Raw genomic sequence first — 70,793 nt, 5'->3', positions numbered from 1 at the left:
AAGTATTTTATATAAACTACATGCTATGTATGCATATTATATGAATACTTGTTGTCTATGTTGGATGAACATTTTTTTATACATGTTTTAAATGATTTGAACTGTATACATATTTTAAATATACAATTATGTTGGGTATGAGATGGGTAGATGACTGATAAGAGATAAAAGATGATGTGAGTAAACATTGACAGCTATAGACTTAGTGCCTAACAAATAACATCGGCAGCTATGGACTTAGTGCCTATTGGACAAACACTGGTAGCTATGGACTTAGTACCTATTAGGAATTGGTAGCTATGGACTTAGTACCTATTAGATAAACACTAGTAGCTATGGATTTAGTACCCAACAACTATGGAATTAGTGTTTTACGAATGAGCATTGGCAGCTATGGATTTAGTGCCAGTCCTATAACTCTGGAAGCAAAGGACTTCAGAATGAACGAATGGGGGATAGATGACTCTTAGGATAGATCCTTAAGAGTAAAGAAGATAACGGGGATGGGTAATTGGGTCGATTGTTTGATTGTTTAAACATAATAATTATATTATTGTGGGTTGAAAACCCTATGTACTCACCAGGTTTCCCAACCTGACCCACTCAGTTTATTTATATTATAGGTGTTGAGATGAAGTCACATTACACTGAGAGATTAAAGAGATTTAGATCACTAGTGTAAATAAAAGTAAGTTATGTTTATGCTTATGTTTCTGTATTGATGATGACATCCCAAATGTTTTAAAACGAATTAAAAATTATTTTCTTCGGAAATGCTTTGATAACGTATTTATCATGTTTTACTGGGAACAAATTCCGCAACATTTTTATTAAAAGAGGTACTCTGATTTTTATAAAGCATAAACAAAATCGGTCTTTTATGGCCGTGAAAATGAGGATGTCACAATATTCACTTTTATTCTATCTCATAGATATGATTTATTCTCTATGAAATACGTGTTATATATATATATATATATATGTGTGTGTGTGTGTGTGTGTTTCGTCTGTTGTTTGGAATATGTATTGAATGAGAATGCTACACAGGTTTTAAACTATGTATAAAAATATATATGTTTATCTACTAATATGTTAGGTAGAACATGGGTAGATAGTTGATGTGTGATAAACAAATGAGAGACCTCGATGTTGTTTTTGATTCAGTCATCTAGCGGAGTTTAGATGACGACCACAGACTTTTCTAGACAATCCTATGGAACGCTAGCAGGCTCGCCACCTGTAGGTGTTAACGAACTTGGGTGTTCATTCGCTGTACTCCATCCCCCTCATGGTTGCCTTATTTAACATATATTGCTGGGAAACCCCTGAATGCATGTGTTGTCGCTCCGATGAAATATTCTAAGACTAGGTCCCTTGTGTTAGTTGTTTTAGGGATGTAAAGTGAGAATAACGGGAATGGGTAATTGGGTTATTGTTGGTTGATGAAAATAAATTTAATTACTTATTGTGGGTTGCAAACCCTATATGCTTACCAGGCTCCCAAGCCCGATCTACTCAGTTTTCTTTGTATTACAGGTAGTGGCGCAAGAGCATAAGTTAGATGACTTGTCAAGTTATTTTTGGATTATGGACCTGTTGTTTTATATAACTGTTGTAAGGTCTGTAATGTAATGTTTATGTTTTTGGTCTGTTTATCGGGACATGACATCCCGAGTTTTGTTATACAATGAAAATACATTTCTTTAAGAAATGCTTTGGTAAATCTTATTTTATCATATTTTGTTTTGGGAACGAATTCTACAACTTTTTTAATCAAATGATTACTCTGAAATTATTTTAAAAGCATAAATTAAACCGGTCTTTTTTGTTTGTGATTTTGGGGATGTCACATCAGTTCTCTAGAAAATTAAAACCTTCCAAAGTGATGGCGAAACTGCATTTGTGAACCACAACGTACGCTCTTTATTTGAAGCTAATGGTACGTTTCATCGTCTTTCTTGTCCTTACACTCCGCAACAAAATGGTAGGGTGGAAAGAAAGTATCGTCATATTGTAGAAACTTGACTAGAAATGATTGTTAATAGTCATATTCCCAACGTTTATTGGGTTGACGCCTTTAGCTCGGCCGTCTACATCATAAATCGGCTACCTACTAAAGTTTTGGATGGAAAATCACCATTTTAGTTATTATTTTCTCAAGTATCACACTACTCTAATTTTCGTGCTTATGGTTGCCTTGTTTTCCTTCTTTATGTGACTATTCGGAAAACAAGTTTGCTCCGAGAAGCCTACCGTGTGTTTTCATTGGCTATAGCTTGCAATACAAAGGCTATCGATGTCTTGACCCCATCGGCAAACACATTTATGTTACAAGGAATGCCCGATTTGATGAAGCCTCATTTTCATTATCGGGAAATAAATCCACCTCCGACTTGTCAAATATTCAAATAACAAGTTTTTTGGATGATTCTTCTTCCCCATCAATTTCACCTGCAGCCACAATTACAACAAGTACTTTATCAGATACTTCCATTCCACTCGGATGCTGAAGTTGTTTGGATCCTCTCACTGGGTCTGCTCCAGCTACCTCCACTGGGCCTGTTTCCATTGAAGAATCTGTCTCATCGGTTCCACTCATCAACCAAGACCTACCGGCCTCTCATCCAACAACTGAGCCCACTATTGTTGATCCAGCACCCACTCCTGCTACTACTATTGAAAATACTCTACTGGTTCACTCGATGATCACCCGTGCTTGAGCGGGAATTTTTAAGCCGCATCATCAGGTTGATTTAGCCCATCTTGACGCTCACTGGCTTTATTCGACTCTTTTTGCATCTCATGATCCCAAAGGATTCAAGTCGGCATCCAAAAATCCAAAATGGATGTTAGCAATGCATGAAGAAATGGATGCTCTCCGATAAAATAAAACGTGGTCTCTTGTTCCTAGACCTCAATCGGGAAATGTGGTTGGATCAAAATGGGTGTTTCGCACTAAGTCTAATTCTGATGGCACCATTGAGCGGTATAAAGCTCACCTTGTGGCTCAAGGCTGTATACAGATTCCAGGTCTCAATTACTCTCATACTTTTAGCCCGATCGTCAAAGCATCAAACGTTCGAATTGTTCTTTCATTAGCGGTAATTCATCATTGGAAACTACATCAACTTGATGTAAAAAAATGCATTCTTGCACGACCATTTAAGTGATACTGTTTTTATGGAGCAACCACCCAAATTTGTTGACACTCGGTTTCCCGATCATGTTTGTCGCCTACATAAGGCTTTATATGGGCTTAAACAAGCTCCTCGAGCTTGGTTTCAACGAATAAGTGCCTTTTTACTACAAAATGGCTTCTCATGTAGTCGTGCTGACACCTCTTTATTCATCTTTAAGCGTGACTCTTGTATGATGTATCTTCTAGCTTATGTTGATGATTTGATTTTAACAGGTAATCAAGAGTCGATGATTACTTCTTTTATAGTTCGATTGAATAATGAGTTCGCCATAAAGGATCTTGGTGACTTGAATTATTTTCTGGGACTAGAGGTGGCCTACACCGATGATGGCCTATTTTTAAGTCAGTCTAAATATGCTCGTGATATCCTTGATCTTGCTGATCTTCTAGATGCCAAATCGATTCACACACCCTTGGCTCCTCATGAGTCATTCACTGCGCCCGGTGTTCCTTTCAAAGATAATACACTTTACCGGTCTCTTGTTGAGGCCCTTCAATACTTAACGATCATTAAACCAAACATCTCCTATGTCGTGAATCAGGTTAGTCAATTTTTACAAGCTCCAACGGTCTCTCACTTTCAAGGGGTCAAACGCATTCTCCGATATGTGAAGGGCTCTCTTTCATTTGGTCTTCACTTCACTAAACCAAAGACTTCCTCCATCGTTGGCTATTCGGATGTCGATTAAGCTCGATGTGTTGAGACTAGACGCTCTACGTATGGCTACTCAATAGGTGGAAATCTTGTCTCATAGAGTGCAAAGAAACAACTTACCGTTTCTCGTTCGAGTTGTGAATCAGAATTTAGAGATATGGCAAACACGACGGTCAGAATCGTTTGGATAACTCATCTACTTCGCGAGATCCATGCATTACCTCCAGATCGTCCAACTTTATTATGTGACAACAAAAGCGCTCTCTTTAGAAATCGTTTGGAGAACTCATCTCTAGTTTATGAATCATAACTCCTTTATGGATGTGTAAGCATTGACATCCTCTAGGAATTGATGATTTCTTCATTCTTAAGGCTAATCAACTTCTTGGGTTCAATTGCTTCAATTGGATCTTTAATTGTGATTAAGAAGGTATGTTGTGGGCTTCCCCAACCTCCATACTACCTATGAGAAATCTTGGCATATCATGCTTCATGATTGCTATAACCAATTTGGGATGAATGATAAGCTTTATGTTAAATCCTAATGATAAACACACAAATGTTCGTTGTGTTGAATTGCATTAGTTTACCAATTTTCTCCAATATTTGAGCATCATACTTTCTTGCTTAATTGCAAGTTTTTAGTTATTCAAGTCTTTCAGCATTATATTACGTTTTATTTGCAAACAAATGGTGTAATTTGTTTGGTGGACTTGACATCCCACCACATTCTTTTGTACCTATTTGAGTTACATCTTATGAGTTTAAAGTTGATATTTATCATGATCTGACTGAGGTTCCTAATGTTAGTATGAATTGAATGAAATATTTTTATAAGTATATTGTTATTTCAAACAACTTGTATAAGGGGTTTAACAATATCCTTGGAAAAAGGAAACTAGTTTGTGTCTAACCTTATTATATCTTCATATCTCATTTGGATGCCTTTTCCTCCTCACCCAATCAATCATGACTATTTACACGCCTATCTATGACAAAGGGATCAAATAGGGTACAATCATCTAAATATTAGGCTCCATATGACAAGTTATTTGTTAAATTCAAGGATGGAATATAGTTCTAATTTTGGATGTGATTCTGAAACATTCTTCATAGGTTCTATTTAGACATCATATAGGAGGTAGACATCATATGTAGGTACATTTAAATAGGCTACTTTAAAACTCTTTTCACTTTTTCCAAAATACACAATTTTTTATAAAAGTTTGCCATCATAAAAACATCCCCTTAGCTTCTAAACATACATTTAAATAAATGCATATCAACCATTTAAAGATGATAGTGTATATAAATGCAATGTATGACATGTTTTCAGTTTTTCCTAGATTCTCGATTTCCATTCCTTTTTTTCGAAGACTCTCGATTTATGAAGATATGTTTACATAATTTTCCTAACAATGAAGGATGTAGGTACTCAAGGGTTACACATTTAGCACCCAATCCACATGTTTACACGTCCACAAGGGCTACTCTTAGGTGTTGACTCCCTAATTCCAAGTGGTTTCGGGAAAGGGTACAAAACGCGCAAATTTCCTCCAAGAATACAACAATATAAGTATGGGGTTGGCTAAATAGACACCCCATTTTACCATTTAGACAACTCTAAATTAATTTTTGAAATATTTTTATTGGTTGAAATTTTATTGTTTTCCGAAAAAGCTGATTACAAATAGTTCATTATAGGTTGACTTTTTATACAAGTGATGATAGAGTGTTTAAGGGGTGTCTTATTAGCAGCACCCTATAAGTATACTTATACCAAAGTACTTCTGGATTTCCTTGTCCAACAATATCTTGAGTACTCAAGTATTCTCACGAATGCTTCCATATGAACACATATATTAAATAGTTTCCAAATGGTACTCAAAAGATCATTAAATGTTATACACAGTTTAAAGATGGAAATGCAATTAGCCAATGCATAATTTTCCAAAAGTACATATAGTACAAATTATTGTCTAGTTTTCATGTCATTTCAAATTATGGAGATAACGGTGGACCACACCTTCTTCAGTGAGTAAAGCCAAGCCTAAGGACAAGGTTAACCTAAAAAGACCAAGCCAAAGGCAAGCAAGGTTGAGGCTAAGCCCAAGGTATCCAAGGTCGAGTTGACCCCAATGTAGTTGAGGCCAAGCCCAAGGCATATGAAATGACCATTATCTGTCTTTTCCAAATTTCCTTATTCCAACGAGTCAATCTATATGTGATGAGACAAAAGGTATTCTTCTCTCATGGAATAATGACTTTACCATCATAGTGTATCCTTATTCTCCGAGATACAATTCACGGATTTGATTTCAAGAGATATGATGAACAAGATCAAAGCTATAGTAAAAAACCCATTCTTGGAATGATGCATGATCACTTTTTAACTTGAATAAATGTCTAATTTTGTATCAAATTACATATTTGGTTTTGCCCAATTGTATCCATGGAGTCTGTTGGTAATGTGCATCAGTAGAAGTTAAGCGAGTTAGAGCATGTAGATCGAAAGTCTTCTAAAATTACTATGAAGCCTTTAACATTTCTATAATATAAGCTAAAATATGATAAATAATGCTTGATTCCTGTCCTCTTGGTATGCCAGCTGCTAGTTTATTCAATCATTTGTTTGAACAAATTTGTTTTCACATAAAATTATATATGCACAATACACACACGTTGTATAATCTCTACCATCCCATTCTATTAGGTTATTTTGCTCACATGCCCGAAAGCTTTCTATCAGATGAATAAAGAATTTCACAAGCCATATACATACATACATACATATAATTCCCTCACTTCCTGCCTTTTGTGCATTACCTATGATCCCAACAACAAATAGTACACCACTGCAATGGGCAATGCCACAAGCAATCCAACGATTATCCTGTAATATATATATATATATCCAAATTAGTCGATTAATTTTCATGTTGTTACCTGAAGTCTACTTGTAGAAATAAGCAACAATCGTAATACCCAGTGCTCAATATATCCGGATGAACATTATACTCTTTGGCAAATACAAATGGGACAATTCCTTGCGGAAGTGCTGCCTGGACCAATATATATTGTTTATTAATTCATTTATACGTATCCTAAATTTGATGATATTATAAATATAATAACGAAAACAAAAACATGGTATAAACCTATAGCAATTACCTGTATAACTGCGATTTTAAATGGTACACCCTTTAATCCAATAGCAATGGAGGGTGCTGCCATTATTGCAGGCCCAACAATGAACTTCAAGAACATTGCTAATAAGGCCAATCGGGTACCACAAGCTACTATACTGGCCTGTGATGCCATGAATAGACCTGTGATCAAATAATACAAATTAGCAAAGTGTAATTAATTTCTTTTAATTCTATGTCTTGTAATTTCACAATGTTATATATATTACAACTAAAATTAATATATTATATATGTTGTTACCTAGGCTAAACATTGCCATTCCAAGTCCTCCATCAGACAATATAGTTATCGAATTTTCAACCACCTTTGGCAACTTCACATTGCACCTGAATTAAGTTCAACATGTTTATTGTTTCTTTAATAAATTTGACCTAATTAATTACTGTATTTGTAATCTAACAACTTTTTACAAACTAACCCAAAACTTATGCTTGCCCATGCAATGCCTGCTACAGTTGCATGAAAATTAGGATTCATTAGAAGCTTCTTCCCAACAGTTAATAAAATGATAATTAGTCTTCTTCTTTTTGGAGTTCTTGATTTTGTCCCCTCCCTTTCATCAATTTCTTGTGCTTCTTGCTCGACCTCTGGATCCCCTTGAGTCAATCAATAGACGATATGATGACATTAACAAAAAGTTTTAAAAAAAAAAAAAAGTAAACAACATTTTAACAGATAAATACATATGTACCTTGTGCTTCTATCATGTGAGCTTCACTTGCAGTTGAAAACTCAAAGAGAAACAACAAGAAGTTGTACCAAATTAGGCTTTGTAATGCAATTATCTGTGCAAGAAGCGCATGTGCTTCATCTCCATATATTGCCTTTAGTAATGGGATCCCTACGATCAAAGTATTGGGTAATGTTGACAAAGAAATACCTGTTATGATCCAGTTTAAGTGTCCATTGGATCTAACTTTGGTAATTATAGCAACCATAATCAAGGCAATGACTTTTTGAAGAACATCAGCACCAATTAGCTTGAGGTTCATCTTGAAAGGATCACTTTTGGAAATCACTTGAAAAGATAACAAAGGAATTGAAAATTTAGCAACAAATTTGTTTATACCCGAGCATTGGTCTCGGTTGAATAGCTTCAACCATTTTACAGAAACGTAAGCCAAGATCATGGCCACATATAATGGAATTATGGCTGCCACAATATGATAAACATCATTTAGGGAAATCATGATTGATGATTGGTGGGTTTATTGGATTTTTACTGTTGTTTATGATATATGTATATATATATAAGTATATAAGCATCCGTGAGGAGGATCTTTTTGCTTTCTTAGTTGCCTTGTTTAATCATCCATCAAGAAAAGGTAGTGTAAAATCTTCCAAGTGAAGCTTTCTTGTTTGTTCATTTAGCCCGTACCAAGAACAGGCTTCCTGAAAATAATGCAGATGTTTGTCTCTTTCTCTATGATATGGTCAAAAGAATTATATAAAGTTTTGTGTAATTTGCAATTTTGGTCCTCGGTTTAGATGGTTTTTTCGGTTTTGGACCGTACAAAAATGGGGTTGCAATTTTGGACATTATTTTGAAGTTTCCTAATGATTTTCGTCCCTACATCGATTATGTTAATAGCCCAATTGTTAAATTTTTTAAACCACCATTTTTTCCATGGACCACAACCGGAAAACACAACATACATACCATAATTAAGGATATATGGTGCAACCATGAGAAAAATATATGATTTACTTGTAGGTGTATTTTGTAAATATAACGTTTTTAACAAAATATATTAATATGCCGATAATTCAAAAGACAATGTGAACATATAAAAGTTATGTAAGTCTTTATAACAAAAAAAATTACAAATTTGATCCCTATTGTATGTTATATTTTTCAGTTTTTGTCCAAGGGAAAGATGAACACTGTAAAAAGTAAATAATAATAATAATAATAATAATAATAATAACTCCTAGGCTCTTTATATACATGACCCATGGCCAAAATGTAATGAAATACCGAAATAAAATAAGAACCAAAACTGCAACCCAATTACTTTAGGGACCAAAATCGACAAATCAGTTAAACTCAGGAAACAAAAATGTAATTTACTCTAAAGTTTACTGATTTTATAAATATATACATAAACTAAAGACTTGTATATTCAACTAAAGATGATAAAATCTAGTCAAGCAGTTAGTCAAAAGTTTGATACCATTTTTTGGTCGTGCTTGTTCCCATTAGTTTATAATTCTTTCGGCACAAATGTGGACCAATGAGTTTTATTTTAAAACCTAGTTCAGTAGGGTTGTCTTTATAGATTGGCCAATGGATTCATGTATTTTAGTAATAAAGAATTCTTTCATTGTGTGATTGTCATTTTGCTTTTATGATCTTTCTTTTTAGATGTGGTTCAGAAACATAACATGGAGAATAAAGATATGAATTGCAAATGAAGTAAGTCAAATAAACAGTAAGTAGATAAATGAACTCATGAAGGCAGAATTTTTGCTTGAAATGTCAAAAGTGTTGGAATAAGTGTTGTTGTGATTTTGCTTTTCATATGTGAAATTTTACCAGAAATGTCCCAACAAAATTACTCTTTCTTCACGTAGTTATATTAGTATAGTTCATAGAGATTTATGAATTACAAGAGTTTGCTCGGGTTGTGCCCGATGGGCCAGGTTTGACCCGCTTTTGATTTGGAAAATGGGTTGGGTCGGTTTTCTATTTGATTCATAAGATATAAACGTTGGATTGAAGCCTTCATAACAATGTATCAATTCTCAAGTTCAAGTGTACAACTACATGTCTATGTTTATTTCTAGTAGATTATTTATAGGCGAATCTAGAATAAAAATTGACGTGGTTTCTAAATTAAGTGAAGCCAATAAAAAAATCAACAACACTTTTGGGATCGGATTGGATCAGCTCATGTACTTTAAAAGAACTAAACCAGTTCAATCGGCTCATGTATCTTGTGCCACCGATTAAAAATTTTAAAAAAACCGATTGAAATATAACTTAAAAAGGCGTGCAGTTTAACGAAAAACTAGTTAATTATTAGTTCATTGATAAAACGTCGAACGGAGAGTGAAGGGTTGTTTGCTTTTTTTTGTGAAGACATGTGCAACCACTTTTATATGCGCCGCGCAAGCAACACGCAGACATATACCCTCACAAGTTGTTTGTTTTTTGGAAGTGCGCAGATCAAAAAACGACTGCATGAGGTCTTCCCAGTGCAGACATGAGACACTGTCTTCAAAGGTTTTCCGACCTCATTTTAACCTAAACAAACAAAAAAAAAATTGCCTACCATGCAGTTTTCTTTCTTTCTTTTTTTGCTGAAAATGCATTTTTAATGTTTATGGCATGAAATTAAGTTTGAAAAATCAATTTATTTCAAAAGTCGTAGACATTAAAAACAAATAGTCTTCTTATTGCAAACTGTAGACATTTGGTTCATCTCTTCTGCCGCAGAAGCTTGCAGATGTGGTCCGCAGACGGCAGACATTTTGGCTTCAAAAAAACAAACAGCACATGAGAGTCTTTGGCATGTGGGCTTTTATTTTATTAGAACAACTTATTTATTTATTAATATTTTAAGAGTGCCGATTAAGAATGATTAATTTTTTTTATCAATCTCATAATTTAAAATAATAAATTGCCCCTAATAACTTATATTTTTTCCTTTTTAAAATGGTTTTTTAAGATTTTTTTTCAAAAAACAAACTCAATGTAAGTACTCTATTTTTTCTAAGGTAGTTTCTAATTTTTCTACTATACATATAGTAAATGAAATTGAGAACTTAGGACCTACATAAGCACATGGTGGATACTTCACTGTTTATAGGGCTATAAATGGAATAAATAACGATATAGCATGCTAGCATCAAATTTTTATTTCTTTTTATTAAAATACTAGGTTTAAAACTCGTGGATACATTTACACTATAATAATTGAATTTAACTAATGTCGTCATAAAATGATAGAAATAATTTTAAAATTTAAAGCAAGTGTAAAAGCATTGACACTAAAATTAATTCCAAACTAAAAATTTACTCTTTAGCTTCTCTTATCTTTGTTTAAGACATAGAACCAAAATCAGAGTAGACACACAATTCATACCAGAAAGTCTTTTTGAGTTTTTGTAGTCATTGGCGTATAGGTTGACCCGCTTCTTCACACACTTACAAACCAAAAAACAAATTGTCACAACTAGCCTTTTTGGCTAGGAAATTCCGTCCTCAAGTAAGCAAGGACAATTGTAAGACTTGTGCTAACAAATCTAAGTGTAAAATATGAGTTCATAATGAGCCATGTAGTGTTAGAATACAAATCTCTCCAAGTATATGAAATCTCTCCCAAATCTCTCCAAGTATGTAAAATCTCTCCAAGTATATCGAATCTCTCCCAAATATCTCCAAGTATGTGAAATATCTCCCAAATCTCTCCAAGTATGTGAAATCTCTCCAAGTGTATCGAATCTCTCCCAAATCTCTCCAAGTATGTGAATCTCTCCATGTATCCCAAATCTCTCTCAAATCTCTTTAAGTACCTTCCTTAGTCGAAAACAACGCAAAACCGGAAGAGGAAACCCCTTGGTCCTGAACCCTCTTGGTCCTGAACCTCTCGTCTGGAACCCTCTTGGTCCTGAACCTCTCGTCCGGAATGCCTTCTTAGAAGCCAAGAGGAAGCACATTTTCGAAACTCCCCTCCTTGATTCAGATCTCACCTGCTCTGGAAGGGTGAAGCCTTGCTTCAGACCTCGCATATAGGAAGCATCCGGATCCGGACAATTTCGCATCTTGGAATGCCTTAATCCGGACAATCTCGCAGCTCCTGATGCTCCTTGTTTTGCCTCGCTTCGGAAACCCCTGGTCGGACCGGACTTCGCATCTGACTCCGAAACTGTAAGGAGAGCCTAGAAATTTGATTATTGACCCCGGAACCTTGAAAAGAGCCTCCGAAACTTCCCTCAGCCCTACGGACCTCGCCTTTTGACTTCGGATTTTTGCCATTTCCAGACCATTTCATCATTTTAAGGCATTTTGGCGTCGGAAATCGCACCAAACTCATTTTTTTCATATCTAGGACCCCTTAAACCCCTATTTTATGCCAAAATTAATTATTTTAAACATATTTATATGAAATAATACCCAAGGTTTTTATGAAGGGATTCTAAGAGGACAAGGCTTTGACTTGATGTTAATTATTCATTTCCCATGCAAATCCCAATAATCTATGCATTAACCCTTAGTGATAGACATTACCCACCAGTACTCCAAGCAAATATCAAATCACTCCTTATCTTCCCTTATTGAAAACGTGAAATACTCTCTCACTTCTCATATCCATATTCAGTAAACTCCTAAGAACACTCTCATTTTCTCTCAAATACTCCTCCCAAGAGCAAAGTTAACGACCTTGCTAGAAGCAAAATTCTCAAATCTTCCCTGGAGTTTTCTAAAGTAAGTTCTCCACTCATCTAGGATTTTATATAATCTTCAAGATGAATCCATATTATTTTACTCATAATAATATGTGATAGTCAACCTTAGGACGACATTCTTCCCAGAGGAGTTCCTCATCTCAGCCAAAAGTTTAAGCTTGAGATCTTCATTCCATAACTCCAAACAACTCATCAACCAACTCAAGGTGAGCTTCATACCCCACCTTTTTTTTAAGTTTTTACTATTTTTTGGGGAGAATGCAAGTCAAAGTATTGTGTAAATCATGATTTAATTGCTTATTGTGTATATATGCCATCTTACATGTGTCTAAGTATGAAAAGTCTTGTAAATAGTCCAAAAACTCGAGTTTTTGGTTAAGTCTCAAGAGTTTGGATTAAATCTCACAAATCAAGTTTGGAATCAAGAACAACCATAAGGATTTATTTTAATAATTACATAAGTTGTTGGGCAAAATACTCTAAAAATGACTAAAGTGTGGACATAATAATATGTTGGATCATTTTTGACCAAACATAAATACAAGGTTTATTTTGGAAAATTATGTCATACTCATAGTTTTTTTCCAGATTAACAAACTACTCGTGATTATTTATGAATATTTAATGTAAATATTTGTGGCAAGAAAATGTACGATTAGAGCCTTTATGACAGAAATATTTGTATGTCATAAACTACTGTCGTAAAAACCTTCAAGAACATAAGTAATGTTCTATATGTCATAAAACAGAAAATGCGTGTCATAACTAGGAGTTATAAATTTATACAATTATAACTTGACACTTTTTCCCTTAATTAAAATGACTTATTTTTTTCAATAAACGAAAAGGAACGACCACGAACACCCAGTTAACGAGCACAATCAACGTTATTTCTATTTAATAAGTACGAATTTCATTATTTTTCTAACAAATAATAGATCTCTAACGATTGCTCAAAAGATTGTTAATATTCTAGTCAGACAAATCTCAAAAGTACCTAAATATAAAAATATTAGTGTACGTCTAAAGTCCTATAAGGAGTTATAGCCAGAGTCTCCTGGAGGGAGAGCGGGAATTTGTGTATAGATCTATAGGAGGTTGACACCCCGAACCTTCTTTGTTCGCTATAGCTAGGCAGGCCAATCTCGGGTGACAAATATCTTTTCCAAACCGAGGGCGCCTGAGAAACGCTAAAACAGACACTCCGTCAAATTAGTATGGTTATAACGACTCACTAGAATATGTTATGACACCCAGAAATTTATGTAAGGAAAACCTCATAAATAAAGTTTGGCACGTTGTGTTGACTGTCCTACACATGATAAGTGATGGTTCGCATTTGTTGCGTCGACTGTCCTTCTTCATTGCGTAGAAAGTCCAAAATTGTCATGTTGATTCTTTCTTCTAACAAGTATAGAGTCGTAATACTGCTATTTTGCAAATTAAAAAGCGTAGGAATCTATGGAAAACTTTGTAAACGATTTTGAAAATGATAAATTAACCCACACATACACACAGTTGGAAATAGAACTTACGAATATTTTATAGCAGAAAAATATCGGATTTTCTTAAGAAAACGATTTTCTACGATTTCGATAACGATAAACTAGAACGCACATTCAATTTTACTCGATAAGAGGAACAAGATTTTCAACCATATTCTTTTTAAAAATAAGAGATTTTTCTGGAAACGGTTGACTATTACTATTCAAAAGAACTATTCTCGAACACAACTCGTTTCTACAACTTACACTAGTTTTCAAAATCACTCCTTATAATAATGAACAAAAGTAATGACATGCGCACATATATCCATGATTTTCAAGGCAAGACTTCAAACGATTTCATAGAAAATATCGGATTTTCTGAAAGTATAATGAGAACGATTCTAAACAAGTGTAAATGATTTTATACAAAAATGCTAATGAACTCACCAACTCTTTACTTGACGTTTTTCAAAACGACTTGTATTCTCAAGGAACTAGTAAGCAGGTAACAAGGGATGTGGATGTTGGACTATTTAGTTGTAGTTTGGAATTTTTCTGTTTATGTCTCTTTTGTGTAATTCGAAGAACAAATACAATATGTAAACAATGTAAGTTTGTTATCTCAATGTATGATGTTTGGATTGCTCTGTTTCATGTATATTCAGTTGTTATGATACTGCACAATTAGGTCATCCACCTCCTAGTCCGGGGGTGTGACACAAATTTTAATCAGATATAAAAAATTAAGCAAATATTAGGATGAATATGCTATAATTGAGTTAAATTTTCGAGGTAGAGTGCTATAATAAGGAGAAATAAAAATATAATGCTATAATACACAAATCAAAAGAAGTACGTTGCTATTTCTTGCATTTAACTCTAAAAACAAATTAGTAAACAAAGATAATTTAGAGAAGTACTTAAAAGTCGATACCTTTTGGAGTTTGCTATAGAAATACGTATTGAAAAAATGCAAATTTCCTTTTATGTTTTCTGATGATGTTATATGTTGAAGATATCTAGCCAAAAAAAATAAACAAGTCATGTAGACTATTGTTCCCATCATACTTATCACGTGATGAAATTAAGACTAACAACCCTAATCAGAAGAAACCACAGAGAAAATATAAGAATTACCTCTCTTTGTGGCAAATGAAAAAAAATCGCAAAATAAACTTCACTTACGGGAAGGAGAAAGTTGGGCACATCAGCTTCTGGAGAGAGTAATAGGAAGAGAAAAAAGTATTTTTATCGATGTAGAAAATAGTAGAAATATCAAGAACAAACAAAATCAGAACCAATAAAAAGTGAAATCTCACTACTGTCTCCTAAGTGAAAGATATTTTCGCAACTCTAGTTGTAACCTGCAATCCAAGTGGAAATTACCTAAGAATTAGTGCAAAGATGTATTTTTAACAAACTAAAATAGGAAAAAGTAATCCTATTTGAGTTAAAAATATGCATAAATAAGTTGTTCACCAACCTTTGCCTTTGCTCTAGTATATTCTCTAAAATAGTTTGACCGAGTTTTTGACCTTATCTTTGACCGAAAGCTCAACTAGGAAGAGGGATGAGGATAATATGTGGTCAATTGTGTATGCTCTATAAATGGAAAAATTCATAGTTGAAAATCGAAAATATTAAAAATACTTCAATTTCATCCAAAAAAAATAAAACCATAACATATCCAAAATCTTTGTTAAAAGAACTTTTAAAATTCTTCTAGGAATCCAATCATAGTCATGATTGACATTCAAACCAACAATTTTCTTCAAAACATCGTCGTAAACGATTTTATACAAAAATGCTAATCAACTCACCAACTCTTTAGTTGACGCTTTTCAAAACGACTTGTATTTTCAAGGAGCTAGTAAGCAAGTAACAAGGGTCGTGGATGTTTGACTATTTAGTTGTAGTTTGGAATTTTTCTGCTTATGTCTCTTTTGTGTAATTCGAAGAACAAATACAGTATGTAAAAAAAAAAAACAAAAAAAAAAATCATCGTCATTTCAAAACAGATTAAGAACTTTTGAATTCAAAAAATCAGGGATCGGATAAGGAAATAGGACAGAAAATGAGGACCGATTCAAATCTCTAATTTTTGGTTCTTAAATGTAGAATAAACAGGTGAAGATCACGTTCTTGATTTTGCTGAGGGCGATTAGAATTGACTAAATGGATAATTTCGAGAATTCACTTAGAAAATTGAACGGGAAAATCGATTTGGGGGAGTTGATTAATTGACACGTGACAAAAATTGTACTGCTTTATTAGAAGAGAGGAATATGTTTGAATTCTTTTTTTAATTAGTGGAATGTATTATGAAAAACAAAATTCGAATTATCTACATATTTTTCTTATTAAGACATCGAAAGATCTACATAACTACTCAGAAAATAATAATTGTTATCTCTTTGGATGGTATTGCTCTAAGTATACGTTTGCAAGGTACAATGCAAAAATAGGAAAAAAAAAAAAAAAAAAAATTAGAACAAAGTAATGAGTTCTCAAAGCTCGTGGTTTGGAAATAACATGTTTGTGGTTTGGGAAATAACATATAACTCGGGTTCGAATCTCAAGAATGACAGTGTTGAGTTTTAATTCCTTGATTGTAATTTCCCTCTAGTACCTAATTTACCTCTCATTCTCATATAATGAGTTTGAGGGAGATGAGTATCTGATTCATCCCTCATACAAGAGATACAGCTCAATTGGGGTTGCCACATTCAACCTTTTGGAATTTTGGATAAATTAAATTAAAAAATTCAATAAAAATACATTGTTATTTTTTGTATTTAAATATAGCAACAACAACGTCTTCATGGCCATTAATCTCTGTTTACCCGATATCCACAAAACGTATGGTGAACCCAAAACTACAAAACACAAACCAATGGCCCCCCTCATTTTTCTGAAAATAAGTTACAGGGTTCAATGGAGTATAAATTGCACACATTTCATCCAAGTTGGTTCATTTACTCGACCCACCGTCTTCAAAAATAACATAAACCGGAGTATGTTGGTTATGGTGGCTAGACTGGTTTAAAACGATCTGGTCTTAACATCAAAGCCGAGTTAAGATCAGATACATGCACACCAGACTAGCTACCCGACAATTAATTTCTTCCATTAACAGTCTTTGAGCCAAAATGGAAGGGACCCGATGTAATCCAGTTATTGTTCTATATTTCATACTTGCTGCAATTATCCCATCGTCGACGACGTCGATGTCTGAAATTGCCGCCGTTGACAGGAGGTTGGTCGATAAGAAAAAGACTGGCTGCGTAGCCTACAACGCTATCGACAAATGCTGGAGGTGCGATCCCAACTGGGCTAAGAACCGGAAACGCCTTGCTGATTGCGCCAAAGGGTTTGGCCATGGCACCTATGGCGGAAAATTGGGGAGAATTTATGTTGTCAGTGACTGCTCCGATAACGACATGGTTAATCCTAAGCCGGGAACCCTCCGCCACGCCGTCCTCCTGCCTGAACCACTCTGGATCATCTTCTCCGGTACTATGAATATCAAGCTCCGCCAGGAGCTTATTTTTACTTGTGATAAAACCATCGATGGCCGTGGTGTTGAAGTCCATATTTCCGGTGGAGCTGGGTTTATGCTTCAATTCGTTCGCAATATCATTATCCATGGCATCCACATGTACGATATTGTCGAGAAATCTGGTGGCATGATCAGATCGGAGCCAGACCACGTCGGTATCCGTGGAAAAAGCGACGGCGATGCGATTTCCATCTTCAAATCGTCACAGATCTGGGTCGATCACTGCTCCTTTGCAAACAGTTACGACGGGCTTATCGATATCGTTGCAGCTTCCACCAAAATCACCATCTCCAACTGCCATTTTGTCAAGCACGACAAGGTACGTGTACGGTATACCCACCACCCACAGCGGCCGACGGTACACTCCGATCAAACGATTGTAACTTTGATTGTATGTTGTACAGGCTTTGCTTTTTGGTGCAAGTGCTGAGATGCCGGAGGACAAGGTAATGAAGGTGACCCTTGCGTACAACCATTTCGGAAAAGGATTGACACAGAGGCTGCCGGCGGTGAGATTTGGGTTCGTTCATGTGGTCAACAACGACTACACACAATGGAAGTCTTACGCCATCGGAGGTGGCGACGGCGCCACCATCATCAGCCAGGGAAATCGGTTCATCGCCCCAGATGGTGCGTGTAAGGAGGTGACGAACAGGAGGCAGGTTCCAGAATCGGTATGGCGTAAGTGGACATGGAGAAGTGAAGGAGACTTGTTGCTGAACGGAGCATATTTCCGGGAGTCGGGAAACCCGCATTGGGCTAAAACCTACAAGGGTCCACCATTGATTCCGGCGCAACCGGCTGAGAGCGTGGCCAAACTCACCAAATCTGTGGGTGCAAACCTTGGTTGCAAGGTGGGAGTCTCCTGCTAAGCTTTTGTAGATAGCCATGATCACGTTAATTTGTAATTAAAGAGTAGGAAGGTTTAATTAAGAATGTATACAAGTCACAAGTGTAAAGTTTACATGTAAATTTGATTTTTGATCTTATATAATAGGAAAGCATTCTTCTTGTTGCCGTTACTGATTGATATTTGCTTTTTTTAATTTTTTAAATAAATAAAATAAAATAAAAATAAGAAGACAACAACAACTTGTGTGAGGATGGAAATCCTTGGAGGATGTGGTACTGAAACACCGTCCCCTCCATACGGTTTTGGCGGTTTTGGAAGTGCGGTTAGAGAGTGCGGTAATGGGAGGGAGCGTTGCCTTCCTCTTTCTCTTTATCTCTCTTTTTTTTTTCTCTCTCTTCTTTCCACCCCTTTGGTGTTTTAGAAAAGTGCGGTAATGGGAGGGAGTGGGAGGGAGTGCAGCACCACTCCCTTCAGCCTTATCCACAAGGTTCTAAAAAGCTCGTCATGGCTCCGCCATGGAGCGCCACGACTTCAAGGCTTACACCTACCGCTAAACTTTGCCAAAACGCCGTCTTACCTCATATATGTGTATAAAATTCAATAATAATTGAAAATACATATAAAAATATTAATTATATAGAAAAATGTCGTTTTAAGTCACGCCTTACAAACGTCATGATTCGCCAAGGCTCGACAAAGCTTGAGGCTTGACATTGTTGTCAAATCACGTCTTATATTATTTAGAACCTTGATTGTAATTAGTAAATGAGCCTAGTTTGAATTTAGAGCTTGTAAGATGTTATAATAAAGTTTTAATCATCCAAAACAAGTCGATCGCATATAAGACACTAACATATTATCATCCTCTTTAATAAATGAAGGTTTTTTTTTGCCAGTTGTCAATCTCTCATGAGTTTTGACACTTGTCATTTTGTGATAGTTTTGAAATAAATATTATCCACTTGTCAATTTTTAGTTTGTTTTAATTTTTAATTAAAATCATATAATTACATACGTAAATTATTAAATATATGATATTAAATTGTAATAAATACGTTTTTTTCTTTCTTATTTTAAAGTTGTATATTAAAAAATATTTCATTTTTATACTTTAAGTTTAATTATTTTTTAAATCAACTCGTATAATATATGGAATTCACACTTAGTTTATATAAGACACTAACATATTACCATTTATATTATGTATAGTTTTTAGAAAGTGTTTGAGATCTCATTTTTTATTTTCAAAATAACTTTTAGACAAAAAGATTTATTGATTTATTAGGAAAAAAGTTTTACAAAAAAATGTTTAGATTAGTTTTTGTGGTGGAAAAAAACGATAAGTTGTTTTTTTTTTTCTTAAATGTTTTTAGCTTAATGGTATTTCAAAATAATATCGACTTTTACAACTCAAAAAGTCATAACGAGTTAGAAAAGTTACAAATTATAACTTTTTAAGATCTTCTTTTGAAATGTTAAGAAATTGTTTTAAAACTATTTTTGGTGCGTCACAATTAGCTTATCTTTTGAGTTTTTTTAAGTTGTCATGTTTACCAAGGCAAAAAATAACTTATAAGCTAGTTTTTTAAAAAACTACTTAGATTAACTTTTTAAAAGCTTTTTTAAAAATTCTTTTCATTTTGTATTTTTCAATCATTTTATATTTTATGCAGTACTCCATACCTATAAAAAAAGGTTCATGGACACCTCAAGAGTAAAAAGAGGACCATAAAGTAGGGATGAGCATTTGGACCAGTAAGCCGGCAGTAACCGAAATCAGATAAAACCGATCGGGCCGCGAACAGGACGATATTCATGTGGATGTTTGGAACCGGAAGCCGATAGGAAACAGAAGCGGTAGAGCTGGAAAAAATCGGAATCATATATTGCTATTTCTCAAGGATCGGTTCCAACATTAAAGACACGACAAGAACCGATAGGAACCGACGGTCCGATTCTGTTCCTATTTTCCACCAATTACGGTTCCCAGACCGGTTCCGGTTTCAGCCGGACTGGTTCTGATACTCATCCTTACCTTAAAGACTACAAAAGACAACAAAAGTAAATCGGAACAAACATTGAATGCGATAAAATAACCATATATTACGTACATTTCATTATGTAGAGGGTGGTATGTTTTACATCTTCATTATTATGTAGAGGGAGGTTCGTTTTATAACTTATATTACGTACATTTCATATATTTCTTTTAAATAAACTCATATATTACATCTCTCACACCTAGTAAAATATATAACACAAAACATCTCAAATGTTTTTGAAACACATTATTTTTATTTTTCGTTTTTTTTTTAAATGTAAAAAACTAAAAGGGTAAAAGTAAACGTTGTTGAAATTCTTTTTGTACCTTCAAGTTCAACCACTTTAGAAACATGTCACCATACAAAATCAAAAAGGAACCGAAGCAGGAAGCAAGAAAAAAAATGAAATGAAGCAACCATCCTATTGAACTTATTGGAGTGCTAGTTGGTACATGTTGCAACATTTCAGAATGTGTTAGAATAGATTAATTATCACTAATGTTTTAACGTTTTATAATCATTGAACTGTCTACCACCTCAACTAAAGGATAAAGATATATATTTTTCATGTTCTAAATCTTAGTAGGATTAGGATCCTATTCTTACAATCACCATCTTGCAAGATGTTTACAACCTTGGCATAATTGCTATAAGTCATTACATCAAATTAGCTAGTTCCATGATAAAAACAGCATCTATCTCATCAAGACAAATAGTAGACCCAAATCACATAAAATCAAGCTACCACATACTTATTTAGGGTAACAGAACACATTTCATAACAGATAAGACCAACGAAAACCCTAATTGCTGTCTGATTCATCTACTAAATCCATGGGAGCAGGTTGCGCATTCTTGTAGCCGGTTTTTTCATTTTGATACCTTTTTCTATCTGCCACTGCTCTTGCTTCATACGGTGCCTTCTCTTCTGCTGTCAACTTATTCCATCGCTCTCCAAGTTCCCTCCCAATTTCCTTAAATCCGATTCCCGGAATATCCTTCTTCAGATTCTATACAAAACATAAATACATAATCTCTCAGCTTTATAACAACACAATCATATAACTAATTACTACAATTTTTATTTATTTATTAATTTAACAAAACAAAACCCACCTCTCGTTCAAGCTGCGAGAAGAACATGAACCCACTCATTGCTCTTTTGGGTGCATTTGGATCCTTTTTCTTCTTTTGTTTCTTTTTCTTTCCACCATCTTCGTCCCCTCCCCCGGCCCCACCTTTGCTTTTCTTCTTACTTGAAGACGCTGCTGCTGCTTTCGAACCACTGGCTTCTTTCTTCGATTCCTTCTTAGGAATTCTCTGTTGCTATCAATCAATAATCATTCACTTCATGCTTTTAATCTCTAATTGTCAAATGCATTATTATTATTTTTTTACTCAGGGACCAAAAATGTAATCAACTAATTACCTCCTTTTCACCTCCACTGTCACTACCATCGGAGTCATCTCCTCCAGAATCATCAGTAGGTGAGCCTGAATCATCTTTTTCAGCCACAAAATCTTCATCCTGTCACAAACAAAGTCAGTCAAACTATTATTGACTGTGGTTGTGGTTTAAGATTTTTAAGGTTTACCTCCTCATCACTCTCTTCTTCACCAGCTTCATTCTTGATTCGTTCAAGATGAGGGTCAACCGCATCATCTTCCTCATCCCTTAGAACAGCCGCAACACCATCTGCAGCTTGAACACCGCCTCCCAAGTTCATGATTTTCAGACCCTTTGAGCTAAATTAACCATAACTCTTCTTATGGTTAGGATATCTTCAAACCAAGAAAAAACATTAGTTATACCAACAACTCACCTGATAAAATCAAACAGGTTATGATATTCGTTTCTTTGAATGTTACGGAAGAGATGTTCGTGTTCTGTCTTCAATCTGATAAGAAGATCAAAGTAATGCATGTTTGATCCTCCAGCAGCATGCCTCTCAAATTCCACATAGTCAATCTATTATAATAACACAACAAATTAATTAACGACAACATTTAATATGTGCTATGCTAGTATGGATTACATAATAAGACATCATCAATTCAATACCTCATCATGAAGAATTAGTGTCGGAGGTTTTGGTAAGAAGAAAAAGCTCTTTTCAAGAGGATAAAGAACTCCATCTTCAGCTTTTAATGAAGACTTCACAGCATAACCATCCTGACAGCTCCGGAACTTTCCAGGTCTTGTGAGCTTTGTACCAGATAACCCTCGCAAGATCATTGTGAACACTTCATGAATCAGTCCCTGTTCATTTCAGTTTCAAGGGTAAATTTGGAATTTCATCAGACTTAATACCATAACCATGAACCAACTATCAAGTATACCTTATATGATGGTTCTAATTTGTCTTTGTATTTGCTAGAATACAAGTCTTCATTCATCATCAAAGTGCTCTCCACCACATAATCAGTTTCAAACTGAAACAACAAAAACAGAAACATCATCATCATATGCAGGACCCCCGGTTTGTGAGAGGATAATTTGAAAGCCTGTGAAAAAATAGTACCTGCATTACAATATGTGGATACATTGTTTGACCTTTACGGATAGGAGGGTCCAGGGTGACAACAACAAACGTGTGAGGTTGGTTAGACTGCATCAGCAAAGAGGGTAATATAGTCATTTTAACCAATGACAAGAACTTATCATGACTTAAAACAACTATTGGTGTTGTGTAAAGGAAGAACAAAAAAGAACCTTAGGCAAAACAAAAACGCGGACTATGCTGCTGTATTGAATTTTGAAATCAGTGGCTTGCCCTTGAAGCCGTAAAAAGGAAAGGTGAAGTTCAACACTGTATCGACCCCTGTAAAATCAAGAAACTTCCATTATAGTCCTTGAAAAACAGGATGAAAATTACATGGGAATAGAGGCCATACCTTGGTGTAAGAATGGTAATGGTTTCAAATGTGACAACAGCTTCTTCACCTCCAGCCCCAACATCCGCCATGGACATGATTTTATCTCGGAAAATCTTATAAAATGTAAAAGAAAAAAAATTATAAAAGATATAAAATGGAACTGCAAATGCAGCAAATGAAGAAATTCATGCAACTTACTTGTGCAGGGGGGTGATTATCATCCCCAACAAACTGAGTGTTTGAGCTGGGAATGTGGAAACTCATTTCCATCAAAGAATCTTTCTGTATTACCAAAAAAAATGCATTAATTGTAAGGAAAAACAAGGCTTCAAAGTATTAAAAACAAGAATCTGGCAGAAAAAATAAGGAAGAAAAGATGTGAGACCTCGTTTGCACCAGTTGTGTCATCCACATGGAACTCCAAGATGACATCATTTTTTCCTTGAAGCTGTGTCTGGGACACATCAGCTAATGATACTTCAAATGCTTGCTTTCCACCAACAAGAAAAGAAAGCATATTGCCTGGATCATATTTAGAAAAACATATAATAGAAAAATCAATCAGAGGATCTACTAGATGCATATAATAGAGATTACAAACCATTTATATCAAGTTCTCCCCAATTCTTTCCACTAACTGAAAGCTGCTTCTCTTCTGGTGTTATGCCACAAGAGTTTTGGAAAAAATTGGTCAGGCTAGGCACATCCTGCAAGCAGAGTAACAAAAGATTGTTACTTGTGAATAAAATCAGTTCATGAAATTCAGCCTGCATCATTGAGAAAATGCAGTAAGGGAGAATGGAAAAGATACCTGATCACGGAAACCAGTGAATTTATATTTGAGGCCATCTTTAATCTGCACACCAAGTTGATTGCTTCTTGGCACCTTCATCCATGTTATTCGCACAATATCAGACTTATCTACTTCCACAGCTTTGCCACCACCTTGTTTCTTCCACACCAAACCACGTGAATGAACCCTAAGTTGCCCTGGATTCTGCATTTAACAGTAATAGCTGGTTAACAAAATTTTCCCTCTGAAGTTAACATATTCAACACTATGACTAACCAGACACTAGAAAGTAGAAACAAACTCCTTAGACTTAAAGAGCAAAACAAGCAAGTGAGCAAAACCTAAGAGAATTTGGTGAAGCTTCACATAGATGCGCTTAAACATATTTCCTGAATTTCACCAAATTTAAGGGGAAAGGGCTTAATTCCAGTTCAAGCTATCATATATCTACTATGATTCCACCCTCCAAGTGAACAACACTGTTCTAAACATATAACACAAACAGCCGTCGAATAGAAAACCAGAAACAAACATCACACATGGACCAAATAGAGAACGGAGTTTTCTGCGCTTTGTGCCCCAAAATCAACAATAATCAAAATTCCGAGTTAACACGAAATAAAACCCTAAGACAAAGATAAAAACAAAATAAAAACCGAGTCCACCTAGTTGATTGAAAAAAATTATATGTATACACATAAACCGTACATGTTCGTCGCTGTTCCACCGTAAACTAGGGTTAGGGTTTTGAGCAGAGTAAAGTAAGTTTAACACGAAAAGAAAATAAGAAACGGAATGAATATGGAAATGAATAACTTACGGCGCCGCCGCGACCGACAAGAGAGATGTTATTGAACAAGTGACCGTCCGCCATGGTTACAGAGAAGAAGCTAGGGTTTTGATCGAGTAGTAATGGCTTAATAAAGCTGAAGAGCAAATGGGAGTAACGGGTTAATGGCGCGAAAGAGGAAAGATGTTGGGATTGGATCAAATGCACAAGAGCCCCATGAGAAGTTCGTGTTGCCTCGCCTTCTAAAACTTTGCCGCCTTATTTACAGCGACGACCCGATGATCGATGAGGTGGGCTCCCGGATAAAGCTTGTCGTATGTTTCTTTGGGCTTCAGCCCATAACCTACTTAATCACGAACATTTAACCGTACAAGAGAACGGCACGTGTTTTGCACGTGCCTTGCATTGAGGGTTTTTTTTTTTTTTTTTTTGCCATTACTGTGTAGTGGTCAAAACTAAATGGTACAAAAAAACATTCTTTTTACATAGAAATTTGATTTTAACACCGTGTTTTTTTGTGTTAATTTCGACACTGTGTTTTCCAATTTGTTACAATTCTGACCACTTGACCGGTTAATCCGGTTACATGTTGACGTGGCATGATGACGTGACATGCTGACATGATATGCTGACGTGTCAAAATTGATTTTTTTTCCACAAAAAACACGAAATTTTTACTTTTTTTCGATTTGAACACTAAGTTTAATTTTTTATTTCAATTTTGACACTATGTTTTTTTTGTTCCAATCGAACATCATTTATCAAATTTTGTTCAATTTTATCTATTTTCCATTTGAAACCTTATAAACATATTTTTTTTATTACATTTTAAACCGTATAAACATATTTTTTTGTTTAAAAGCCACATTTTTATTTAAATACAAGGTGTTTTTTTTCTTACATTCAAAACATTAGTTATATCATGAGAATCAAACTAACCATAAACTTCTAATAAGATGTAAAAATTTGATGGGTTGCAAACTTTATATCTGAGTTTTGATTAACTACACGCCTCCAAACCTCTAAATACATTTTGTAGTTGCATATTTAATATAAAATACAATTTTTATATAACTAATACATATTTATACATAAAAATATGGTTTGAGTGTAAAAAAAATGTATTTATACAAAACTATGGGTTTTAAATGAAAAAAAAAAAAAAACATATTTATACAGTTTAAATGTATTAAAAAATATTTATATAATTTCAAATAAAAAATTGTCAATATTGAACAAAATTGGAAAAACTGATATTCGATTTGGAACAAAAAAACATAGTATCAAAATTGAAATAAAAAATTAAACTTAGTGTCAAAATCGAAAAAAAAAATGAAACTTAGTGTTTTTTGTAAGAAAAAAATTCATTTTTGACACGTCAGCATATCATGTCAGAATGTCACGTCATCGAAACTGACACGTCATCATGTCACGTCAGCATGCAACCTGATTAACCGATCAAGTAGTCAGAATTGTAACAAATTAGAAAACACAATGTCGAAATTAACACAAAATAAACATGGTATCAAAATCGAATTTCTGTGTAAAAATCGAATTTCTATATACGATGGTTCTCATTCAAGACTCCTACGATTATTCCTTTCAGTAATCCAATTTTTCAATAAGAAATCTTCCATCTATATTAAACCAAATTCAATCTAATTAATCATATTTACTAACAACTCAACTCAAACCCATTTTTATTTAAAAATATATATTTTTATTTTTATTTTACTTAAAACTACTAAAAGTATTAAAAATAATATTTTATTTTGAAACAAAAAGATATTTATTTTGTAAAATAAAAATAAATAAATTGACAAAAATTATTTTATATTCATCAAACATACTTAATAAAATAGATAAAAAAAAATAAGTTATAAATACGAGAGATGCAAACTACTTAATTATTATTCAATGTTGAATTTTTTCCATATATACTCAACCAAATCGTATTTTAGAAAGTTATGCATTTCTCTATTGCGAACTTTTGCCACATTAGTGTTATGCATCAACTTATGTCACATATTTTAGAAAAGGGCAATATGGGAAAACCATCAAATAAAGAGAATCTTATTAGTAAGGGGTATTTTAGGTGTTTTATATTAACTAGTTTGTTATGACTGATAATATAAGAGGATAGTGGGATAGGAAGTGAGATATTACTCTTTTGTGTGAAATTTAGAATTATTTTCTCTAGGAGATTGGCTATCTCGAATCAACTAAACTATCTTCATTATTGTAATCATTTGGTATCATTGAGTGTTTTCAATCAAGATTATGATAATTTGGGTGTTTTATGCTATTGAATATGTTTTTAGAATCCAATTCATAACAATTTGATATCAGAGCATTCACGGTTATGGAGGGATTATAGATGAAGACAAAGGATGTGGGAAGGATGTTGGAAGAGCTCTACTCAAGAAGGTTGAATCGCTAGAAACAGAAATATGACAGTTGTATGATCGTATGGAGAATCAAGGGCATCAGATCCAACATCATGTTGACTCCATAGCCTCTCTTCAGCTGAAGACTGACCAGAGGTTCGAAGAGGTTTTGAGTGTCATAGCCAAGAGCCGCCCAGAAGAACCCAATGGAAAGAAATCAACGGGAGAAGAGCACAACAGTGACCCTGCTTTTTCCTTGGTGAAAACAACGTAAGCGACAAACCCTATCGGTATTGGATCTAGTGGATGTTCAAGAAATAGAACAGGAGGTGGTTCCGGAGGCAGTAGCGGCGACCATAGTATCGGGGGCAAATATAGAGGAGGGACCAATCAAAGATTCCACAAACACAAGATGTGTAACGCCCTGTTCCGAATCATTTCCTAAGTTGGTGTTGTGGCCCGAAGATAGGTTACCCTCAGTGTAATACCCCGTTTATTAAATAAATAAATAAATAAATGTATAATAGCCCTAAAATCAATAATTATATAGCAATGTGTTGGTCTCAAGGAGCTAATTGTCACAGTTTTAGAGATTGGGGTTAAAAGTATAAAATCTAGATTCAGGTTGTAAATATTTATGAAGATAGGGGCTCCGTGGTAATTACTGGAACTTAAGTTGAAAAAAATGAGAAGAGGAGGGACTAAAAATGTTAACATGGCTGAAGTGTAACACCCCGAGTTCTGAAGTGCAGATTCAAGGTGCTTGGTGTAATTGAGGAGGATCGACTCGGCGAGTCGAGTCGCGGTTTTGGTGACGTGCTTAGTGACCAACTCGGCGAGTCGGCGGCTGGACTCGGCGAGTTGGTGCTGAAGGGAGTAAAACCCTAATCCAGGGTTTGTGGCATATATAAAGCTCATCATAGCCACCCTCAGCCTCTTTACCTTCCCACTTGAGATACAGAAACCATCATCTCGTGTGTGACTCCATTGTTGAGAAGATTGAAGTTTTGAAGAAGGAATTGGTGAAGAGAAAGTTGGAGGGAGGTGAGGATAACATCAAGAGAGCTTGTGAATCTGAAGCCTACATCAGTTTAGACTCATCTCTAAGGTAAGAGGACCTTACCTTAAGCTATTTCCTTGTTATTTCATCCATGGTGTGTGATTTGGGGTTCTTTAGCATAGGTTGGATCTATTTCGGGTATGGAGACTAGATATGAGGTTGCAACTTCAGATCTAGGTTGGTTTGGAGCCAAGTGATCAGAAAGTGATAGCTTTGGGGTGTGATTGAGAGTGTCCTTGCCTTAAACCTTCATTTTTAGCTTGTTGAAGCTTGTTGAGCCTTGCATGCTTGTAAAGTTGGTGTGAATCTGGCCCTAGGAGTCTAGATCTGTGTATTGGAAGCATTGAAATGACCTGAAATCGTCTAGATGAAGATGTCACGTTTGGACTCGGCGAGTCGTATGGGTGAACTCGCCGAGTAGTATGAATATATGCATGAACTCGACAAGTTGGAAGAACAACTCGGCGGGTCTGTTGAAGAAAACTATTACTTACATACATTTTCTTATTATTATTTGTGTGCGTAAAAATTAGTAATTTTAGTTTTCAATAATCATAGAATATTACAATAGTTTTTTTAATAACATATTTATAGAATAGATAAAATAAATAAATATTTTGGTAAATAGACATAAATATTAATTATTCATACATTAAAAAAACCATTAATTATAAACATGTTAGTAAAAATATATCATTATAACCCAATTATATAAAGTAATATTAATTAGTAAAATGTATGTTATCATAATCTAATTATTATAAAATAATCATTAAGGTGTAGTGATAAGTATAAAAGATGTATGAATAAATGATGCTTTTTGGTATATTATAATGCTACCCTAAAATTCTAACATTTTGTTCTTGGTCTACTGGGGGTTAATTTTTTCAAAGAAGGAACTTGATTTTTTATTCATAAGGATGTCTAGAGTTTTCTAAGAGGTACAGAATGTCATATGCAATCTGAATCATTTTTGGCTATTTTCCCGACTATTACATTATTAGATTATATATAGGATTAGGATTGAACAAATACATACACAACTGGAAATCGGGAAAGAAAATCCCATATATAATAAATAACACATGCCACATGCATACACATACTTCCAAATAAGAGCATAAGTAGCTTGGACTCTTTAATTCTAAACGAACAGATCCCATAGTTAATTCCGTCCCATTCAAACGTATACTAAACCGACGGAAAATCCCATGGGAATTCTTTTAAGTTGGGTATCTGATGCTTCCTTACGCTGTTGCAATAGCCAATATATATGGACCAATGAATGAAAAGTAGCATTTTTTAATCCATTTTTACAACAAAACGAATTTGTTACTAATTTATACACCATCAAAATGACTAGATTACCCCCAAAGACCCAGATTGGCTGTACGTGTGAAATCGTCGAACACAATGAAAACGATTCCATACCAAAACAGAGTATCAACAAATAAAATTTGTCTACAGCTGCTGTATAATTCATTGGAATCATCGTGTTAGACAAAAGCATGACACACCCACATAAGTCAACCATTCATAATTATATTTATATATATTTATGTATATATAAACAACACATGTAGCAGCTAGCATGCATTCTTGCAGGGTGTCCAAGAAACGTAACACAAATAATGGCATTGATTGCAGTGAAAAATGAAGAGAACTCTCTACGTAGATCCATCAATATGGTTGAAAATGAAAATGACGTTCCTGCCCTTGAACCGAGGCGTGTGAAGAGAAGAAGAAGAGATCTTACACTAGACTGTAAAACTCAACAGTTGCAAACAACAAACCTTACCCAACAAACGGATCATCCAGCAGCTTCACCAAGCCCAACTACTGTGAAAAGAAGTTCAAAGTTTCGTGGTGTGAGTAAACATAGATGGACAGGTAGATATGAAGCACACTTGTGGGATAAACTTTCTTGGAATGTTACACAGAAGAAAAAAGGAAAACAAGGTAACCTCAGTACCCTTTTTAATTATATATACTTTATTTTCCTATAACAAATCTTGACCTAGCTACCTAATTTCGTTTCTTGTTTTTCTTACTTTCATCTGGAATGTTGATGACATGTTGGTTGGGGTTCAATAGTTTATCTTGGTAAGTTCTTAATTCTAAAATTAGTCTTATGTTCAATGAGTAGTAGTAGATGATCAAGTTTACAACTTTTTATTGTTATTATGCCGCAGGAGCTTATGATGAAGAAGAATCAGCAGCTCGTGCGTATGATCTAGCTGCACTCAAGTACTGGGGTCCTTCAACTTTCACAAATTTTCCGGTATATCACTTAAGATTTAATATGCAAATTAACCTAGTAACTTGAAGCCCCATGTCTAGCGACATACCACAACATGGTGTACTATGTTTGTGACATGCCATAACATGTTGTGTTGTATTTGACATGTATTAGACTAATATTGAGAATTCGTTCCACCAAAAAAGATGGGTGGGACAAAATCTTGTGTTATACAAAAATTGTAAATAACATGATATGACATGACATAACATAAGATATTGCGTTTGATGTTCACCGGAGACAAATATCAATGTCAAAAATTACATTTTTTTGTGAGACAAACACTTGATCTCATATGGGCACAAACATAAATGACATGACACAATAGTTGTACTGTGTTTTTTACTTGCATTCGATTAATATTGAGACCAAGAATGATTTTAATCGCCAAAATCTCTCTTTTTTTTGTCCCTGAAAAGAAGTGGGACAAAGACTTCTCTAGATCTCTTGTCAAAAGACGTAAATGCCCTCATTATCAAAAATAGATCGTAAAAAGTCTTTTTAATGTAGCAACTACAATTTCAAAGATCCAAGTGCTCATCGATCTTAAACTTTTGTGAAGGTCTCCGATTACGAGAAAGAAATTGAAATAATGCTGACCGTAACAAAGGAAGAATATTTAGCCTCATTAAGAAGGTAAGATTTCATATAAACAGTAATATGATAACTTTACAACGTCTTTAATTATGAATTAACGTTGTATTTTCTCGTTTTTTTTAATAGAAAAAGCAGTGGGTTTTCAAGAGGAGTATCAAAGTATCGAGGAGTTGCAAGACACCATCATAATGGAAGATGGGAAGCCCGAATCGGGAGAGTTTTTGGAAACAAGTATCTCTACCTCGGAACTTACAGTAAAAAAAAATTAATCTTCAAAATAATATTTTCATTTGAATTTTTTAAATTATTAAATCTAATTAAACAAATGTAATTTTTGTCATTTTACAGGTACCCAAGAAGAAGCAGCCCGTGCTTATGATATTGCAGCGATTGAGTATCGAGGGGTAAACGCGGTCACAAATTTTGATTTAAGCACTTACATCAGATGGTTGAAGCCAGTAGCACAAGCTCCAGTTACACCCCAAGACCCAAAACCACATAATGAAATTACGGTTATGCCCTTTAACAACTTTGGTTTAGTCCAAGAAGAATCAGAGCCATTGTTCATCAACTATAAGAATTCGATACAAAAAGAAATAAGTTTACCCCAAAAACAAGAACCCTTTGAAACCAAATTTCCTATTAGCCCAACCCAAAAATCGTCTCCAACAGCACTTGGATTGCTGTTTCAGTCCTCAATCTTTAAAGAACTTGTTCAGAAAAACCTTAATGCATGCAGTGATGAAGAAGATGATGCGGAAGTCAACAAGAGGGGACCACAGATGGTCAACGATGAAGAGTATGATGGGATTTTTTATGAGGCTGATGAAAGTTTCCCGTTTATGAACTCCTTAAATCCAAATGCTATGAAGTTTCAAGGAAATTTCAATGTCAACTATGACTTTCAAGAACATTCATTCGGGTCAACATTGTAAGCGTTGATTTGAGTGCATCAATTTGGTCAACCAAGTGGTTCTTTTTGACATCCTTTTAAGCTTTCTACCAGGACTAGGGAAACTGAGGGGTTTTTTCGTTACGTTTCATATGTAATGATGTAAATAAATTTCCTAATAATCAAAGAGCTCTTACCACTTTATGAGTTAAGCATGACTTAATGTGGAAAAAAGGATTTGATAAGTTAAATAAAAGAACATAACTTAATGTATTAAGACACCAACTATTTGCATATTTCCCTTTCTTATTTTTTCCACTAAACTCAATCTCACATTGAAGTTAATGTATTCGGACGCTTTATTTGGTCCAACAAAGAAAAGTATACAACACTTTATCCAAATTAAGTAAAAACGAAACAGATTAAGTGCTTAACCCATTAAGCTCATTAAGTAAAACCCCTTTTCAAGAATCATGCAGATAAAACAGAGAAAAAGCTATCAACCAAACGCATTGCAAGAAGATACTATAACTCTATCCAATCTTTTACTCAATTAACAGTAATCAGGAGCTGAAATCTCAACTATGAAAAAAAGAAAATATATCTAAAAGACTAAAACAAGACTCACTGAGACAAAGTACTTTCCTTGAATGCTCCAATCATTTCATCTTACAGTAATACAGCAATGTGTCATTTGTCATCTGTTAAAACTGCTTCCTTTTGTTACTGAAAAGTTTGTCTCTCTGCAAATAAGCATACAATAGAACAAAGAAAATCCCTACAGACATCAAAAAAGACGCCCATGGAAACGGTGGGTCCTCAAAGCAGACAAGCGCAGCCTCCATATCTTGAGATGCATGATACACAAGAGAGTGAATTGCATAAAGGTCATGATCAGAAGACCTCAAATAATACAAAGCCATTTCATAGTCCAAATGTGACAAAGAAGACACCACCTTATCCACCTTGTATTTGAACAAATTCCATCTTTGTAAAAACTCTAGAAGCTGATGATGTGGCAGAAGCTTTCTTTCCCCACCATGTGCAGCTATGGATTCAAGAACATCAATTGCACTTGTAATGGTGTAGTTCAAAGATGTTAATAGAACATTCCTTCTAGCTGCATCTTTTTGTATGAAAGACAATGAAGAAAGCTCTGAAAATGGGCCAAATGGTGTGTGTCCAACACTCCATGTGTAATCAACCAGTGTGCTGTTATGTTGTGCACTCCAAACTAAATGAGTTGGTGATACGCCCCACATTGATTGCAAAATTGAACCCACAAGAGGCCTTTCAAGTTCACGGATTTGTGTGAAAACATGGCGCCCATTACAGTTATAATCACTAACAGTCTGTGTGTTCTTTGTTCTAACTGCAATCACCATGTCCTTGAATGCAACAGATTGGTGGTAGCGATCTAGCAGCAAAACTGAATTCACTTCGAGGTCAAAGATGTAAACAGGAAGAACTCTACCGAAATCTTCTTCTGGGAGTTTTGCTAATCTTCTAATTTCATCTTGGGATTCGGATAATGTTTGGTGGAGGCGTTTAGAATCTAAGTACTCGCTAACAATTAGAGTGTAATTATCGAATAAGTACCTTGAAGTATAGGAAGTAATGCAGAGAGAAATGGCAAAGGAACAGATGGAACATTCAGCTAAATCGACTTCGTAGTTCTTGAAACTTAATGACTGATCGGCAAATAATAATCCATTATCGTTAACCTCATCCCTGAAGTTCTTCTCGATCACATTGAAATCCAGACCTTTTGGATCGTGATCAGGGCCACGGATGTGTATAAACTGAACAATCAGTGTGTTCTCGAAAGGCACAGGAATTCTCAAAGAAGGCACGAGAAGTACCTTATAGGCACTCCAAACCAAAGAAGCCATATCAGCAAGTAAAGCTTTTTGGGATTTTGGTCGACCATGTAATGCTGTTAAAGGGTGAAACTCGCCTCTTGGTAACACTCCGTCTCCAGATAACGCAGGCCCGTAATCGACAGGTCCTGCGCTTAAATCGATCCACAAGTAGCGATCTTTTCCGGTCCAGATGCTACCGGAACATTTGGTAACACCGAGAGATGATTCTCCGGTATCGGTGTACTTATATGCGTAGGGCTTTGATTGAGACCCTAAATTGAGCAAGTAAATGTAAACCCCTTTAGTGGGTTTTTCCTTTTCGAAATCCTGTTTGATAATCGAATCGATGGTGGTGTAAGAAATCGAAATTAAATTGGATCTGAGGGGTGATGCGGTCGTTGCGATTTCTGATTTGATTTTATCGGAGAGTTTGGAGGAGAGGGAAGGGGATGAGAGGTCGACCTCAAGGGCAAGGAAGTGGGTGAGGGAGAGACGGTGATTGGTGTTGGATGAAAAGGGGGTGATGACATGGTAGTGATCGGAGGAGATGGCGGCGGTGAGGAAAGAGGAGAAGATGGAAGGGGATGTGGAGGGGAAGGATGAGGAGGGCCCGACAAGTTTGACGTAGACGGGGACGGAAATTTTAAGGGATAGGAGGGAGGAGGAGGTGGGCGGAGGTCGGAGGTTGGAGGAGAGGGATTTTTTCAGGGGGGATGAGAGATACAGGAAGGAGTCGTTTGTAGCCTGTGGATCAAGACGGGATTGCTGGGACAGAAAGGAGTCTAAGCCTAGAATTGGGGTGGAAGTGGTGGAAGCGTTGGCAGTGTTCAGCAGTAGGAGGAGGAAGACGGTGGTAACGATGACGGAGGCGGCGGAAACAGTGGTGGTTGTCATTTTGGGGGTGTTGGGAAAGAGTCTCCGAGAGTGGAACTAGTAGTCAAAATTTCCCATTTCCATTTTAACGTTTACTCACATTACAACTGCTTTAATTCTGTTGCGAGTGAAAAAGTAAAGGAAACCACAATATTATCTTCCAAAGGTTATATTCAATCGTGAAACACTAGGATATGAGATAATTTGGATGTGTCAAAACTTTTAATCTTCTGTATGAATTTTATGCCTCAACTATTACCATTTTATTATCGTGATTCGTGAGGATTTTAAAATCATTTTATAGATCTTCCCCAAATTAATATTTCTTCTGTATATTATAGAGATGTAGAAAAAATGAATTTAACAATATATTTGCATTCGAATTTTCAGTAAGACATGTAAAACTACCTTATAGATGTAGATTTTTTTATTTTTTTATTTTTTATTTTTATTTTTATTTTTTTTTTAAATTAATGTGGGACAGTAGGACCATGAAGTCAATACGAGCATATGGATAGTGGTTTAGATTAGGACTGTAAACGAACTGAACGTTTGGCGAACCGTTCGTGAACTGTTCGGCGGGAAGTTCCTTTATGTTCGTTTATTTAATAAATGAACGAACATGAACAAAAATTATCGTTCGTTTAGTTAAATAAACGAACATGAACAGTGATCTCGTTCGTTCATTTATGTTCGTGAACGTTCGTTTATGATGTTCATTTACATTCGTTTAAGTTTATTTATATTCATCTATATTCAATTATTTTTTATTATATTGCTATATTATATGTTCGTTTATGTTCATATATGTTCAATTGTGTTTTTTTTTTTTAATCTTTGTTCGTTTAGCATGTTCACGAACATAAACGAACGAACATGAACAAGACCTTATTCGTATTCGTTTGGTTCGTTTACACCCCTAGTTTAGATGTTTAGTATATACAAATCTTTAGCTGTGAAAAAATTTAAAAAAAAAAAAAAAAAAAAAAAAAAAAAAACCTATGAGCTATTTGTCCTTGAACTCACAATGATAGTTATACTCGACTACAGACTACTTGATGGAAAACTAATGCGATGATCCATCTAATGATGTCTATATATTTAATCTTCCTAAACAATTGTAAATACTATTTTTTTTAATTACGAGCTTATGTAAATACTATTTTTTTTAATTACGAGCTTATGTTATTGGATTTTTATTTGTCAAATTATGCTATTGAGTTTGTTATATATATATATATATATATATATATATATATATATATATATATATATATATATATATATATATATATATATATATATATTATCTGATTGGATTCATAAGAAAACATAAGTTTACTAATTAAAAAAGTTAAATGTGTTAGCATAATGGTTGTATTTGGAATGTATAAACTATCTTATTTTTCAGCTTAGTGTTTAATAACAGCATAAAAGTAACTTATAGCAACTTATAAATTAGCTTATAAGTTAATTTTTGAGTAAATTACACGAATGGTCGTTATGGTTTGGGGTGATTTGCATGTTTGGTCACTAACTTATTACTTTAACTCGGAAAGTTCCTACAGTTTGTTTTTGTTGCGCGTTTGGTCCTTATTTTACATAAAAAGACTATTTTGCCATTGATTTTTTAATTTATATAGATAAAGTGGGGTAGGTAAGGTGAGACGGAAGTAGGGTTGGGGTAAAAAATCAATGATAAAATAATCATTTTAGGTAAGACATGGACCAAACACGCAACAAAAACAAACTATAGGGATCTTCCAAGTTAAAAAACATAAGTTAGGGACCAACCATTCAAATTTTCCCAAACCATAGGAACCATTTGTGTAATTTACTCTTAATTTTTTGATAAACTACTTGAAATAACCCATTAATATAAAATTTCCAGTGCTATAAAATTATATTGATCCTATCACAACCATTTAACCTCCCATTATCCACAAAGACAACATTTTGTGACTTATTATAGCTAAACTTCTCTCCGAGGACAATAGTTGGAGGCTACCATTAACAACCTCAAATGGGGTTGTTTTTTCACCGGTAAACTAAATTAATAGAAACTTGTAAAAAAAAAAAGTCAACACACAAGTGATTTTATTTATATGAAAAAAAAAAAGGTAAAAGATTACATGTTTATTTGTTTGACCATTGACTTTGAAAATGACGTGTCAATTCTAAGGCCAACCAAGACTATCAATTCGCTACTTGAACATAAACCGAAAAAATCAATTAACGTTCGGTTATTACAGTTAGGTGCTCAAACTGTAAGTTGAAGACATATTTTAGACATCAGATTCATCACCAGCATGATCATGACCAGAAGTTGAGGGGCACCAAAATTTTGAACCGGTTACATTATCACTAAATGCGCCATAAAAAACAGCATTATTAAAATCTCTAAAATTTACCACACACTCTTCTCCATTATAAGCAGCTGTAACAATACGAAACCCATCTGCAGCCATACCACAACACCCACATCCACCACCATCTAGATTTAGATTTGAGCTACTCCTCAAAATATTCGTTTGATTACCCGTGTCGGCATCCCAGATACTAACATATGGATCTTCACGACCTCCGCTAACTACTTTGTATGAGTCCATGTGCAAGTGTGTCACGGGACCCACATGCCCGTCCAGCTCAGCCATCGGATCAGCATCCCCGGTCCCTGTACTTCTCCTAATGTCCCAAAGCATGGCTCTGCTCAAAATAAACATAAATATCAGTCCCAGTCCCAGTCCCAGTCAAATGCATACAATCTGCCCTGTCATGTCATGTCAAACACAGTACAACAATTGTGATGTGATGAGATCAACCTGCCAACTCCACCAGTGCATGCTAAAAATTTTGAGGGGAGAATGTCGAATGAAAACAATTTTGGTTGGTTTCTTGTTGATGTCTTGAAGGCTGTTTTCATTGTCCTCAAGTCAACTGCTACAAAGGAAGAACCAGCAGCTATATAAAGCAATGAATCATGGCACTTGATGCCAACTGGCACACCAGGGACACATGTCATGCCCACGCAACACGAACTACGATCAGAAGATATCGTTGTATCCCATACCCTAACCTGTATTTTTTTTTTTTAAATTGTTGGATAGATTACAACATAAATGTGTAAGAAGAGATTGATAACATGGAATTTCATACCTTGGAATCTTTTGACACGCTTGCTAGAAGGGAGGCTTTGTGCTTAACAACAGACATGAGCACTAGAGGTTTCTCATGCCCATAAAGTGTGGCCTTCAAAGCATGTTGACCACCACGCTTTCCACCTGAGCTCATTGACCAAAGGCGGACTGTACTATCTTCACCTCCACTGGCAAAAACTTTTCCAGTTCCATCTCCCAACAATTTATCTGAGAGGATAGTAACTGGGCCATTGTGACCTCTGAAACATCTTTGGCAGCTTCCCTTGAATTTTCATTAAACACATTTAAGGTTCCATTTGTTTTTTCTAGGTTTATTGGATAAGAGCAAATTCATCATCCATACCTTCCACCATAGTCGAATTGAGTGATCAGAGCTTGAGGTGACTAAAACACTTTCGTTTCTTTGTGCTTTGTTCCGAAATAATGATGTTTCTTTTAGAGGAAACAATCTGCAAACAAAAGGGATATTCCATTATTATCATGTTTTAAGGATCTTTTTACAAGAGGTATATTATGAATTCTCACCTCATGCAGGTAATTCTTGCACGATGATCATTAAGTGAGACAATGGAAGTTTTTCCTTCTAACAGTTTATCAATGCTCAAAATCTTTATAACAGGACCCTAAAGTAAGAAGAATCAAGTAAAGGTAAACAAGTATTAAGTATACACATTGGGCTGTAATCAGGTATACACAGTGTGTTGTGTAAATGATAATTATCAAATCATTATACCCTAACTAGTGTGCAATATCAACACCACAATAACACCATAAAAGGTTTACTTACTTACTGGGTACCTGAGAAAAAAGTATAGAATTATTGCTAAACATGAGGTCGCTGCATTTTGCCCCTATCCCCATATGCACATCATAAACTAGAGGGTCAACGAACTTAAACCGCTGCAAATCAGTATAGCGTCCCAAATATGCTTCTCTTGCACTCGCACATGATGTTTGTGAAATGATATAGGGTTCCTGCTCCGGCCATTGTTCCCTTCAATTAGCAGTATTAAATTCCAGTTAGGGCTGCTATCATATCACAATTAGCTCAAATAAGTTTTTATTGTATAATCGCAACTCTATGTACTTTCATGTCAATTAAGAAGGAAAAAACAGACACAGATGTTTCTTGAAATAATATAATATATTACTGAAAGTGGTAACTGATAAATGTAAAGAGGAGGAAGCATAAAAACACTAAAAATCGTTTAAGAAAATAGAACCTGTACAAGCGTCGCCAGATGGTATCAGAATAAACGACGCGATTGAGAAATTTACAAGAGAGGACCATGTTAGAGATATCGTGAAGGGTGAGGTAGCTTGCACAGTGAACCAGCGAGTCAATATCCATATCCGTAACCTTCGTTGTTGAATCATGGTGTGTCGAGGTTGATGGCGATGGTGGAGGAAGATTGTCCGCCATTAGTCAGTCGGATTAAAATTAATATTCATCCAATTCGTTTTACACAATTGGGATTATGAAACAGCTGGGGTTTGCGAAGGCAGCGTAGTTGGGGCAATTTCAAAAAAGTAAATAAAAGAAAGGCAAAATGTATTGTATGAAACGGGGTTAATAGTTATTTTTATTATTTCTTTTATAATTTTTAAACAATTATTATGATAAATAAAAATATTTTTTAACTTTTTTATTTTGCCATATTAATTTGTAATTATGTTAGATTAATTATTTTTCACATTTCATTTTTGATTTGTTCCATTTTATTAAATCTTACATAATATCTAAACTTATGTATTACATAGATTCATTAAAAAAAACTAAATATGAAATTCTAAACATGTGAAGTTTGAATTTATAAGAAAAATAGAAAAAATATTGAATTATTAAAATTAAAATATTTTTTCTCTTTTAAATTTAAACAAACCATATAGATAAATAAACAAAGAAAACTAATGGGATTTTAATTTATATTGAAATTAAATGAAAAGTCAATTAATGAAATTATATGCATTTATTATTATGTGAAATTTAATAAAATGAAAAAAATAATAATAAAAAAAACTAATTTACAATAACCATAAAATAGCATTGGTAAATTGTATGAGAGTGTGACATGTGACACAAAGATTTTTATTTATTAGATTATATTGCAATAAATGTAATAATAAATTTATATTAATTTAATTAATGCAACTCTAATTTCAAAATTCCTAAATTGAATCCATTTATTTTGTTTATTTATTTATTTAAATTATTTGTTTAAATATAAAAGGAAAAAAAAAACACTTCAATTTTAATAATTCAATATCTCTAAATCTTTCAGATCTTTATATTTATTTTTTAACAAACTCGTGTAATACACTAATAGCCAAAGTATATTTTCATACGTGTAAATTGTTGTACTTGATTTAGTCTATTAGGCAACTCATGTAGAGTAGGAATAGGAGATCTTATCTCTTTTCAGTTTACTATCTTCCTGTATTTAAATCAATGTACTTATCACAAATCAATATACGATTCAATTAAATTACCATATGGTATCAGAGCTACTTCCTTTATCAAAACTCTGATTTTTTTTTTCTCTCTCTCTCTCGATAAATGGCATATGGTTCTGCCTCTCTTCTTAATCTCGCTACCACCATCTCTTCGTCTACCCTAAATTTCCAAATACCACCAATTTCAATCAAACTTGATAGAAACAACTTCTCTCTCTGGCGTACAACCATTATTTCAGCCCTAGAGAGTTTCAAGCATCCGCCATGCTTCACTAGAGGACTTAGTGTGACCGACCAAAGCCGATGCATGATCCGCCAATGTGGACTTGATCCATAACAGAACAAATTTGTTCCTTCTCTTCCAAAGAGTATATTCTGGATTATACTCTTTGGAAGAGAAGGAACAAATTTGTTCTGTTATGGATCAAGTCCACATTGGCGGATCATGCATCGGCTTTGGTCGGTCACACTAAGTCCTCTAGTGAAGCATGGCGGATGCTTGAAACTCTGTAACAAGCCCAAACTAGGGCATGTCGAATGCAATTGAAGGTTCAATTGCAAACTTTAGCAAAAGGTTCAATGACTATGCTCGAGTATGTTGAACGAAAAAGGTCAATCGTGGATTCATTGGCAGAAAATCTTCATCCCGTTCATGATGAAGACTTAATTGGCTACATTCTTGGTGGCTTGGACGCCTCTTATGGGGCTTTTGTGACAGCCTTTATGATGAAAACTGAAAGTCTAACAGTAAATGATCTTGTAGGTTTTCTTCTACGGGAGGAAGCAAGGCTAGAACAAGAACATCTCCGACTTGTTGCTGTCACACAACCTTAAACAGTTGCACTCACTGTGAATCGATCCACTCAAAAGTCTCAACCCAACTATGCTACTGGTGGTTCAACTCGCAACATGGAACCCCGTTCCACTAATTCACGCAATAATGATCAACACAAGAGACGTCTTGTATGTCAACTGTGCAGCAAAGTTGGTCATGAAGCTATAGACTGTTGGCAACGGGGGAATCAGACCGACTTCCCATCTAGAAAACCGAATCCTAGACAAAATCCACGCTAAGCACATCTGGTCCAGCAACACGGTCCATCCACAGTCATTGACCCATCTTGGTACTTTGAAACAGGAGCAACAGACCACGCCTCTCCTGACATAGCCAAATTGAACATTTTTGAACCATACACCGGGGATGACAAGCTGCAAGTGGGAAATGGTAACCATCTGTCTATTTCTCATACTGGTGCATCTACTTTACCTAATCTCAAATTACCAAATGTGCTTATTTTGCCTGAACTTACTAAAAATCTTCTTAGTGTGTCAAAATTAACAGAAGACAATGATGTCTTTATGGAGTTTTGGCCTAAAAATTGTTCTGTTAAGTCATCTCAGGGACAAACTCTACTCCGCGGGGATAAAAAGGGAGGTCTATATCGAGTTCCACATCACAATGTTCATTTGCCAAAAGCGTTTCATTCAAGTCGTATTTCTTTGCATGGATGGCATAGGAGACTTGCCCATCCTCACGAGTCCATTTTGCGTAGATTAGTTTCAACATTTCATCTTCCCGTTTCAACAAATAAATTTCCTAATGTTTGTGATTCCTGACAATTAGGAAAGAGTCACAGGTTGCATCTTCCAACCTCTCATGTTGCATCTTCCAAACCTTTTGAATTAATTTATTCTGATGTTTTGGGACCTTCTCCAGTTTTTTCATTGAATGGGCATAGATATTTTGTGTTATTTATGGATGATTGCACCAAGTTTGTTTGAGTTTATTTTTTGTCACACAAATAACAAGTTTATTCCACATTTCTTGCGTTTAAAACAATGATCACAACTCAATTCTCATGTGACATAAAAAGTGTACAAAGTGATTGGGGAGGGGAATACCGAAATGTGTCCAAATTTCTTAATACTCATGGTATTGAACATCGTGTGTCATGTCCCTACACCCAAGAACAAAATGGAGCCATCGAAAGACGAAATCGTATTTTTGTTGAAAAAGGTCTCACTCTTTTAGCGCAATCATCACTTCCTCAATTTTTTTGGGAACATGCCTTTCAAACCGCAACTTACTTACACAATCGTACCATTACCCCGGTTCTTTTCTATGAGTCTCCATATCAAAAGTTGTATCAAAACATTCCCGATTATGAGTTTTTAAAAACTTTCGGTTGTCTTTGTTACCCCTATTTACGTCCATACAATCAACATAAAATTGATTTTAGATCAAAGCCATGTGTCTTTCTTGGTTATAGTGCTTCTCACAAAGGCTATATTTGTTATCATCCACCCACTTCAGAAATTTATATATCTCGTCACGTTATTTTTGATGAAGATATATTTCCTTTTCACTCCTTACAAACTGAGACCAATAAAAGTCAACCCATTCCACCTACAAACTCACCCACTGTCATCGCTACCATATACTCACCTCCCATTATTCCATCAGCCCCATCCGAAAATGCTACTCAAATATCCCCTATCAATAGCTCACGTATCACGCCTCCACCAAGCCCAAATAACTTCAGCCCAACTACATCTAATCCATCTGTCCAACACAACTCACCACCTACCCATCTGATGCAGCCTACTTCTCAAAGTCCATCTAATTCTCAAATAAATAACACCCCAATATCTAACCCTACGCCATCTCCCCCATCTCAAACTCCCACTGTCTCCTCATGAGCTCTAACTACCATATTTTGACAATTTGAAATCAGTCAACATCCAATGGTCACTCGAGCTCGCACAAACTCCCTTAAACCAAAATCGTTTCACACTCAACTCTCTTCACCCACTGTTGAACCTCATCTTTTTTCTCAAGCTGTTAAGCACAAATGTTGGCAAGATACGATGAAAGTAGAGTATGATGCGCTTATGAGAAATAACACATGGTCACTTGTTAATTGTCCCACTAACTCTAACATTGTTGGTTGTAAGTGGATTTACAGGGTCAAGAAGTGATCAAATGGTACCATTGAGAGACACAAGGCACGACTAGTGGCTCAGGGATTCAGTCAGGAAGCAGGTGTTGATTATTTCAATACCTTCAGCCCAATAATTAAACCAACAACTATCCGTCTTGTTTTGTCTATTACTCTTTCTCATGGCTGGAATATTTGACAATTAGACATCAACAATGCGTTCCTAAATGGTGATTTGTCCGAAGAAGTTTACATGAAACAACCTAAGGGATTTGAAGACCCACAACGACCTACACATGTCTGTCGTTTACATAAAGTTTTGTATGGTCTTAAGCAGGCACCTAGAGCCTGGTTTACGAAACTTAAAACCTATCTCGTATTAACAGGTTTCCGTGCCTGCCAATCTGATACGTCCTTGTTTGTCAAAATCACACCAAAGTCAAAACTATATGTCCTAGTATATGTTGATGACTTGATAATTACAGGAACAAATGATCAAGAACTTCAGATGTTTGTGTCAAACTTAAATCAAGCTTTCTCGCTCAAAGATATTGGCGACTTACATTTCTTTCTTGGCTTGCAAATTCAAAAGTCAAAGACGGGTATCACTCTATCACAACAGTCCTACATCTCAGACATTATTACTAGAAGCAACATGTCACTCTCCTCACCAATGACACTCCAGCCGATCCTTACAGTCATCTCACAAAATCAAGATATCCATTCGATGACCCAAAAATTTACCGTCAAATTGTTGGATCGCTTCAATATGCAACTATAACCAGACCAGACATCGCATACTCGATTAACCGTGTATGCCAATTCATGCATAATTCAACAATACGTCATTGGCAAGCTGTAAAAAGAATTCTACGCTATTTAAATGGTACAATTACACGCTGTTTACATTTCAAACCTACAAATGCCAAAGCTCTACATGCCTTCTCCGATTCCGGCTAGAATTCCGATCACGATGATAGTCGATCTCAATATGGTTTCGCCATTTTTCATGGTTCAAACTTAATCAGTTGGACTTCGCGCAAACAACGAGTTGTTGCTCGCTCAAGCACGGAGGCAGAATATAGATCGTTAGCATACACAACTGCTGAACTGTTGTGGCTTAAACAACTAATCTTTGATCTTCAAGTGCCAGTTATAGGTCCTCCGTTACTTCTTTCTGATAATGCAGGAGCAATCTTCATAACCAAGAACCCGGTAATTAGCACACACTCCAAACACATTGCATTGGATTTTCATTTTATACGAGAACAAGTTGAAGCTGGACAACTAAAAATTTGTCATGTCTCCTATAAAGATCAACTCGTTGATCTGTTTACCAAACCGTTAGCCAAGGACAGAATTGTGTTTCTTTGTTCCAAGCTACAAGTTCATCCGACTCTTGAGCTTGTCGGGGGATAATAGCCAAAGTATATTTTCATACGTGTAAATTGTTGTATGTGATTTAGTCTATTAGGCAACTCCTGTAGAGTATGAATAGGAGATCTTATCTCTTTTCATTTTACTATCTTCCTGTATTTAAATCAATGTACTCATCACAAATCAATATACGATTCAATTGAATTATCATATACACGAGCCTTACAATTAGTTTTTTTAATAAATAAAAGAGTAAATTAGACAAATGGTCTTATGGTTGGATGCAAAAAAATTTAAACTCCGGTGGTATTTATATTATTTTGTTGTTATGTCTTCGGTCCATGTAAAAATGTTATTCGCTATTTAATAATTTATTTATTGTTTGTTGATTATATAGGTGTTTAAAATTAAAATGGGACTACTTCAAACCCCAACCACATCATCGTAATATACATCTATATATACTCTGACGTCGACGTCTGACAACCATCTCATCCCCCTCAACCTCATACTAAATCTTTTCTTTTCCTAGTTGTCGACAAAAGAGACCACCACCCGATTTGTCTTTTATTCTCACAAAAGTCTTCTCTGATCGCCTTAGATCCTTTGACTCATGCAACATCTGAGATTTTTCTCCGATCAGCAATCTTCTTTAAGGTCTTACACCCATCTATGCATCAAGAAGGTGTTGAAGATGAAAGTGGTTGGAGAAGATGAACGGACCTCTCGCTAACCTCAGATGGGACATCAGGAAGAAGAAAGGGGATTGATGAACCACATATCCTTGGATCTACGGGTTTTGCTTTATAATTGTTTATTGGATCTATGATTTTTGTTTTATTTCTAGTTTGTATCTATGGTTTTTGTTTTGTTTACATGGTTCTTATTGTAACAAAGGCGATGACCAAAGTTTATGGTGGTGGTGGTGGTCGGAGTTGTTTTTATGGTGGTAACCAAAAATGAGGGGGTGAGGGTGGGTGTATGGGCGAGTCTCATGTTAAATTACTTCATTGTTTAAATGAATAACAAATTAATAAATAAATGACACATTATTAAAAAAATTATATATGTGAGTCAAAATAGTATTTTTACATCTGACAAGTACCAAAGGCGCCACAAAACATACAATGAGACTACATGTGTTAAAAGAAAATATATGAACCAAACATAATTTTCAAGATGTAAATCTTAATGTGGAGAAAAACCTAACAATTTTGACGAACAAAATAAAGGATATTGTTTAATCAATATCAACCGATTCACCAAAACTTTAATAACTTTAATTGCTTTCAAGTTATCAACTAAGGATTGAAACATAACTCACAATTTATAACTAAATGGAAAATGATTATCAAACCGAAGATTTTGTTACATCACAAAATAAGAAAACTTTTTAATGATTACAAATTATAAGTTAGAAATATTAGTAGATCCAACTCTAGTACAACATGGTACTATAATTGTTTATATATGTTGAAGTCACCATCTTACTATAAAGGTTCTTTTTGAGAGACATCATCTGACTACATATATATCGTACATGCTTTCAGAATCAACGTTTATACTCTCGTAAGTTAACACATCATGATCTGTCGTCATTGATATTCGTCTCTAACGAGAGTGTTAGTGTATCCCACGTTAGTATGACACAGTACTATCATTGTTTATATATGTTGAACCTCATTCTTGTTGGATTAGGTGTCTAAGCTCATAACTATAATTGGTATGTACTTGACTCGATAGTACCATGCTCCATTTTGGGTTGCCTTCGCCAGTTGAATTTGATAGATGGATATTTGAGAAAGATGTTATTTGTGATTTATTAATATATTATAAGAATATTATATTAATTGAAAATTCATATTATTTAATTCTTATATATATTAAAGATGACCATCTTTATGAATAGTGAACATCCTGATTTTTTGGCAAAACTGGTCCATAAGTTTTCATATTTGTAGTGGTTCAGATTTTTGGCACTAAAGTCTGTAATATTGGCAATTTGGTCCCTTAAATTAAATGTAATTTGGCACTAAAGTTTGTAAGAGTGGTGTAAAGATAAGGATGGTTCTGCCTTATCTTCCCTTCACCCGCTTTCTCATCCAACCATATTCGGATTTCACCGCTTTTCGAAAACTCTCCATCTTCGTCTAAACTCATCAGATTCAAATTTTTGTTGATCGTTGCTTTTGTTTTTCTTCTCCAATCTACAGACGGGACCATACAGATGATGCAAGTGATTGCAAAAGACACGATGCATATGAGGCAACTAATTATAATAGACATAACAAGGTTTCAAACAAAGAAACTTAGGGTTTCTTACTTTCTTCCCCTTCATCTCTCTCTAAAAACGAGCTCTGTTGGTCTATGTTGCAGTGCGCCGACAAGAAAAACCCTTGCCCCTAGATGGAATCCATGCGAGTAAACCCTTCCTGAAGGAAACAGGTTCCCACATTCTTCGCTTTTCAGGTCAAGATACACCATACACTGCTGGCGTGGCAGCTCAAACGCCACCACCTTCACGGGTCGGTACTTGTATGCATGCTCCACGAAGCGGCGATTGGGGTTGGGGGTTTCGTCCACAGCCAGGGTCGCTGTCGGTGGGGGGCTTCCACTTTGAAGAAGAGGGCTTCCACTACCACTATTTGGGCGAAGTCGTGGTCGAATTCGTTGCAGCAACAATTAGGTAAAAATCAGGTACAACCTTTGTTGCTTGCCTTCTGTATCTTATATTTTCCTTTTGTTTTTTTCTTACCTCTGTCGGGAACAGTCGAGTTGTGCAACCGAGTTGTAAGTTGTGTAGGTCCATAAATCATTAACGTCTTCTTATGTAGGTTCCCAAATGGTTGAAAGGGTTTTCATTTTTTTCCTTGACAGCTAGCGCTTGCTTTTGTTGAAGACAGCCACCGGTTCAACAAATTGCTATGTATGCTGGTACATCTATTTCACAGTTTCACAACCTCTGCTTCGTTGGCGTTTGTTTGTAGGTTATGTTAACATGCTAAAGCTGCTCTAAAGAAATCAGAAGAGCAGCACTCAGAAAAACATACATTTGTATACCATCTGCTACATCCTATTTGTGCCCACTACGTGTTTGATGTATTGTCTTAGAGAGACAAAGATATTTGAAAAAGTATAAAGGTGACCTTCAAACATAACTCTTACCTACATGATCCAATAAACTGATTTATTCAAACCGGTCATATTTTCTCCTAACACACTTTTATAATTATTTCCTATAATGCAAGTTTAATAGTGGTTGAATAAGATTGTATCTATGCCCATCAGCTGCTCGATTTAATGCCAAGGTGGGTTGTATTTTTTTTTCAAATTTTAATCCATAACCTCAAAATGATATTCATATAAGTTAGCTTTGGGGATTTTTGCTTAATTCATCTGATCAGATCACATGTTTGTGGGTAGGATACGTTTTCACAGTTTGTGATTATTATTTCAGCTGGTTAGACGTCTTCCAACAACATATGTTGCACAAAGTGCTCAATTGTATTCTTAATGATTCCAAATTCTACTTTATGCCAGGTATAGATTGCTTAAAAGTTAAAAACATATACTATATCTTATAACCTGTGAAATAATTTAATGTTTGATAAAACAGCAGCAAGCTCATATCTTCATGTCTGTCATGGTTTTTTGCAGGCAAGTCGCAACAATGTTCTTCTTGCTGTTCCAACATTCCTCTATGCTATTAATAACTACCTAAAGTTCACGATGCAGGTGATTTATAATTTATATTTTCATGTGGTGTAAATATTTACAATTGATTTGCATGCAAAATGAATGACATCTATGATGTTATTTTCCTTTTAGCCCCTGGTGTGTTTTCTTTATCTCATTTCACCATGGAATGGATTAGGTAGTGTAATTATTATATCACCCATTTTTATTTATAAAATTTATATCGAACTAAACAATCTTTTCAAAGAACATCATGATTTTAATTAAATTATATTGTTATCCGACCTTCATAAATTTTGTGCAGCTTTATTTTAATCCTGCAACTGTAAAGATGCTAAGCAATTTGAAGGTAATTTTGTATGTCTCATTCTTCTTTATATCTTATTCAGAAAATAAAAGGCATGTTTTTGACACACATTGATGAACCCTAATATCATCTGAAATATTTGAAACACAAGGGTATTTTCTACTTCGCTTTCTTTATTATTCGTTTTATAGACTCTAACTGTAACGCCCGTAGATCCGGGCTAGTCAATTTAGAGATAATAGGAGTTGAAAACGACTTTTCGATAAAAGATTATTTAGAATAAATAATATTAACCATGTTTTAGAATACGTCTCGAGGGTTCTGTATATATAAAGAATGCTGAAATCCGAGTTATAACGAAGAAGTTATGGTTCGTTGAAGTTTTACGGCAAAACCGGCACGACACCGGGAGACGTAAATAGTGAATTTACGATGGAGGTCTTTTTAGCCATGGTAATATAAACAAAATTCGTAGAAAATGTTAAACTGAGAGCGTCCATAAAAAGAACGCTCAAATCTGACTTCGTATGAGGAAGTTATGAATTTTCTAACATTTAGCATAACAGTGCACGACCCGAAACTCGAATTTTAGTTCGAGCGGTTTTTGGCCTACGCAACCTAAATGAGAGTTGAAGATCTCATTAATAGGATGTCACACCCCAAAACCGAGACCGTCGGAATACGTTATGGGGTGGATGACGTCATGTACAGTATCATAACAATGATAATAGTAAAGACAAGTAACAACATCCATTGCATTAAGATAATAATTGTAATACAAGCGTGTTCTGTACAGTTTGATAGACACCAAAAGTATAATCAAAATAAAGATGAGTCTTGTATGTGCTCCATCTTCTCAAAGGCTGCATCTATACCTGCCTACTAATAACCTAAGAATACAAGTTATTTTGAAAGACTTTATCAGCATAAAGCTGGTGAGTTCATAAGTATTTTGTGTCATTGCTTGTATAAAAATGTTCACAACAATGTAGTATAAAGGAGAAGTTCGATGTTTGAAAATAGTATAGACCCTAGAAAACCCTATGTTTTCCAGTAAAAAATAGTCTTCTATCAAGACCCGATTGTATTTATCTATTTCAATATTTATTTTCAGAGCTACTCGACAAGTTGGTAGCCCTAACTCATCGAGTAGATGCCAGATTTAGACGCAGGTCTTAAGTGATCTACTCGACGAGTCGTAAGCCTAGAATCGACGAGTAGATCCGTCATGAAGAAACCCTAATCTTTAGGGTTTGCACCCTATTTAAGCATGATAACAGGTCTCCACCCTCGCCTCGATTACCTCTACAACCCACTCTCGAAACCCTACTCATCCTTGTGTTATATTGAGCTATTTGTTGCCATTTTTGTGATTTAAAGCTATAAGAAGGAAACAAAGGCTTGGAGTTGCAGAAGAAAGGTTGGAGATCTAGAGCTAAGGACTCATTTCTATATTCATAGAGGTATAAAGCTTATACCTTGGTTGTTATTCACTTAGATCTCCTTCTTAGCTTGTATATTGTCATTTTTGGGCCATTTCCAAGGTTATTATGAGATTTGAAATCTTAGGGATGAAAGGACTTCAGATCTGGGCACTATTGAGCTTTAGAAGCTCAAAGATGCCAGCTTTATTCAGCCATGACTCTATTCTATGTCTTAGACCTTCATTTTGGCTTGTATCGGGTGTTTTAGCTTCATATCACCATGCATGCACGTAAAGTTAGCAACTTTACGTGTAATACTAGTCTAAGGTGTTACATCCCCAAACCAAGGATGGCAGAAACGTTCGGGGGTGGCGGACTTCATGTGTAGTATCATGACAACGAGTATAATAGTGCTCAAAGTAAATACAACCATCATAAATATAATCAGAAATTTTACAATGTAGCATGTGTTCACATATTTGAAAATCAATTACATTATGATGACAAAATGAAATGTTTGATGTCTGAGCGTCCCATCCTCAAAAGCTGTTGTTTATCTGGTTCACTGATTTCTTAATAATATAAGTAGTTTAGAAAAAGTGTCAACAACTAAGTTTGTGAGTTCATAAGCTTTTTAGATGAAGAGTTTGGAAACCGATATTTGTAATGAGTTGTGTGTTATCAAGAAAAATTCCAATATTTTCCTTACAAAAGTGATGTGTAGTCTTTAATTCCAAGACCGAAAGTGTACAGTAATATTCGTACTTATTGATATAAAAAGTGATTTTAAATCGACATAAAACCCTTTTTGATTTGTGAAAATCCCCGTAAACTTTATGTGTTGTTAACTCCCTATGTGAGTCGCTATAACCATACTATGACTAACAAAACCCGCCACAACATTTTACAGGTTTCGAAATATATAATGACACTTGTCACCCCATACCTGCTGGTCTAGCTGTTGCATGCATCTCAGGTGTGGTTTGTCAAACCCAATATAGATCCATACACAACTATCACGTTCTCCCTACAAGAGACTCTGGTTATAACTACTAGGAATTTTAACCCGAACTCTAGGAGTACTAAGAACAATGTCTTACAATTTACGTTAACAAGTTTACGTGTAGTGTGCGTGAGTATAAAACCTTTTTCCGTGGGAATAAAACCTTCCGAAATGTGTTTGTTGTGTTAATTGAAACATAAACTATACCTATTATAGCTTATCAAAAATGTTTTGTAATGGTAGAAATCGTCTTTGTATATGATGTAAACCTTTATAATGAGGTAAAAGACATGTTATATAACCAACATGTATTTATATATGATAATACACACCTTGCTCAGCAAGTTACAAGGTGTAAATGAGTAATTAACAATTTGCTAGTTTTATCTTTTCCGCAACTGTGCTTGGAATAATTATAGAAAAATCATACGGAGTCGAAAATTGATTCCGTAAATTCTGAGAGTTAATAAATTGTGTCTAGTTCGTTCAATTTTTTTATCGTGATTTTTAGAAGTTTATAACTAGTGTAGAAGCGATCATATTCACAGAATGGTCCGAATTCGTAGCTACAGTGATAGGCAGTTTTGTAAAAATCACCAAAACTTGTAGAAAAATCGTGTGAATATGTGAAAGTAGTCATTTTAAAGGTATAAATCTGAACTATTTGCATCTAATAAAGTTTTTAAAACTAAAAAGTTTAAGATGTTCAAAACAATTCGTGAATGAACGTTAACTTTTCTGTTGAAAGCTGATGTTTGAGCTTAGTTGTGTTCTTGGTGTTTTAACTTGTATTCCCCCCCACCCCCTTAAAACTTAAGAAAAACATGAAAAGATAGGGTTATGAACTCACCTTGAGTGATTTTAGTAGATGGAAGATGAAGAAAAGGAGTTTCCAAGTCAAGAACACACTTGGGAGATACTTGAGGATTCGAAGATCTAGAAACAAATATGATGATATTTGTGTAAGGAATCCATGATTCGAGTGAAATGATGAAAGATAATAAAATGTAGGATGAATTTACTTACCAAACCTGGAGGTAAATTCTCAATAATAGCCTTCAATTTCAAGTTTTAGAGAGAGAAAGTGAGAGAGAAATGGGGTTGATTCTTCTTGAGAAAGAGTGAAAAATGTGGGAAGTGAAGTAAAGATTTCCAGCCCTTTGATCTAATTATGGGCTGGTGAAATAGTGTGAAAGGACAACTAGTTGACTAGGTATGGAGGAATAGTGACTGAGTATGGCCCTGGAGTGGGTGTGGTGGGTTGCTTGTGCCATAACTCAAAGGTAAAGTCAACACTCCACCTCAATATCTTACCCGCTAGATTTTATCTCAAATAAATATTTCCCTAAAAATATGTTTAAATTATTAATATTTAAGGTCTTATATGTCAAAGTATGATTTTTGGTGAAAATCCCACGTCAAAATCATGAAAAACGAGCTTAAAACGCAAAAATGGTCGAAAACCGGGAATTTATGCGAATTCAGTGAAGTTTCGGATTTTGGGCCGAGGGTTCGGTCTTTAGTGGTTGGGAACCGAATGTAGGTTCGGTTAAGGGTGAGAGCCGATAGGAGGTTCGGTTCTGAGGAATCTCGCAGGCGAACACGGGAAAAGGGTCGAAAGAGAGCGAAGGTGAAGAGGTGAAGGCGAAGGCGAGTTCGGTCCTCCGGGTTTCGGGTTCGGTTCATCTAGCAGTTCAGTTCAGCAGAGATTGGTTCCCTGTTGTTCGGTTTCAGTTGCTTCAATTTCAATTCTGTGACATCCCAAAATTTCACGGCCAGAAAAGACCGATTTGTTTATACTTTTTTTTTTAAATCAAAGTAATCGTTTAAAGAAAACTGTTGCGGAATTTGTTCCCAAAAACAAAAATATGATAACCATTTATCAAAACATTTCTCAAAGAGAATGTATTTTTATTAAATAATAAAAACTCGGGATGTCATGTTCGATACACACCAAAAGCATAAACAATATAAAATAAACCTTACAACAGTTATTTGTAACTACTAATCTATAATCCAAAATCTCTCGTCAAGTCCACCAACTTATACCGTTGTGCCATTACCTGTAATGCAAAGAAAACTGAGTGGGTCAGGCTTGGGAGCCTGGTGAGCATATAGGGTTTTCAACCCACAATAAAACATTTATTATATTCAATTATCAAACAATCAACCCAAATACCCATCCCCATATCTCCTTTATTTTCTCAGGGGTTTACCCTAAGAATCCATTATCTTTCATTCATTCATTCCTAAGGATTTACCTAAGGAATTGACACAAGGTACATTTGCTACCACGGTTTATACAACAGGCACTACGTCACATAGTCACCAGGGTTCATACAATAGGCACTACGTCTCATAGTCACCAAGGTTTACACAACATGCACGAAGTCACATCGTCACCAATGTTTATCAAACAGGCACGAAGTCGCATCGTCACCAAAGCTTACTCAATAGGCACGAAGTCGCATCGTCACCAAAGCTTTACTTAATAGGCATGAAGTCGCATCGTCACCAACTATTCCATCTACCCATGTTCTACCCAACATTTTTTGTAGATATAAATACAAGCACAATTTAAATCATTTAACACCCGTATAAAAACTTCAATTCCAAGCCCATCTCAAATAGACAAATAATATATAACACATAACACGTATTTCATAGCAAATACTTTATATTTATGTGTTAGAAGAAAGTAGTTATACACTCACTTTATCAAAAGATGATCGGATAACACTACGGCTTGTAAAAGTAGTATTATTCGGTAGATCTGGATGATCTTCACAAAAACCGGGCTCCTCGCGGGCAGAGCTTCGGCTCGGGAATTTCACTTCTCGGGATCTTCGGGGCCTCGGGACTTGCTTCGGGGCTCGGGAATGATACCGGGGCTTCGGGATAATTCTTGCACGAAAAACGATGCAAAAACGCGAGAGAAAAAAGAGAAATGAGCAAATGAATCGGCTGCACTCGACTCCCTTTTATAGGGTCTGGATTCACGATTTACGCTAGGCGTAATCTTAGGTTACGCTGGGCGTAACCTGGATAAGCCCGGTGACTCCCCTTGGATAATATCAAAAATTTATATTTAAATTTAATATCGAAAATATTTAATAAACTTTAAAAATTCATACTTTCCTCATACGAACTCCGTTTTCGACGTTCTTTGTATCCCCGCGTAGGTGAGACTACGCTCTACAACTTTCGTTTAGACTCCGTCGGCTAATTTTGACTTTATTTTTATTATTTATTTTTAGTAGGCCGGGACAGGAAAACTCTGTTATAAATTCATAACTTCTTCATCCGACGTCCGTTTTTGCCTATCTTTTTATCATTTCACTACAATTAACGAGATCTTCGATTCTCGTTTAGATTGTTTTGGCTAAAAACCGTTCGGTCTCAAATCGAGTATTCGGGCTGCATAATACTAAGTCGAAACTTAGAAAAATCATAACTTCCTCATACGAAGTCAGATTTGGACGTTCTTTATATGCACGCTCACGGTTTAACGTATTCTACGACTTTCATTTAGATTGCTAAGGCTAAATATCGCTCTAACGTAAATTCACTATTTACGTCGCGCTGTGTCGTGTCGGTTCTGTCGCGAAACTTCGATAGGTCATAACTTGTGCGTTATAACTCGAATTTCGGCGTTCTTTATATGTATGGAATCCTTGTAACATATACTACAACTTAGTTAAGATTATTCATTCTAAATAATCTTTTATGAAAAAGTCATTTTTGACGCTTATCGTCTCTAAATTGACTAGCCCTGATCTACGGGCGTTACAGGTTCCTTCTCTTGGTTTTGGCTCCTGTCCTTCGGTTCTTAGGGCTTCGTTTCTTAGGGCTTCGACCCTAAGAAGGTTCGCCCCTAAAGAGCTGTTTTTCAAGATTTCTTCCCGTTTTACGCGGTTTTTGGCTAAGTTAAGGGTCGGGATGCCCCCAAATCATTATAAAAAGTTGATGGAGATTATGAGAGAGATTTGGGGGAGAGAGAGATTGATAAAGAGAGGTTGAGATAGACTTTGTTTGTGACCTTTTTGGATGTTTAGCTTCGCAACACAAGGTTCGTGCACTCCGTTAAGCTTCGTTATGATGGTTATATGCCCCTGAGGGGTATGGAAAGTGTTTTATCGAATAGTTCCATCACTTACTTCTAAGCGATACTTTATATTAAGATGGTGCGTTGTACAATAGTAAACATAAGGTAAACCCTAATATACAAGGGTTAATTGAGTTGACCGGTTTGACTTGTTGACTTTATTTGATTTTGACTTGACCAGAAATTGACGGTTGTCACATAAGGAGTCAAGATCTATGAGTTAGAAGCATTAGAATGCATTAGAATCAACTGAATGTATATGTCACATGGATGACTCGACGAGTTGTTTGTGGACTCGGCGAGTCGGGTCGTGAACCCTAACCCTTTTTCTAGTTGTGAGTGTAACCATTGAGTTTAGGAGATGACTCAGTGAGTTGGACAAGATTAGGACTCGAAAGCTGAAGAACTCGACGAGTCCAAGGAGAGACTCGGCGAGTAAGAGTCTATATGTCCCGATGTTATGGCAGGAAGAACTCGACGAGTTGGGGTTGACTGAGAGTTGACCTTGAATTTGACTTTGACTTGGATGTTGACTTTGACCAAGGATAAAATGGTAATTTTACCCTGAGAAACATTATCAGATTTTGATTAAGTATATTATGTAGTTGATATTCGGGGAGTCGCCGGAGCAGTAGTCAGAGATTCTTCACTCGAGTTTCAACAATCAGCCTTACGAGATGAGATTTCCTCCAGTAGGGACGGGTCGAAGGCACCAATGCCGACCCGTTTATGTATGTTAGTATATGTAGCTTATATGTTCCGGACTTCGGTCTGATGTCGTGACGGTCTCGAGAAGAGAATATGTATGATTGATGTCTTTATGATTCACGTATTTTATGTGTTATGTATTCCGGGGTAAGCCCGATGCAGAATTAGCTTATATGTTATGTGTACCGGGCTTCGGTCCGATGTCGGGGCAAGCCCGAGGAAGTCTATTATGATTATATGTTATATGCTTATGTGTTATGTGTTTGTTGCTATGATATGTATTCCGAACTTTGGTCTGATGCCGGGTGAGGCCCGATGCCAGACTTCGGTCTGATGTCGGGCGGAGCCCGATGCCAGACTAGTCTGATGTCGAGCGGGGCCCGATGCAGTGGGCAAGGCCCAATATGTGTTAGTATGTGTATTTGTATGCTATGTGGTAGTTTGGGGGAGCTCACTAAGTTTCGTGCTTACAATTTTTAGTTTTGGTTTCAGGTATTTCCACTAGCAATGGGAAGGGCTCGGGATGATCGCATGACAGACACCACAGTTTCAGCTGGGGATTGTTTTAGACTCTGATATTTTTCTTATTTGATTTTGATACAGTATTTGACATGATGTTTTGAGATACATGGTTCTTGATTTTCTTTATGATGATGGATGATTTATGTTTTTATTAATAATTTTAAAAACGAGTTTGGACTGTATTTTTGGGATGTTTCACATGTCGTGGTGGTCTAAATAAAACACACGACTCATTTAGTCATCGCTATGTCGTGGGCATCCTTGCGTTACGTCGTGGCATAGAGTTTCGTCCAAAACTCCATCTTTGGTCCTTGATAAAAGTAAGCTTAACTAATATGGAACACGGGTGTTACAACCAAGGTTCGTGTTTATGTTAGACACATTATGTGTGTCGTCGGTGATCGCAGCTCATAGCCTCAACGTTCGAATGGTGGAAGAGGATGAGAAAGCCATCTACAGATCTCGTAACTTGAAAAGCATTGCTTGAATGGTCGGATTAAGGAAACAATGTAACCGGGAGTGTGCTAAATGAGGGTATCTTTTATTAGGTAGGTGATGACCGTGTTGTGACGTGGCTGAGTAGCTACAATAACGCTTTAACTTCTCTCACACGTGGACTGTCAAGTAAGCTTTGTAACCGGACAACTGACTAAAATCGATCAAAATGACGTACTTGACAAGTATTTGAAAGTTGAGGGACAAATTGCGCAAAAATATAACTTGAGTGACCAAGTCGGGACAAAGTTAAAACTTGATTGTGCTACAATGTCAATTTTCCAAAAAAAAAAAGTTCCTAAACTAACAAAGGACCTATTTTAAGAATAGTACCTACCATCAAAAGTTAAACTTCGAACTTTCAATAATATACATATACATAACAAAGGACCTATTTTTAACAAACTTCATCATTCAAAAGATTTAGTCACGCCTTTAAAATGATAACACTACCGAACATTATTAATTTGAAGAGAAATTAAATTGCTTCCTACTTTTTATGCCTATAAATGTTCCTACCCAATAAAATTATGACAACTATCATCATTCCATATTTTTTTAACTAACTCATTAAGGTTATATTAGGAATATATAAATTAGAGAAAATGACAAAAATAGCCATTTACACTAATGACATTACAAAAATAACCAAAAAAAATCGAAATTACAAAATTAGCCAACGATTTTACAGATGGAGATGCCCCATCTGCGAAATGAGCATCTCATCTGCGAATGTACAAGCACCTAAAGCACAGCTGTGCTTTAGGTGCTTGTACATTCGCAGGTGCTTTTAATTTTTTTTTTTTAATTTTTTTCTGTATATACAGGGGTAAAATTGCAGATGGAATAGGTCCATCTGCGATTTACTCTCACTCTATCTGCGAAATTGTGGTTTTTTTGTGTATTTTTTTTGTTTGACTATGAAATGAATTGGTTTGACTACGAAATCATGTTGCTATATAAAAAGTTTTGTAGATTGTTTTACTTTCTCAGTCAAACCAATTCATTTCGTAGTCAAACCAAAAAAAAAACCACAATTTCGCAGATAGAGTGAGAGTAAATCGCAGATAAACCTATTCCATCTGCGATTTTTCCCCTATATATACAGAAAAAAAATTAAAAAAAAAAATTAAAATCATCTGCGAATGTACAAGCACCTAAAGCACAACTGTGCTTTAGGTGTTTGTACATTTGCAGATGAGATGCTCATTTCGCAGATGGGGCATCTCCATCTGTGAAATCGTTGGCTAATTTTGTAATTTCGATTTTTTTTGGCTATTTTTGTAATGCTTTTAGTGTAAATGACTATTTTTGTCATTTTCCCTATAATTACAATTAAATTGAATGGTGATTTGTCATAATTTTAGTGGGTATGAATAATTGTAGGTATAAAAGGTAGGAGGTAATTTAATTTCTCTAATTTGAATTGAATGTTATCTCAACATAATTAAATAAGTTAATGTTTTTATTTTTGTTATATGGTTCAATATTAAAGAATATTCCTTAAATAAATTAATAAGTTACATCGAATCCAATTATAAACTTTTGAAAATGTTTATGAATAATGGATTTAGATATTCAGGATCTTTTATAAGATATTAAAGTTAATTTATGTGTAACTAATTAGTCGGTGGTTAGGTGTTTGGAACTTATGAGATTTTAAACACTATAGACTAGACGTATAGATTAGTCGATAAAAACCGAGATTTTAAACATTATAGACTACGACATGTAGATTAGTCAATAAAAACCAATATTTTAAAAACCGGTATTTTAGTTGAACTGGTATAGTGACCGGTTACCAGTTTAATCGGTTCGATCGGACAAGTCAATCGGTTTCTAGATTTTTTTTTATGTTTTTTCTTATTTTCTTACACATACATACATATATAAATCATGAATTTGATGTTTACAAGTTCAAACATTAAAAATACATATAAAAATAAGTTGTAGATGAATCCAATTATATTAAAATAACACATAACCATAAGTTTTAGTGTTTTAAATCAATCCATATACGTCAAAAAGAAAATAATGTATATTACTTAAACAAAATAAAGTTTTAGATGAATACAAACACATCAACAAACTTTATAACATTAACCATATGTTTTTATTTAGAGAAAAACTAAATAGATTTGAAAAAAAAAAAATCAACCAGTATTTTTAAAAACCCGTCGGTACAATCCGGTTCGGAAATAACGTAAAACCAATGATAGTTGAACTGCTCCCTCCCCTAGTTCCAATCGAACCGGTTCAAACCAGTTTTTAAAACATTGATAAAAACATGTATAGTGACACTTATAACACATGAATTATGATAAACCTCAAGTCAAACCAAACCCAACAAAACTAAAGTACACAAAAATATGTAACACACCTTATATGACATCACTCATGAATAGCTATAAAAACGGGCATATAAACAAACATGGAAATCATCAACACATACCTTTTATAAAAAAAAATTCCATTAAGAGAAATCATGACAAAACCTCATGTCCTAGTAATACCTGTTCCCGCACAAGGCCATGTAATTCCTATAATGGAGCTTGCTCGACGCTTAGCCAGGAATGGTGTCAAAGTCACTTTTGTAAACACAGAGGTCATTCACAAGGTCGTGACTAACAATTTGGTGTTAGAGAAAGATGATTATGAGGATCTAATCCATATGGTTTCAATCCCCGATGGTTTAGAACCATGGGAGGATAGGGATGACCTTATTAAGTTGACCAAATCCATACTAGAATCCATGCCTAACAAGTTGGAAGAACTCATAGAGAAGATTAACAAACAAGATTGTAACAAAGTCACATGTATTGTTACGGATGGTTTCATGGGATGGGCATTAAGAGTTGCAAAGAAGATGGGAATCAGAAGTGCAGCTTTTTGGCCTGCGGCATTAACTTCACTAGCAATCAATATCTGTTATGAGAAGTTGATCAAAGATGGAATCATAAATAACGATGGTAAGATATTTGCAAAACTATTTAAAATTATTCTTATTGTAAAAACCTCGTTTAATTAATCTTTCTTGAATTAGGCATACCTCTAAATGATGATATGATTCATCTGTCAGAAACCATGCCACCTATACAACCAAAGAACCTCCCATGGATGTGTTTTGGGGACATGGTAACCAAAGAACTTCTTTTTCAACATGCAATTTTAATAGCAGAAGGTGTCATGTTAGGAGAACACGTAATATGCAACTCAAGTATTGAGTTAGAGCCTGAAACATTCAACCAATTCCCACAACTATTGCCTATAGGTCCTTTGTTAGCAAGCAATCGACTAGCTAACCAAACAGTCCACTTCTGGCAAGAAGACTCCACATGCTTAGAATGGCTCGATCAACAATCAGCATGTTCAGTTTTGTATATAGCATTTGGAAGCATAGTGAACTTGAACCAAACCCAATTTACAGAACTAGCCCTTGGTCTTGAACTTAGCAACAAACCCTTCATGTGGGTTGTGCGAACAAACATGGTCATAAGTTTCCCTGATGGATATGTGGAAAGAGTAGGAGCTCGTGGAAAGATTGTGAGTTGGGCTCCTCAACAGAAGGTGTTAGCTCATCCTTCAATAGCTTGCTTTATGAGTCATTGTGGTTGGAACTCGACTATAGAAGGTGTCACCAATGGACTTCCTTTCCTTTGTTGGCCATGCTTTGCTGATCAATTTCTCAATCAAACTTATATTTGTGACGTGTGGAAGACTGGGTTAGGGTTTAGAAAAGATGAACAAGGTGTCATCACTAGAGGAGAAATAAAATGTAAGGTGGAGAAGCTCCTTGGAGACAAATCATTTAAAGATAAAGCCTTGGAAATTCAAGAGAAGGTTACAAGTAGTGTTACACCAGGTGGAAGCTCTCATCAAAATCTTTGCAATTTTATTCAGTGGATACATGAAAAAGATGCAGATGCCAACATCTCTATGTGATTTTTCTGAATTTTAAAAAGTTAAAAGTGTATTGTTATTTATCTATGTGGATTATATGATGTGACTCACAAAAAATAAAGATAAACTAATTATAAATGTCACATCAGCATTATAACCTGGTAACCTACTAAATTCAAGCAAAGTGGTTTAATTAACAGGTAAAAAACAAGTTTAATGGTCAATTGCACAAAAAAAAGTTTAGTGACAAAATCGGATAATAGATAAAACTTTGATGTGCTAGAGTGACATTTTCTCTTATTTTAATTATATGAATAGAAATATGGATAGGAACAAAATGTAAGGAAATCTTAATTTCTCTTGGAAATAATATCGATGTATTCATGTCTCAACATGAGCACATAAATTCCTCTTATTTTAAGATGATAAATATGTCAAACATGTGGTTAAATTAATTCAGTAATTGAATTCGAAACAAAAAACAAAAGTTTTGATTAATTTTCCATGATTCATAATAAATTTGTTTGGTTATTTATAAAACATCTTAAATGATTCATAATAAATTTGTTTGACTGAAACATTATTTTATAGCAAGACTATTCACATTCATATCTTGGGCAATCATATTCTTATTTTGATTCTGATCGAACAATCATATCCCACAAATTTCCTCATAACAGAAGACCTGAAGACCACATTTGAATCAATAAATAAAAAATATAATGTGTATTAAAAACAAGAAGATAACAACCATATAAAACAAGTAACTAAAATATGAAAACAACACTATCATGAACCCTAGATTTCTGATTTTGAGCCACACACTCAGATATCCACATCAAGTTCCTAATCTCCTGCTCCCTCAGCCTCATGTATGCAAAAAACACACCATAATGAAACTGCATATTATATAACAACATAAACAATCACCATTTTCATTTTCATCCCTAATTATCTCAATTTCACTCATCAAAAACACAAAAAAACAGAAAAACAAACCTGTTGCTCAAATGATAAACAAAGTCGTTTCACTTCCTCTTCATAAAATGCCTTATCAAGCATCTGACTCTCTCCATAAGACAGCTTACCAAATATATGCTGATATGGAGGATATTTCTCCATAACACCACGGACCTAAAATAGTAATTATTCCAGCAAATTAGAGGTAAACAAATTGATTATAAAATATTAAACACATTGTTCATTCATTTACCTGATCTATATCCTCACATACAGCAAGCTCCTCATGGCCATAAGGGTAGCTGTTTTAAAAGCCAATAAATAAGCACAGAGAAAAAAAGATGAAGTAGAATTTACACATTTAGATTATAGCTTCTTTTTATTATCTTACAGTAATCCAAAACTAGAATACAACTTTCTACGATCCTCTCGAGTTAGCTCAGTTCCAATGCTGCATATGGAAACCCAAGGGCAAAAGAGTAAATAAGCATGTTCAACTTTGGAAATAGACAGCAGAAAGAAAATCTTGAATAATGGAAGCACCTGTTTATGGTGATATTAACAGCTCTTCTATCAGCCTCGAAGGCTAAAATGTCAGACATTATTTCTGCAGTGGCACCACCTAGTTTCTGTTCCCATTTTTTTTTTAATTGTAAATATAAAATGATATTTGTAAATTCAGAAATAACCAATTACCTGGCAAAACTGGTAGAAATCTTCAAGATATGCCTTGTAAAGGGTGTTTCTCATAATCTCAATGTTCATATCATCCAAATCCTCTGATGTAATGCATTCAGAAAAGTATGGAGCAAGTGGTGTATCCACAAGCACCAATCTGTAGAGCTCACGCATATTCTGAGCAACTGCCAGGGTGGCAATACTGAAGAAAAATAAAAAGTATTTACAATAAGCAGAAAAATCAAGAATATGAGTTTAAGGGCATGTTACCTGTCAAACATCCCCAAAGGGTGGCATTTCTCCAATAGTTCTTGAACATCTCTCTCATGTAGAGTTCCAGTAACAATGAGGACAACATTGTCAATCATGTGACCATATCTGAGAGGAAACAGAGATATTAAGCCCCAAACAAAGATGAATATGCAAGAATGCTTGTAACATATGTTTGGATTATATAAAGTTGGAAGGGGAATAAATCAACTTACGTTATATACTGTAGGAAGGTTGACAAAAGCTCTGTGGCTTGGCATAACATGTGTTTATACTCATCAACCAATTTAAGAGTGCATTTTTCTACAATTGTGGTTGTATGCAGAGGTGAAGGTTCTGCAAGAGATCAATAAAACAAAGTTAGTAATCAAGAACGAATCCTGCAAACATCAGATCTAGAAATCAGATTGATCCATGGATGCCACTTTGCCAGTCGTTGAAACAAAAACTAATATCACTGACAAACCAAATCTCAAAAAGGTACATAGATGCCGCCTTTCTAGAAAGTACATTGACATAATAAGCTTACTGGAAAAATCAAACTATCATGAACGGATTAATACTGAACCTAGATACTTTAATACCGAATAATTGATCTATGTCTTCACTTGATATCATCTTTAATTCGTGTCCAAATCTTGATTTCTTTTTGTGTTGAAATAACAGAACACGCGAAATCCCTATAAACAACGAATTGTAATACCGTTTTGAAGATAAGGGCCGTATTCAGTGGCGGAGAGATGCATCTTGATGTCATCGAGGGTTTCGCATTGACAGAGATTGTTGTAATCAGCAGCGGTCAACAAACCAGATCTGTGGCCCCTGACAATTGCTTCGAGGTAACCCCCATGGATGTTGAAGGTCATAGCTTCGAACCCGTACATTTTTGTCTGATGATATGATGAAGTGATGCGAGAACCTTGACAATGAAGAGTGGAAAATTAGATTTTGCAGTGATCAGAGGTGAAGACGAAAGGTTTGATCTTCTACGATCAATTTTTGCAGATAAATCAAAATTCAGGTATCTGCCACGACGCTACCGGTTTACTTGTGTACATGTCCCAAAACTCGTGTAGTCCTATTTTTTAAAATTAATATATTTGGTCCAGTTCCTATCGGTATAAAAGGATTATTTTGCCCTTAATATTTTGTTTTTAATTTATTTTAATTTATTTATCAGTTTAAGTTAATACAAAAAATAAAAAATAAAAAAAAATGTTATGTCCAAACCCACCCACCCCTCCTTTCCCTTCCCCAAATTCTATCCTTCTCTCTCACCTATTCATCTTCCTCTCTAATGATCGCCGCCCCTGAAATACTCCGACGAGATCATGAAACCATCCACCCTCAATGGATGATGTAGAACAAAAGCAACAGTAGAGAGAGAAAGAAGCTAGTGGCGGTTCAAATTTGTGTTTCGGATGGGAGTTCCATGTCCAACAGAGATGGTGGTGTTTAGGGTGGTTTCCAGTAGAAAAATTATCCCTCTTTCTCCTCTAAACCCACCAATCAGAGGGAGAAAGAAAGTGATGGAAACAAAATCGATGAGAGGAAGAAGAAGAGAAAGAGGAGATCAAGGAGATCGGTTTTCCGGAACTGAAATAAAATCCTCCATGTGTTGCCTCCAATCCACCACCGTCTTCCCCCGCAAGCCACTGACGTTGTAATCCATGGATTTGCACTTCGTGGATCTGCACTCTACCAATATGAACGCTAGAGATCGTCTCTTCGAACTCTTCTAGGTGGTGGTGCAGGAGACATCTAATTTAGAGATGAAGAAAGAGACAGAGTGGTTTAGCGAAGTTTGGTCGGAGGTGGAGGGGACGACGACGTCTGGTTGGAGTTGAACAATGTCTTCCCCATTTTGATTTTGCCCTAATTATGGATTGTTTGCATAATAATTGTTTTTTTTTATATTGTTTGGGTTTTCTGGTAGTGATGATTGAGCGGTGATAGGTGGTGTTCGAAGGGGTGGGGTGAGCTGAGAGCAGATTTCTGGTGGTGGTTGTCTATGTTTCTGGTGGTGGTTGTGCAAGTTTTCGATGGTGCTGCAGATTTCTGATGAGGGTGGTGGTTTGGTGTTCTTCAAAAAAATAGAAATAACATGTAAAAGTGTTAGATAGACCCATAACTTTAATTTAAATATTTTTTAACAACTAAAAATAATCAAAACTATTAAAAATAAATGAAAAAGAAATTGCAAAGGGCATTTTGGTCATTTCAAGTCTAACAGGGGATGAAACATGCAAATTTAAACTAACGAGGGATTAAACATGTACCTTTCTATGATATAAGGGATGGTCCGAGTTAATTTTTTAAAATAGGGACTAAACGTGCTTTTGGACACATGTACGAGGGACGAATGGTGTAATTTACCCTAAGATTGATAAAAAGAACACACAAAAAATAAAAATAAAAACAGAATTATATAAATGATCCCGTTTTTCAAAATTTTGATATTAGTCCCTAACTTTTTTGATTACTTAGATGTAGAGATGAGAGTGAGTCTAAACTCGGCTTGGAAAACCTAGAAACGGTTGATGATATTTTATAGAATTGGAAACCATAACGATATATAAGAAACGGTTATGGGTAAGTGGGTATAAAAGCGGAAAACCTGGAAACATCAAAGTGGGTAGGGTGGAACCGAGTAAAGTGGTTTTAGAACCGAAAAACTAAAAAAAAAACGGAATTTTTTGGTAATTACTTGCTACTTTGAACTTTAAAAGTTTTCATATTAATATCTCGACTTCGAAGATTGTAAGTTGTTAAATATGAACTCAAAATTCATAAAATCATAGTATAAAATTATGTACAAACTCTAAACTACACTCTGTAAGAAACTATATGTCAATCTAATTTAAACGAATGAGTGTGCTTGTTTTAACATTTTCACAAAATACAAAACACAAAAACAAATAGCTGAAAAGTTGAAAATTTTCAGCTTTAATATCTCGACTTCGAGGGACTGTAATTCATTGATTACTAAACCAAAAATGACAAAATTATTGTCTAAACTCATCTACAAACTCTAAACTACAAGTTCGAAAAAAAAACCACTTGTCAATCTAACTTCAAATGAGTTATATATACATGTTTTAAATTTTTCACATAATACAAAAAAACTGAAAAACTAAAAACTTTCAGCTTTGATATCTCAGGTTCGGAGGACTGTAAGTCATTAAATATGAACCCAAATTTGAGAAAATTATAGTCTGAAATCATGTACAAACTCTAAACTGCACTCTAGAAAAAATTGTATCTCAATCCGGCTTTAAACGAATAGATATGCATGTTTTAACATTTTTACATAATACAAAGTACAAAATCAAATAGCTAAAAAGTTGAATTTTACAGCTTTGATATCCCGACTTTGAGATTGTCATTCATTGAATATTAAACCAAAAATGTCAAAATTATGGTATAAACTTGCGTACAAACTCTAAACTACAAGTTGGAAAAAAACCCATGTCAATCCGACTTCAAATGAATTAGATATGCATGTTTTAAAATTTTCACATAATACAAAAAAAACTAAAAAACTAATAACTTTTAGCTTTAATATCTTGGTTTTGGGGATTGTAAGTCAATGAAATATATAACTAAAAATATCAAATTTATAGTCTAAAATCATATACAAACTTTAAGCTGTACATTAAAAAAACGTCATGTCAGTCCAAATTAAAACGAATGAGATATGCATTAAAGAAGGTCATGTGAACCTCCAACACCAACTTTGTCTCTAAAGCTCTTAATAGCTTTTTTTTATTACTCATATCAATTCTTAAGCAACTAATAAGTTCATAATGAACTTTAAAAAAAAAAACTCTTAAACTAGTTAATTCACTAGAGAATAATCAATTACATTAAGTCTAGGAGTTGGAATTGGTGATTCTAGAATTGTTGCGATTCAAACTCAATTTTCTCTAAAATCATTCTCAATTTATCAACCGCTAATTAACCAACATGTTCATATCTAAAACTTCATCCGTGGCATTTTCGATGCATTAAGAAATCAAATTAGAAGTCTCCTTCAAAAACCTCATGGTTCACTATTCAAGCCCTAATTCAAACGCATAAAATCAAATGAATCCAAGTTGAGAAATAAAGTGGTGGTTGTTGATGTTTTAACTATAAATTTACTTTTAAACCATTAAAGTACAACTAATTCCATCAAATTCTACAATTCACCATTGATTCCACCATGGAAGAAGCTTAAAGCATCCATTTCCTCACTAAACCTCACCACAATCACATTTGGTAAGGTTGCATGAAGTTTTGGAGTTCGAATCACTAGATTAATGTTGGAAACAACTAAAAACTCTAATAGAGTAATGTTTTTTCGGATTTGGTTTCATATATAATCGTAGATCAACATAGAATAAATAACAGAGTGAGTTTTACCTTCCAAACTTGATGTTAGCTCAAATTTCTCAAACCGTAACTTGAATCTATACCAAAATTAACTAATAGCACTTCAATTGTGATTCAAACGTTGATTATGGTGTTTTTCTTTCCTTCCTTATCGGTCTCTTTTTCAAATGGAAGAGAATTAACTAGTGTTTGTCTAATTATCTGTCAATTTACATATCGGTTCTACATGTTTCTTCTCTTTTCACGTTAGACACCTTCTTAACTGTAACACACATGAAAATCAAGCAAATTTAAAACTTCAACCAATTAAAACCATTAATTATTACAAAGTGTTTTCAAAATAGTTTCATGTCAGAGTATCCCATAAATTAAAATCCTATATTGTAAGGAGTTGTTGTTGGATTAGGTGTCTAAGCCCATAACTATAATTGGTATGTACTTAAATTGATAGCAGCACAGTCCTTTTGGGTTGCCCTCAAACCTAGCAATCGGACAAGGAAATTATGAAAGGAGAGATATTAATTTATTATAAGATTAATAAATTAATATAAATGAATTAATATGTTAAAAGATTAATATATTAATAAGAAATCATTTGGTTTAATTAGTTGTTAGCCAGAAATTAATTAGAATTAATTTTGGGGTTAAAAGAATTAATTATAAGGTGCAGGGACTAGTTTGCAATTATCTAATAGTTGAGTGGAAGGCTCTAGAACCCCCTTGGATAAGGGTGGACGAAATCTTTAGGGGAAACCCTAATAATTTCGTCCATAGGGGCTTGGATAAGACCCTTGGGTTTGCTTAGGCCCTAAGCAAAGGATAACTAGGGTTTTCCTAAACCCTAGATCCCTCAGCTATATAAGGAGCCTCCTGGTTCATGTTTTGGTCACTCTTTTCTTTGGAAGAAACCCTAAGGGCCGAAATTTTGCATACTCCCTCTTCCCTCTCTCCTCTAATTTCCTTCTTGCTAGTTTGGGTGTGATTCCATTAGAGGCATTACACTTGTGGTGCTAAGCTTCCAAGAAGATCAAGATCAAGATCAAGGGAATCATCAATTGTTTACTATAACAATTGAAAGGTATGTAATTACTAAACCCTAGTTTGTAGATTTCGATTATAGCCTCTCTCCTCTAGGGTTCTTGTTTTGCAATTCAAAGTTGTATGTTCAATAGATAAAACATAGATCCAAAGTAGGTTGCATGTGAACTTAGGAATTGTTTTCTAGTTTATTTGTTTTACCTAAAACCCATCAGTGGTATCAGAGCCTTTGTTTGTTTAAAATTGAATTGTTATAATTGTTGAATTGCAAATTAGGGTTTATAGCTATTAAACCCTAAAGGCCATTTTTTCGATTTTAGGGTTGTGGATCAAAGGGTTTTTGAAAACCCTAGCCTCCAAAGAACCCTAATCGAAATTAGGGTTAAGGTTTTGAAAACCCTAGCCTCCTCCCTTGGAAATTTCGAAATATGCTATAAAGATTAGGGTTTCTTTGTTTTGGATAATAGTTGCCTTATTGGATAATTGAGAAAAATAAGGAAATTATCCTATCCCCATATTTTCGAAATCTAGAAGGGATATGGATTAGGATTAAATTAATTGTTTAATTTAATTAGATAATCCTTACAAGATTTAATAAATTAATTAAAAGTTAATTAATAGATAAATATTAAATCTAATTAATTGGTTTATTTAAATTTAAAATTTAATAGTTTAAATTTCGAAAAAGTTTATATAAACCCTTGGAGTTTTAAAATGTTTTAAAACACATCTTATATATATTATAATTAAAAGTTAAACATTATATATGTATAAGAATATGGTCAGTCAAATCGCTAGTATGCCTCATTCACGAAGCTAGTCTATAAGGGGGTATAAGGAAATTGCCTATAAAATGGTAGTTGAATGGGTGTCCACTCTCACCCACCGCTTCCTTGATTAGTGGAGGGTCGTTAGCAGAACGGATTTGATAGGACAACTACTCCTCATTAAAAGTATAATGCTATTAAAGAAAGTACTAGAACACTATTTTTCAAAATCCCAACTCTAGTTACTTTAGGAAAAATGTGAAAAGTATGCTAATCCATGAAATTGCACATTATGCTTTATTGGTCGTTAGTGGAGCGTGTGTGGTTAACCGGCACACTAAAAGGCACTAATAAAGAGTAGTAATGGGTATCTTATAATTATCATTTTGATGGAGCGTGTATGGTTTACCGGCAAATCAATAGTTAATGATAAAGACAATAAGGTTACCAAGCACATTTGCATGGTTATTCACATCTAGTTTGTGATCCTCGGTATCCCAGTCACAAATAGTAGAGCATAATCCGAGATTAAAACATGCCATTAAATAGTTTTAATGTATCTCAAAAGAATTAGGAATTTCACTTCGTTTATTTTGTCTAATGGTGGAATTGGTGAATCGTCATTCACCTACCTTTATGAGATTTGAACTTGGATCTCAACATCCCATTTCTAAGTTGTAAATCGTCATAGTTGGGTCCTAACCTTGATATGATATCTTTGGGTTATTATATTGAGGTGTCTTGGAATCTAACTAAAACTATCTTTCTTTTCAGATGTCTACTCCTGGAAACACTTCTGCTTCATCATCCTCCAACCACAACTTCTCTCTACTAAACATCTGCTCCAAAGTCGTTATGGATGGCTCCAACTATAACGATTGGATGCGTAACATCAAGATGGCGCTTAGATTTGAGGACAAAGAGTATGTCCTTGAAAAGGAGCTCAAAGAACTTGATGAGTCAAAAGCCACTCCCGAAGAGTATGCTGCCTACAAGAAACACTATGATGATGCTACCAAAGTGGCATGCATCATGGTTGCAACCATGTCCCCAGAATTGCAGAGGTACTATGAGGACTACTGGCCCTTTGAGATGAACAAGGACCTTATGGAAAAGTACCATAAGCGAGCTCGTCAATAAAAGTTTGAGGTGGTCAAGTCACTCATGGCTTGCAAGATGAAAGAGGGGGAATCGGTTGTATCTCATGTGCAAAGAATGCAACGCTACATAGAGCGTTTGGTCAAGCTCAACATTCACTTCGATGAGGAATTGGCCATTGACATGGTCTTGAACTCGTTGCCTGATTGTTATGGTCAGTTTATCTTAACTTACCATTTGAACAACACTGAGCAGACCTTGGCCCAATTGCACAACTTGTTGCAGACAGCTGAGGCAGGGATGAAGGGTAAAAGTATACCCTCCACACCTGCAAGTGCCCCTGTTTTGGCCATTGGACAGGGTAAGGGGAAGAAGAGGAAAGGTCCTCCCAAGCAAAACTGGAAGAGCAAGGCTCAAGCTGTGTCATCTAGTAATGGCCCGAAGGCTAAGCCCAATGGTTCCACTCCCCATGTTTCTGATCCAAAAGAGGCCACTTGCTTTTACTGCAATCAAAAGGGGCATTGGAAGAGATCTTGCCCACAATATCTGCAAGATATCAAGGATGGCAAAGTGAAGCCATCCTCGGCAGGTATTTACACTATTTCTGCTAATAACTCATTATCTTTTCGTTCATGGGTCCTTGATACAGGATGTGGTTTTCATATCTGTTCTGATT

At 35.1% G+C, this 70,793-nt stretch overlaps 8 protein-coding genes across 11 annotated transcripts; 3 read left to right on the top strand and 5 right to left on the bottom strand.

The window, feature by feature from the left end:
• Positions 1 to 6,481: 6,481 nt before the first annotated feature.
• Positions 6,482 to 8,294, bottom strand: PIN8 (Auxin efflux carrier family protein). The gene is made up of 6 exons (XM_078977829.1): positions 7,753 to 8,294; positions 7,480 to 7,657; positions 7,302 to 7,387; positions 7,026 to 7,183; positions 6,840 to 6,916; positions 6,482 to 6,747 (listed from the first exon to the last, which is right to left on the bottom strand). The coding sequence occupies exons 1-6, from the start codon at positions 8,249 to 8,251 to the stop codon at positions 6,681 to 6,683; spliced, it is 1,065 nt and encodes a 354-aa protein (XP_078833955.1). The 5' UTR covers positions 8,252 to 8,294; the 3' UTR covers positions 6,482 to 6,680.
• An 8,519-nt stretch (positions 8,295 to 16,813) lies between these two features.
• Positions 16,814 to 18,524, top strand: LOC145032193 (putative pectate lyase P59). The gene is made up of 2 exons (XM_078980922.1): positions 16,814 to 17,838; positions 17,924 to 18,524. The coding sequence occupies exons 1-2, from the start codon at positions 17,110 to 17,112 to the stop codon at positions 18,389 to 18,391; spliced, it is 1,197 nt and encodes a 398-aa protein (XP_078837048.1). The 5' UTR covers positions 16,814 to 17,109; the 3' UTR covers positions 18,392 to 18,524.
• Positions 18,525 to 20,956: 2,432 nt separating this feature from the next.
• On the bottom strand, positions 20,957 to 25,111 carry LOC145032192 (FACT complex subunit SSRP1-like). 2 transcript variants are annotated; one of them, XM_078980920.1, is made up of 15 exons: positions 24,905 to 25,111; positions 24,103 to 24,288; positions 23,893 to 23,998; positions 23,677 to 23,813; positions 23,490 to 23,573; positions 23,310 to 23,404; positions 23,128 to 23,236; positions 22,937 to 23,023; positions 22,755 to 22,847; positions 22,477 to 22,674; positions 22,238 to 22,383; positions 22,010 to 22,160; positions 21,844 to 21,942; positions 21,531 to 21,740; positions 20,957 to 21,424 (listed from the first exon to the last, which is right to left on the bottom strand). In XM_078980920.1, exons 1-15 carry the CDS (start codon positions 24,956 to 24,958, stop codon positions 21,218 to 21,220), a joined length of 1,962 nt encoding a protein of 653 aa, XP_078837046.1. In that variant the 5' UTR covers positions 24,959 to 25,111; the 3' UTR covers positions 20,957 to 21,217. The 2 variants fall into 2 exon arrangements, with proteins under 2 accessions (XP_078837046.1, XP_078837047.1); XM_078980921.1 differs by having other exon boundaries at positions 21,531 to 21,734.
• A 4,828-nt stretch (positions 25,112 to 29,939) lies between these two features.
• LOC145032194 (AP2-like ethylene-responsive transcription factor At1g16060) lies at positions 29,940 to 32,313 on the top strand. The gene is made up of 6 exons (XM_078980923.1): positions 29,940 to 30,280; positions 30,416 to 30,424; positions 30,514 to 30,602; positions 31,183 to 31,256; positions 31,344 to 31,471; positions 31,566 to 32,313. Exons 1-6 carry the CDS (start codon positions 29,953 to 29,955, stop codon positions 32,150 to 32,152), a joined length of 1,215 nt encoding a protein of 404 aa, XP_078837049.1. The 5' UTR covers positions 29,940 to 29,952; the 3' UTR covers positions 32,153 to 32,313.
• A 198-nt stretch (positions 32,314 to 32,511) lies between these two features.
• Positions 32,512 to 34,984, bottom strand: LOC145032191 (uncharacterized). Its single transcript, XM_078980919.1, has one exon. It carries the CDS (start codon positions 34,863 to 34,865, stop codon positions 32,814 to 32,816), a length of 2,052 nt encoding a protein of 683 aa, XP_078837045.1. The 5' UTR covers positions 34,866 to 34,984; the 3' UTR covers positions 32,512 to 32,813.
• A 2,128-nt stretch (positions 34,985 to 37,112) lies between these two features.
• LOC145032190 (uncharacterized) lies at positions 37,113 to 39,514 on the bottom strand. 3 transcript variants are annotated; one of them, XM_078980915.1, is made up of 7 exons: positions 39,226 to 39,514; positions 38,801 to 38,996; positions 38,528 to 38,625; positions 38,346 to 38,451; positions 38,001 to 38,264; positions 37,667 to 37,920; positions 37,113 to 37,550 (listed from the first exon to the last, which is right to left on the bottom strand). In XM_078980915.1, exons 1-7 carry the CDS (start codon positions 39,423 to 39,425, stop codon positions 37,130 to 37,132), a joined length of 1,539 nt encoding a protein of 512 aa, XP_078837041.1. In that variant the 5' UTR covers positions 39,426 to 39,514; the 3' UTR covers positions 37,113 to 37,129. The 3 variants fall into 3 exon arrangements, with proteins under 3 accessions (XP_078837041.1, XP_078837043.1, XP_078837042.1); XM_078980917.1 differs by having other exon boundaries at positions 38,801 to 39,028; positions 39,226 to 39,352; XM_078980916.1 differs by having other exon boundaries at positions 38,801 to 39,031; positions 39,226 to 39,314.
• A 19,965-nt stretch (positions 39,515 to 59,479) lies between these two features.
• LOC145032189 (UDP-glycosyltransferase 83A1-like) lies at positions 59,480 to 61,089 on the top strand. Its single transcript, XM_078980914.1, has 2 exons — positions 59,480 to 60,001; positions 60,076 to 61,089. Exons 1-2 carry the CDS (start codon positions 59,518 to 59,520, stop codon positions 60,972 to 60,974), a joined length of 1,383 nt encoding a protein of 460 aa, XP_078837040.1. The 5' UTR covers positions 59,480 to 59,517; the 3' UTR covers positions 60,975 to 61,089.
• Positions 61,090 to 61,543: 454 nt separating this feature from the next.
• Positions 61,544 to 63,912, bottom strand: LOC145032187 (V-type proton ATPase subunit d2-like). Its single transcript, XM_078980913.1, has 9 exons — positions 63,544 to 63,912; positions 63,056 to 63,176; positions 62,841 to 62,948; positions 62,589 to 62,772; positions 62,436 to 62,521; positions 62,284 to 62,343; positions 62,146 to 62,194; positions 61,932 to 62,066; positions 61,544 to 61,831 (listed from the first exon to the last, which is right to left on the bottom strand). Exons 1-9 carry the CDS (start codon positions 63,722 to 63,724, stop codon positions 61,700 to 61,702), a joined length of 1,056 nt encoding a protein of 351 aa, XP_078837039.1. The 5' UTR covers positions 63,725 to 63,912; the 3' UTR covers positions 61,544 to 61,699.
• Positions 63,913 to 70,793: the final 6,881 nt, after the last annotated feature.

The sequence above is a fragment of the Lactuca saligna genome, chromosome 2 (assembly GCF_052625555.1).
Source record: "Lactuca saligna cultivar CGN05327 chromosome 2, ASM5262555v1, whole genome shotgun sequence".
NCBI lineage: Eukaryota > Viridiplantae > Streptophyta > Magnoliopsida > Asterales > Asteraceae > Lactuca > Lactuca saligna.
The sequence above is the reverse complement of the archived record's forward strand: the minus strand, read 5'-3'. Positions and strand labels throughout refer to the sequence as shown.

Bases quoted from the DNA above. Each gene is read 5' to 3' on its own strand.
- LOC145032189 (XM_078980914.1), top strand. From the start codon at position 59,518: ATGACAAAACCTCATGTCCTAGTAATACCTGTTCCCGCACAAGGCCAT. The intron at 60,002-60,075 runs GTAAGATATTTG...TTCTTGAATTAG, and splicing joins TGGAATCATAAATAACGATG to GCATACCTCTAAATGATGAT.
- LOC145032191 (XM_078980919.1), bottom strand. From the start codon at position 34,865: ATGACAACCACCACTGTTTCCGCCGCCTCCGTCATCGTTACCACCGTC.
- LOC145032192 (XM_078980920.1), bottom strand. From the start codon at position 24,958: ATGGCGGACGGTCACTTGTTCAATAACATCTCTCTTGTCGGTCGCGGC. The intron at 23,024-23,127 runs GTTCTTTTTTGT...TTGCTGATGCAG, and splicing joins GCGTTTTTGTTTTGCCTAAG to TCTAACCAACCTCACACGTT. The intron at 22,384-22,476 runs GTATTGAATTGA...TTATTATAATAG, and splicing joins CACTAATTCTTCATGATGAG to ATTGACTATGTGGAATTTGA.
- LOC145032190 (XM_078980915.1), bottom strand. From the start codon at position 39,425: ATGGCGGACAATCTTCCTCCACCATCGCCATCAACCTCGACACACCAT. The intron at 37,921-38,000 runs GTATGAAATTCC...AAAAAAATACAG, and splicing joins GCGTGTCAAAAGATTCCAAG to GTTAGGGTATGGGATACAAC. The intron at 37,551-37,666 runs GTTGATCTCATC...TATTTTGAGCAG, and splicing joins TGCACTGGTGGAGTTGGCAG to AGCCATGCTTTGGGACATTA.
- PIN8 (XM_078977829.1), bottom strand. From the start codon at position 8,251: ATGATTTCCCTAAATGATGTTTATCATATTGTGGCAGCCATAATTCCA. The intron at 7,184-7,301 runs GTAACAACATAT...ATTTGATCACAG, and splicing joins AATGGCAATGTTTAGCCTAG to GTCTATTCATGGCATCACAG. The intron at 6,748-6,839 runs GTATTACGATTG...TATATATTACAG, and splicing joins CCGGATATATTGAGCACTGG to GATAATCGTTGGATTGCTTG.
- LOC145032193 (XM_078980922.1), top strand. From the start codon at position 17,110: ATGGAAGGGACCCGATGTAATCCAGTTATTGTTCTATATTTCATACTT. The intron at 17,839-17,923 runs GTACGTGTACGG...TATGTTGTACAG, and splicing joins ATTTTGTCAAGCACGACAAG to GCTTTGCTTTTTGGTGCAAG.
- LOC145032187 (XM_078980913.1), bottom strand. From the start codon at position 63,724: ATGTACGGGTTCGAAGCTATGACCTTCAACATCCATGGGGGTTACCTC. The intron at 62,773-62,840 runs GTAACATGCCCT...ATTTTTCTTCAG, and splicing joins CCTTTGGGGATGTTTGACAG to TATTGCCACCCTGGCAGTTG. The intron at 62,522-62,588 runs GTAATTGGTTAT...AAATGGGAACAG, and splicing joins ATTTCTACCAGTTTTGCCAG to AAACTAGGTGGTGCCACTGC.
- LOC145032194 (XM_078980923.1), top strand. From the start codon at position 29,953: ATGGCATTGATTGCAGTGAAAAATGAAGAGAACTCTCTACGTAGATCC. The intron at 31,257-31,343 runs GTAAGATTTCAT...TTTTTTTAATAG, and splicing joins TATTTAGCCTCATTAAGAAG to AAAAAGCAGTGGGTTTTCAA. The intron at 31,472-31,565 runs GTAAAAAAAAAT...GTCATTTTACAG, and splicing joins TCTCTACCTCGGAACTTACA to GTACCCAAGAAGAAGCAGCC.